At 39.0% G+C, this 72,089-nt stretch overlaps 2 protein-coding genes across 3 annotated transcripts; one reads left to right on the forward strand and one right to left on the reverse strand.

The window, feature by feature from the left end:
- Positions 1-418: 418 nt before the first annotated feature.
- On the forward strand, positions 419-7,103 carry RBM12B (RNA binding motif protein 12B). Of its 2 annotated transcripts, XM_074898728.1 has the most exons (3): positions 432-529; positions 3,628-3,673; positions 4,396-7,103. In XM_074898728.1, the coding sequence occupies exon 3, from the start codon at positions 4,424-4,426 to the stop codon at positions 6,518-6,520; it is 2,097 nt and encodes a 698-aa protein (XP_074754829.1). In that variant the 5' UTR covers positions 432-529; positions 3,628-3,673; positions 4,396-4,423; the 3' UTR covers positions 6,521-7,103. The 2 variants fall into 2 exon arrangements, with proteins under 2 accessions (XP_074754830.1, XP_074754829.1); XM_074898729.1 differs by lacking the exon at positions 3,628-3,673 and having other exon boundaries at positions 419-529.
- Positions 7,104-10,697: 3,594 nt separating this feature from the next.
- CIBAR1 (CBY1 interacting BAR domain containing 1) lies at positions 10,698-33,117 on the reverse strand. Its single transcript, XM_074898730.1, has 9 exons — positions 32,705-33,117; positions 30,499-30,733; positions 27,876-27,944; positions 23,270-23,371; positions 21,368-21,373; positions 19,529-19,633; positions 18,282-18,395; positions 16,522-16,641; positions 10,698-11,854 (listed from the first exon to the last, which is right to left on the reverse strand). Exons 1-9 carry the CDS (start codon positions 33,097-33,099, stop codon positions 11,744-11,746), a joined length of 1,257 nt encoding a protein of 418 aa, XP_074754831.1. The 5' UTR covers positions 33,100-33,117; the 3' UTR covers positions 10,698-11,743.
- Positions 33,118-72,089: the final 38,972 nt, after the last annotated feature.

A 72,089-nucleotide genomic window follows, 5' to 3' on the forward strand; every position in this document is an offset into this window, starting at 1 on the left:
CTGGGCCTAATGGAAACCAGAGACAACGCTGACCGCGCCAACGGAGCGGTGACCCGAGCGACGCTGCCCCCCACGCAGCCCTCGGGCTGGCGCGGGCACGCCGCAGGGACGGCCCGCAGGCCGAGTGCGCATGCGCACGAGCAGCGGAGCGACTGCCCTCACCGCCGACACCGCGCCCCCCGCGCGCCACAGAGCCGCGCACGCGCAGTGACGTGCGCGGGGCGCGAGGCCACGCACGCGCAGCCGTGGCGGCGAAGGGGGCGGTGCGGCCCGTTCCGCCCCGCCCCCCGCAGCCTGCTCCGGGGCCGCGCGCTCGGGGCGGTGCGTGCAGGGTGGCGCGCGGGAGGGCCGGAAGGACTCGCGCGAGGTCAGCCGTGGGGGCGGGGGGAGGCGCTCGCGCAGGCGCAGTCCGGCTTCTCCGCAGAGCGCTTGGGGGGTGGGGGCGACGGAGGGCGCCATCTTGGCGGTGCTGTACCGGGAGCTGCGGAGAGCGGGGCTCGGCGCGGAGCCTGGCCTGCTGGCGTGTCCGGTGGGTGGATGGCGTGAGGGCGAACGCCCGGCTTACCGGGGCACTGCGTGTAACCGAGGGCGCGGGGTTCGAGCCCTGAGCCGGTTCTCGGCGGCCTAACCGTCGCGGAATTGCTGCGCGGTTCCCTGAGCCGTGGCCTCCTCATGCCGCCTGGCTGCCCATCACCCTTACAACATCTACCCCCCCCACTCCCCCCCCCCGCTGCCTCCCTTGAGCCCTGTCCCGGTGCCCCGTGGGCAGGCCGGGCTTCTCCGCGGGGTCGCATCACAAGCGGCCTCTGGCGTGTGTGCTGCGGGGCAGCCACCGCCTCACCCCGTTCCCTTCACACCCTGTTGCCCATCCCGCCGCCCGCGGCCCTGGGCTTGGGCTCCGGCCCGCTCGCCCCTTCCGGGCTTGTGCTGCGCCGTCTGTGCTCGGAGCGGTGTAAGGGCCGCTGCGGGCCGGCCCTCCAGGGGTGCTGCTGCTGGCGGGGCGTCTCGCTGGCTTTCTGTAGCTCCCAGCGCTCGGAAGCGGCCCCGTGCTCAAGCCGGCCGTGTCGCGGGCCCAACTGCAGCAACGCTCCCTCGCATCTCCCTTCAGCGATGTGAAAACTCCTTAGCAGCAGCTTACTTTGACTGTTAAGGCTTATTTTGAAGAATATTAGTCTAAGAAATAATTCTCTGATCCACCAGTTATTCTCATATTGGCCCAGTTTATAGTTGAGTATTTATGTGGGTGTTCTTTATAGCTCGCCTGCTCACAGCATGCAGACTATGTAAACTCTCAACGTTGTGGTAAAAAAACTAGTCTAGTGCAGGCTTATTTTCCTACAATGTTTACAAGTGGGTTTTTTTAGTGAAGTTTTAATGGTATTTGGAATTTGCTGAGGCTGTGGAAGTACAGGTGTAGAACTGTTTTCTAATTAACTCAGTTTAAATACAAAATTTCTTAAAATGGTGTGCACGCTTCTGTGCTTTTAAATTGGTGGTATGAAGTTGTCAATCGATTATCTAAATCTTTGCTCTCTTAAGTCCTTCATCAGTTAATGAATTGGTCTGAGTTTTGCGTAGCACTTTTCATTCCAAAAGTCACTCTTTTTGGTCATTCACTTAAGATTGTTGGATGGCTTGTCTACACTTTCTACCAGTGCTTGATTGTTTAATGTACAGTCCGTAAAAGCCAATTATTTGAACTCGCGTTTCTGTTTGTGGACTTCTTAAATACTGCATTATGATCTGGAATCGCTGTGTATAGTTTTCACCACTGAAGGTTGTATGTTGTATCCATGGTACATCGTGGACAACTTTACGTTTATCACCGAAGAAGTACTGAGGAGATCTGTTCTGAATGCTGTTTAAAAACTGGGATAAGAATTCAGAGTTGTGAAATTCAGAAATGCTACATATTAAATACATCATGAAGTAGCAGGGCAGCGGATTTGATTGTTCAAGACATGAAGGTCCTATGAGAAAATTCTGCCTTGAATTCTCCTTGCTTTTGGGCATTGCTTTCACATCTGGTGTGAAGATACATTATAAAATATACTGGGTCTGGCTGGGATGGAGTTAACGTTCTTCATAGCAGCTTGTAATGGTTCTGTGTTTTGGATTTGTGGCTAAAGTTGACAACACATCAGTGTTTTGGCTATGACTGAACAGCACTTGCACAGTGTCAAGGCTTTCTCTTTTTTTCCCACCACTCTGCCACTCCATCGAATATGCTGGGTGTAGGCAAGAAGCTGGGAGGGGACACATCTGGGACAGCTGACCCAGGCTGACCAAAGGGATATTCCATGCCATGTAACATCATGCTCAGCAAAAACTGAGGTAGAGGAAGAAAAAGGTCTTTGTTTGATAGCTTTGGTTTTTTTGGGGAGATTTTTTTTATTGGCTTCCAATTGGCTGTTCGGAGTCAGGCTGGACATCAGTCAGCCTTTGAGAGGTGGTGAGTGATCTCCTTTGTTTCACATTTTTCTCTTCACTGATTAAAGTGTATTTATCTTGACACACAAGTTTTCTTGACTTTGTTCTTATTTTCTTCCCCATCCCGCTGGTGGGAACAAGGAGCGAATGATCAGCTGTGTGGATGCTTGGCTGCTGGCCAGGGTCAATCCACCACAGAAATACAGAGAACAGATGATCTTTAGTGAAGTTACTAAATAGGCAGTTGTTTTCAGCTGTGTTTACGAAGTGGTGATGTAGAAATGACGTAGAATCCATTAGTTACAGAATTTGGGCTTTGCTCTTTTTTGCTAAGGTCAGATGGAGTGATAGTTACTGTTATCAATAGATAACTTGGCATCAGGATCTAGTGCTTTATGTTTGTTATTGAGCAAGGAGTTTGTACAAGGGATATTCTCAAACACTTGTCGTTGGAGTGTTGGGCTCTTTTTTTAAAGGGATGTATCATTTGCTAGAGAAGCTTGTGTGTGTTCTGAGAGTACTGTGCTATGTAGTGCTATGTTAGATAATGTTGATGATCAGGGTATATTTCAGCCAGTGTATTGAAGTGATTCTTGTTCTTATGTTTGAAAGGCAGTAAACATAGAGGGGAAAATACTGAAGTTTGCTTTGTAAATTGAAGTACTCCCTGAAGTTTCTCCTGTTGGGATATTTCTGCTCTTTCATTTGATTGTCTTCGCTGTGTACATTAAGTGCAGTGCTGGACTGGTGAGTAGCATACTCTTGTGGTGAACTTTGAAAGCAGGTGGATTTCAGAAGAAGGGACATGTCCTGTAATCTTGAGATGGACTTACGCATCTTTCAAGGACTCAAAAGAATTGAAGTGAGAGTTTTTCCCTCGATATACTGTCAGTCTGTTTCATTTCAACAGTTCAGTGTGGCGCGATTGATGACCAAGTAATCATCGTGTTTTCATCATTTCCAGAAGTCAACTTAAATTTTTAATTTCTTTTGCTTCTAAAATGGAAACACGGAGATGCAGTGTGTGGCATCTTGGAACATGGAAGGAGTTCTTCATAGTGTCCCGAATTTTGGGTTCATTACATGCTTGGCTTTAATATTAGCCACTGCTATGGATGAGCTGCAGCAGTTGTAGCACAGTATGTAAAGTGAAGTACAGATATCAGCCATTAATTATGTTTCATTTTCTTTCCACAGTTAAGTTGATTTTACAGAATTTATCAGGTCTTCAAAGCAGAAACAGGTAAGCTGCCAAAAGCTTAACACTTCTCACTGAGTATTGTGACAAGATCCTACATGGCCTTTTTTTCTCACAGACATGTGGCTGGGAAGTAGGATATGCTCTCCTGAGTGCATGTGGCTGCTGCAGTTAATGCTCTGACTACATGAAAGAGCCAACAGTTTTGAACGCTGAGAAAACATACATTATTGAACAGAACTGATCACTGGGTAGAGCAACTGTCAAAGCAGTAAAGTCATCACTGCTGGTGAATTACTTCATTTTCCAGCGACACAGTTATTCTTTTTCCTTTCTCCTTTTATCATCTAGTATTTTCTGTGTTACAATCATGTGTCTTGTTCAAAAGTACACAGGATTTTTTTTGATCCTTAGGACTACTGGGCAGAGATCTCTGGCATACGGTAACTATGCTGTGAAAGACTTGAGGTGTTTCTAGGTATTGTGGATGGTGAGGAGTGACTTAGGTGGATTTTTGTTGCCCTTAGGATAGGGAATATTGATAGACTTGTGCACGTGTGCCAGTGGAGTAGCTAATTGTTCTGACTAATCAACTTTCAGTGAATCTTGTTTTAATCTCGTTCTTGTGAACTTGTGGGTTTTTTTGATACCTTCTGTTTAGCTTGAGACAAGGACATTCATTAAAAGGCTCTAGCTTCTTAAGTGTTAAGATACTGTAATAGCTGAGTACTAAAGACGTGCTATCATGTGTACCTTTTTGTCTGCAGGTGATTTTTGCTGTGGGTTGAGCTCAGCATGGCTGTAGTCATCCGTTTACAGGGGCTTCCTGTTGTTGCGGGTCCTGCAGATATTCGTCGTTTCTTCTTGGGATTGAATATTCCTGATGGAGGTGTGCATATTATTGGAGGAGATATTGGGGAGGCTTTTATTATATTTGCAACAGATGAAGATGCACGGCGTGCCATGAGCTGTTCAGGAGGGTTTATCAAGGACTCACGCATAGAGCTCTTTCTCAGCAGCAAGGCAGAAATGCAGAATACCATAGAAATGAGCCGGAAACGATTTGACCGTGGGGGACGAGAAACTATGTCTGGTTCTAGAAGAACAGGTACTAATGGTTCTGGTGCATCAGGTGTTGGAGACATTCCACATTTAGTCACGCCTTTTCCAAAAGGAATAAGTAAACCTGGTTATGGTCCACCAAATCATCCAGAGGCTGGTTTCCATACTAACGGCACAAGACATGGTGATATAGGTATACCTAAATCAAACTATCAGTCGAGAAAGGATTCTCATCCATTTAACCCAGATGATCTGTACTTATTTCTGCGTGGTATACCTTACTCTGCAACAGAAGTTGAAGTACGTGCTTTCCTTTCTGGGATACGTGTGGATGGAGTGATTCTGATAAAGCATCGCAATGGTTTAAACAATGGTGATTGCTTGGTAAAATTTGCTACGCCTGGTGATGCCTTAGAAGGACTTAAACGTCATAGACAGTACATGGGTCAGAGGTTTATAGAAATTAGCCCATCTACAGAGGAACGGTGGATCGAATATGGCGGGAGGGTAGACATGCCAAATGAAATAGATCACTTCTTGTGCGAAGATCGTTCTCCAAGAAGTTCAGGCTACATGCATTCAAGGAAGCATTCTCATTCAAGATCACCAAGGAGACGAACACGTTCCCGTTCATCTCCCAACCATGAATATTACATACACTTAAGAAATCTATCTGCTAATGTGGAGAAGAGAGATTTGAGAGCTTTTTTCCCCGATGTGGATCTAGGCAGCAAACAAATAAAGATTCTAACGGATAAGCATCAGAGGAGGACTAGAGATGCCTTTGTGGTGATAAGGAGTGAGAGAGATTATCAGGCTGCTTTGGAATGTCATAGAAAGGTTCTTCTCAATCGTCCCGTTTACATTTTTCCAATTTCAAGAAAGTCAATGTTGAAAATAATTGATTCTTGTGAGAGGAAAAGATCACAGGACAGAGATCATCCTGGACAGGCCATACCGGAAAAAAGTTATCGGGAAGGTCATTCTGGACCTAAGGTTTGTGTTTATGTAAGGAATTTTCCATTTGATGTGTCAAAAATTGAAGTGCAGAAGTTCTTTGCGAGATTTGATATTGATGAAGATGACATTTACTTGCTCTATGATGACAAAGGAGTTGGGCTGGGAGAAGCATTAGTGAATTTTAAATCTGAAGAACAAGCCATGAAAGCAGAGAATTTAAATCGTCGAAGATTCTTGGGAACGGAGGTATTAATAAGACTCATATCTGAAGAGCAGATGCAGAAATTTGGTGTAACTGTACCATTATCTGCACCAAATGAAATGCAGGGTCATTCACATCCATATGACAGGGGTGAGCTTTCTCGTCCAGTTGGTTCACCATCTGGGCCGCCGCAAGGGCCACCCATGCATTCATTTGGTCCCCCTGGGAACTTTAGGCATCCTTCTGAATTTAGGCACCCCCCTGAGGACTTCATGTGCCCTCCTAAGGATTTCAGAGCTCCGCCACCCCTCATGGATTTTGGTGGTGACGGTGAACCTTTTGGCAGAATGGAGTTTGGGAATAATAAAATGGGAAATTTTCCTGAAGGAAGATTTATGCCGGATCCGAATTTCAGTGGTGGTTCTGAACGTGTTGTTCCTATTCGATTGAAAAATTTACCTTTTAAAGCTACTCCTAATGAGATTCTGGATTTTTTCTATGGCTACCGTGTGATACCAGAGTCGGTTTCTGTACAGTACAACGAACAAGGATTACCTTCAGGTGATGCCATTGTTGCTATGACAAACTATGAGGAGGCTATGGCTGCTATTAATGAACTGAATGATAGGCCAATTGGTCCACGGAAAGTGAAGTTGAGCTTGCTGTAAAGGAGGAAAAGATGCTCTAGAATAAAACATTCTAGATTTGACAGTATTGGCAGTTATTTTCACTTTTTTTAATTACTGGAAGATGCAGAAGAAAGTTCCCATCAACGGTTGTAAATAATATCTAGTTCAGTTGTTTAGCTCTTGGTTGAAGTATCTGTATGGTTAAGATATGAGAACTGTATTGTGCCTACTTCTTGTGGCAGAGAAGAGCCCAGAGATTCTGGAGGACACTGAATGTCTTACATCAAGGTATAAAGGCATGGAGTTGTAATGCTTTGGGTTGTTTGGGTTTTTTTTAGTTTGCTTTAATTCCATGTCCCATGACTTTGCACCAAATAAAAATGTGCTGGTTGACCACACAAACGGTTCAAATAGTTCAGTGCTACTTGCATTAGTAAATAACACTTCTTACTGAGGTTAGCATAGTAAAACTAAAAAATGACTGATTTTTTTTTTTTTTGTATAAACTGTTCAGGTTTTGTTCGGTTTCATGTGTTTGCAGGCATTCCTATTAAAAGAAGAAAAAAACTGTTCACATTTAGCTGGCTTTGCAATTTTTTTAAATAAAAAAATTTCCATTAAATGTGTGTCTTATATTTAAAACTTTCATAGTTAATGATCTCAACTATTAATGCTCAGCATACGTGGTGAGAATGATGCTGGCTACTTCCTCTGGGAAGAGCGAACTACTACAGTTTGTCAACACAGAAATAAATACGTAGTTTACAAAGACTGCAAAATCTGTATTAATCCATTGGATAGGTGTCCTTGTTCTCCCCACTCACTGTAGTACTTTGAGGCAGAAAATCAATGTTGGAATTAGATCAAGAATTCTGACTTCAGCCTGAGATTTCACAGTGGTCTTTGTTTTATCTCCACATGCTCATAATATGGATATTTACTTACTAATGATGTCTGGATACATTCCAGGTCAATCTCGGATTAGTTTTAACTTAACACCTGTCACTGGCAACCAAGCTGACAACCAACTATGTTATTTTCTTATGTCAGTATTTAGAATGCTTTGATTGGTTTGGTACCAGCATATTTTAATTTGCAGGAAGAAATAAAAGCTAGCCTGTTCTGAGGAAAAAGTGTATCTTCAGCATTTAGGCTTAGTAGGAAACTTTGGTTGTGTGGATAAGGACTTTGTTGATACTGCACCTGGAGTACTAAAGAATTTAATGAAGTCTTAGTCCCCTCTCAGACTAAGACAACAAAGTTGCAACTTGGTAAGACAACTTGTTTTAACATTTGCTTGGGCAATACAAAAATGTAATAGTTTCATAGAGCAGTTGAGATTGGAAGGGACCTGAAGGTCTCTAGTCCAACAGACTTCTCAAAGCAGCATCAACTAGAACAGGTTTTTCAAGGCTCTGTCCACTAGATTTTTTAATCCAGTAGCTAGAGACTCTACAGCCTCTCTGGGCACCCTAGTCCAGTGACTAGTCACTCTCACTGGTGGTCAAACCTCAGTTACTTTGTTTATGTAAAGTTATCTTCGTTACTAAACTTCCATATAAACTCTTAAGTAGAAGCGAACAAATTCAGGAGAAATTTGCTTAGTTCTATAATTTTTAAAAGGCTAGTGTAGCTTTAGTTCTGTATATTGTCTGCCCTCTGTTCTAAGTGCTAGGAAAAAAGCATTTTGAATGAGAATGATAATACCAGGTCTGTATATGTAGATTCCTCTGAGCAAAGAAACATAAATGTGGCTAAATTTTCAAATTCTGAACACTTACATACCTTTTTTTTCTGTTAGAAATTAGCTTCAGGAGCATACTGGTTTGAATCCTCCTCTGAATTCAAATGGAATTAAAATAAAACCCAACAAATTTGTGTTTTTATTTCACAGCTGTTATAAAAGAGATCAAGGAGCTGGAAGATGTCTCAGGGAAAATAAAGATGTGTTATAAGAGTCCTCAAAATAAACCTGTCTGACCTAATCATGCTGGTGAAAACTTCATTGTGATTATTTTTGTAAGCTAACATCATATTTACTACTAATTCTTGCCTCCGTATTACTAGCTGTGTTGCAAATGTGAATGCAAGTAACTTTGCCAGTTACTCAGCTGTATAGGATTTGTAGGTTTTAAAGTTCTTCTAGCCACTACACAGAAGGAGAATTCAAATACTGAAAATAAAGTGGTAAACTTTTTACCATGCTTCTAGAGTAGTGCTGGATACACACATGAATTCTTCTAATGAAAAAAAGGATTTGGAGGCTGGAAAGATAGGTGAGTTTAGTAGGGTTTTTGCTGGTTAGGTGTGAGATTATCTTTTAGAAAAAACATGTGTTCTCAAGAAAATTAAGAATAATTGTTGATGAGACACCACTGATTTTTGGGATGGTAAACTTCTCCCCCCCCCCCCCCCCCCCCCCCCCCGCAGTGAGTACATAAAAAGTCACAAAGCTTATAATGGCAGGTCATAATTAACACATTTAAAAATGGTTTTTTTGTTTGCCCTATAGTTAATTTGTCTTTAATTTAAAGACAGATTAGAGTTTATGACTACTCTATGTTAATCTGAAATGTCTGATCAATAATCCAAAGTAGTGGGTTTTTTTAAAGGTCTGTAAAGACAAAAGCTGTACTCCAAAGTATGCACAGATGTTCTGAAGCATAAGGAAATTGGGAAGGGATGCCAGTACATCAGTTAAATAACAAATGAGAAGGTTAACAGAAGAGTTGATTCTCAGTTCATAGCTGTTATCTTACTAGTATGTTTTGGTTAGTGTGTTAGGTTTCTTTTCTCTCAACTGGGATGCGTATATATAGGCGTTACAGTCTGATTCTGCCTGAATAGGTGGTACAGGTGCATGGTGTGGTGACAGCATTTCCTGATAAGAGGGTTTTACAACTTTTGGTGTTTAATGGTTTGGAGGCACTGTACTTTCAGTATAAAGGACAAATCAGAGACAGTCTGTAATTACATGGCTTGATATGCCTAATATTGCTCTTCCTTTTTCAGTATCATCCATATAGTAAAAAAATTACAGATGGTATGCTGCAGTTTGTGGTGTGGATATAAAATAGTTTCCTTAGTTATGCTTACTCTGAAGTTGCTTTTTCTACCATTGTCCAAATGTTACAAGTTAAAGAACAGTAGTCTCTACCATCAAAAACTAGTAATAGTGATCACATACAGAAGCAGCTTGTGGCATACAGGAATACTGTAACATGACAGTCTGATGAGTAGAAGAAGATAATCCTTAGTCCCAAAGGGATGGGCCAGCATGTTCAGAGTGGCAAAATACTCTTGGCAAGAATGGATAAAATCCTGCATCATCTAGGTAGGTGTCAGTAGTCAAAAATATATATGAGCAAATGGGGTAATGTCAGTTTTGCAGTAAGCACTTATGCCATGAAAAAATGCTATCTGCTAATGTATTTTTAATTCTGTTATTAATGTAATAATTCTGTTAATTACATTCTAAATTTTTATTCTGCCCTTAAAATATTTTAATCAGTGACTTCTTCATCTGTAGTTTTGAGGTCACACAACTTCTGTCCAGCATGCAAACTTAAGACATCATATATGCAGGACAAAGTTGCCTAACAACATATTTCTCCCTTTCTGTAAGTTTTTCTGTAATTCCTAAAGTCAACTTTTGTGTGAGATAGGGAAGAAGGAAGTTGAAGCTGTTGAAGAAGAAAAAATACTTTCTGTACCCCAGCTACTAATCTTTTAGTGGGAATTAATCTAAGCACAGCTTCCTTTTTTCTTCAGAATTCATTTTTCAAGGCACAGTACAGAAACAATCAGTTTGCATATATGGGTATTATATGAAAACCCAGTATAGTCATGAAGTTAACCATCTGTTTTGGAGATGGAGTACATGACTTCAATAAATATGAAGTGCTAAAGTGGTGATCATCATAATTCTGATGTGTGATACAAATATTTATTGAAGTGACGTACTTGCCTAAATAGATTGGAATTACCTAGATAGTTTTTAGGTTTTGGTCATTAGTATTCTACTCCTTGTCAGCAGTAGTTCAATGTCAATAGTATGTAATTCTGGTGTTAAACTATTTTCTGGGTTTAAACCAGAACCCTACACTGTGACATTTTCACTTATATTTTCATCACATTAATTTTTGGCAAAACCTGGTTTTTCACCTGTCAAAACAAGTATGCATTACATCCTTTGCATCAGTAGACAGAGGCAGCATCAATATTAAAAATGCACTTCCTGGTTTATTTCCGTAACTGAAAGAATATTTGGTTATAACTTAAGATTGTTTTCCTGGTTTACAAGTTTAAATTCTGGATTTATACATGTGTTCTTTCTTTAGCAGACACTAACACTGGAGGCAGCAGTATGGTAGCAGCCTTCTGGCAGACAGTTGTATGCTATTCAGAAATGAATGTGCATAACCACCTTCTCCAAACAGGATAAGAAATTACACTCAACTTGTATGTTTGATGGAATCAGTAACTGAATCAACCAGTTAAACACATGAAACGTGAACTATTTAGCATGTCAACTAATATAATAAATGTCAACTATAAATTATCAACTACTTCTATTATGAAGGCACTTTTATTTAAAAGCAAAGCAGCATTAAGAGTAGATACTAGGCTAGGTCCTTATTTGTGAATATTCATTCTGTACGTGTAAAGGAATCAAAAGTCATCTTAGTCAAGCCTGAGGAAAACGAGAATGAGAGAACAATACACCTCATCCTGCCTTCTGCCTTCCAAGGTGGGTAGCAAAATGAAATCTAACAGGACTGTTGCTGTAATCAGTTTCTCAAGTACTACAGTTACTTTAGGGTGTATAAAACCAATTATGAGAGGTATAGCTAGAGGACTTAGTAAATAGCTAGAGAATAAGGTAGTATCTTGGCAAAGTAACAAGCTAACTCTTAAGTTCATAACTGCCTGTCAGCTTAGTGCAGTTTTTGGACATTGTTCATCAAGTTCAAGCAAATGTGACTGCAGTATAACATCTATGCAAATATAATACAGAAGTCTATTTAAATATTTCATTTTCTAGCTACTGAAATTGTCCTTTTTCAGCAGATTTTGTTCCATTCTTTGAAACCGGTCATTTGTTGTCTGGCACTCTACTATTAGTGCCAATTCTTGCTCGTGTTTGAATTATAAAAATACAGCCTCAGTGAAGTTTTTGATTAACACACAGAAACCTTTACATAAAGGGAAATATTTTTTCGCCCCAGTTGAGAAAAAAAAGAGATTCTTAGAACAGTACTGTTATCTCACTTCCTTAGCAGCATCTAATTCCTCCTCCTCTTCCTCTTCCTCATCTTCATCTTCTTCCTCCTCTTCTTCTTCCTCTTTTCTTAGCATACTGCTGGAAATCTGCTAAAACAAAAATCCACAAAAGTAAATCAAGTGTTTGTTCTCAAAGGAAAACAAATCTCTGTTGGCATTTCCAGTCTATTTGCAGGTTTTTCATTTAGGGGGAAGGGGAAAGTAGTTTATCCCTTAACCCTTCAACTTAACAGCAACATGCACAATGCCAACAGAAAGATATGACACAGAATACAAATACAGTAATGATTTTTAAAAGTGAAAAAAATCCCCATACTCCTGAAAACTACTACAGGATAGGGAAAACTATGCATTGATCAAATTAATGTTAAAAATCAAGAGGATCAAGTCAGGTTTTTTCTGTGTTGACTGTTGAGACATCAGGCTGAAGATGAGTATTGAGGCATAATCTTATCTTGAAAACATCAAACCTTTTCAGCTGAATGAAAAACTCAAGACTATGCTGCTCTAAGCTGGTTTTGAGAATAAATTGGAGAAATTTACTAGAAGAGTCTTGATTAATATATGAACTTTCCCTGCCCATCAGTGCTTGCCCTTCAGAATGATACTGTAGTCCTTTTTTGGTTCATCAAATGTTAAAAGCAAGTGCCAGCTGCCAAGCTTTTATCTCATCTGACAGATTCTGCCATCTATACTTTTTTCTAATGAGGGCTCAATCTAATTCCTATTGAAGATAGATTCTTCACAGAAGATGCAACATTTACAATTTGAAGTAGAATATATGTATTTTTTTTCTTTCCCCATAAGAAAAGGAACATTAAATTCAAAGATAGTTATCTAAGTCATCTGGAATGCTTTTGAAAAATGATTTTAGGTTCAGCAGTTCTCTAAGGGCATCTGGAGCTCTAATTTTGGTTATATTTTCTGAGTTTTCTCACATTCAGTGATATAATAAAACCAGTATTGAAGACAAAACTTGTCTTTTTTTTAAAAAAACAACCCCCTATTTTAAAAGTTCTTAAATGGTTATTAAATTGACTTCTGAGATTTTGTAATTCATAGTTATGTATGTAACAACAGTTTTTTGTGTGTGCATAAAGCAAACTGCAATCATTGAACTAATGAAAGCAGAAAAATCCTTAGTCGTGTTGATGCTCACAAGTACATAATTTAGCTTGAAGCAAATGCTTGCTTACAAATCTCTGAACATAACAGAAAATGGAGTTAATCATTGGATGAAGCTGGGTTAACTTGAGTCTAAATGCCTAAACCAGCAATCTCTACTCTGTGAAAGGAGAAAAAGACAATGACACTGATTTGTAATTGGAGATTAAGGAGTGCTGCAGATTGAGCCTGTTAAGGTAGCTTCATTTCAATGGACAAACTGATTTTCCAAGTTTTTTCTAGTTAAGGACATCTGAAAATTCTTGAGCAGAACTTCAGTCATGTTTCTGAACAGAAGCTCCCCCTTCTTCTTTCCTAGAGTAAAAAGTGCTATTTTGTCTTTAAGGCTTTTTTCTGCTCATTACTCAAGTACCTCTGACCATGATGCAATTAACTACATAGTAAATTAAATATTATCACTGATGGCAGTGAGGTGGTGGTAAGAAGGCTAACCTAAGAACCAAGCTGGATCAGAGTAAGGCACATGAGAAAGGAAATTAGGCAGTTTAAATCCATGCTATTTTACCATAAAGTATGAACATACCAGTACTTGAAAACTGAAGGTTTGATTATTTAACGCTAAAAAAATTTTAAAAATTCCATGTAATCTGATAATTTGTTGCTCATCATAAACAATTTTATGTGAAAATGAATTATCAAAGTTTACACTGCAGGTGATGACTGTTCTTACTTTAGCTGTTAAGTGGTGTGTTTCACTGCATGTGCTACTACAGAAAGCATGGCAATTCTCTCCTCGTGTCTGACACAGCGAGCAGTATTGGAACACCTGGATGCAGACATTTTCAACCATGGTTAAAATGATACTCTGCTGTCTTAGAGGGCAGATAAAAAACAGTTGGCTATATTAAATGCATGTGGATAAAAATAGTGTAGTTACTTTTGATTTAAAGTATCTGGAAAACGTCATTCTCTTCTGCTGTAGTGCTGTCTAAAATACAGCGTATCAACCTGAATCAATAAAAAAATGCTGAAGATAAATTGCTAAGTAAAGTGCAAACTGAAGGGATTTACAAAGGATTGTCATGAAAACTTAAATAGCCTTTTCAGAACTTGTCTAAAACTAAGTATCTGCAATACTCATGTTAAAAAAAGCCCTGAACCCCTGAAGAGATTTTCTCATAATGTGGAACGATCCTAATGGAAAACAGCTTTCCTGGTGCATAGAAGTTTTCTCTCCTGACCATACTAATTGTATAGAAATGAAAGATGCAAGTCTTCTTGTTGTGCTGTTAGTGCAACTTGGGACATGAATTCTTTCTAACAGGACTGCCCGTTGCTTCTTTCCTTGTGGTTTCACAGTACTGACTGCTAAGTGAAGTCTGGTAGGTGGGATGGAGAAACTAACATCTCAATTGCTTCAGCTCATCTGAGTGGCAGTTGAACACACTATGAAAGTCAAGGGTGGAAATAGTTGAGTGACAAAAGTATTAAGATGGACACAAAAAGATCAGTGGTCTTTGCAAATTCCTGCTTTTGATAATTTAGCATACAGTACTCTTTTCAGAATACTCACTCCAGGAGTGACAGGACACACTTGGATTAGACATCACACCAAGGCACCAGAACTTTTAAGAAGAGGTAGCTCTTTATGAAAAAATGAACCGAGCTCGAGGAGTACTTTAGATTTTTAATATACAGAAAGGTATTCCACGGAGACAGAAATAAATTCAAGGATGGTATGTGCTAAATCCTTTGAAAGACAAGCATTGTGTTACTGGCACAGTTTATCCCATTTGGTATGCACTGACTTCCCACCCTCCACCTACAGGTTAGTGTTTGTGTCGTCGCCTACCCCCTCCCTGTAGTCCCAGTCTGTGGGATTCTGTGAACTGCTTACTGTATTATTTATACTGCTTCACAATGAAAATTCCAAGTACTGCATTATGGTCAGTAAACGATTATTATGTAGCATGAAACCAGATGCGTGAAAACTTTGGGAATGAAAGATCCACAGAAAGCAAAACTAGTCACCTGAAAGCTTTCCTGAACGCAGCATTTTTCGCTAGTGTTTGGTGGGTTCCAGAGATGAGAGCCCTTAGTGTCATTCAAGGCACCGATCCTGATGCAACACAGTATTTTGCACTATCAGAAGGGCAGCGTGGGGGCTGTGCAGAACAAGATGTCTGTCTCTTTACTGCCCTATAATGACTGCATTACTAGGGTGTTCCACCCCTTTTTTCTGCCATGCAGTCTTCTGCAGATAGCACTGCGTAGCCCAGTAAGATTCCATTATTTTGGAATGTAGTGCAGTTTCCCTCTAGGTCCATATGACTTCCTGTTCTTTTCAGATACTCCAGTGAGAGGTTATGAGAGTACTAACCTGAAGTTATTGCTAAAATATGTCTAGGAGAAGAGCAAGGTAAACTTGAAAGTCAGTGAAGATGGGGTTCCACTCCATTTCTAAGAGAAATCCGTGTGCATTCATTCAGTATTCTGTTTGGGTTTTTTTGTTTGTTTGTTTGGGTTTTTTAAAGAGTCCAAAACTTAGCTATCTGTAGTACCTCAAAGTAATTACAGATGCTCCTATACTCTTTATAGTTATATAAACTGTATGCACTGTAGGAAGTTCTCAAGGAAGATGGCAACAGATTTTTGACAGCTTCTTCTGGTCTTCAAATTTTCTGAAGTAACTTGAACGTGAAAAGTGCTTATTTGAAAAGAGAGGACAGGCAACTTAGTCAATGTTGTTCTTCATGCACTGAATCACTGGGTTCTTTTTTCAGATGGCACAACTCATGCTTTCAGCAACAGAATAACTTAACTGTAATAACTGATCCTTTCTGTATTGAGAGCAAAGAAGTGTAATGGTCTGTATGAAGTCAAGAAAACTTTTTACTATTACAGTATCAATGCCTGATTCTATCCAGAGAAGAAAAGCAAGATGCTTACATTTTAAATTTGGCCATCTTTGTCTTTAACCAAAACACTGTTAAGAATCAGTTACAGGATTAAGGCTGCAATAAAGACAATTGAGCCATTTTGCAACTTCTGCAAGTTTACTGCTGCAAACAAGTGTCAAAGACTTTTGCAAGGTAGCTGGTTCAAAAGCAGTGGCACTTTCTTCATCTATTTCACTTATCTTTATCATCTTCCTTTTCCTTACCTGCTCTGAATTTTCAGAGTATAAAAGAAAAGGTCTGTTGGTCATGGGTTTGCTCTCCTGCTAGGAGGCATCGCTAGTCTGAGTAGAGAATCCACACTCTACAATCTGGATACTGAGACTAAGAATATGCAGGTGTTATTTAAAGAATGTCACTTCTGTTTCCAGTAAGGTCCTAGATGTTTTCTTCGCAAGATGCCAGTTTGCTGATGAAAGAAATAGTATCACTGGAAATGGCACCTTTCAAAATTAAGCAACAGCTTTAAAAGCCATTTTTGTTTTTTCCTCAAATAAACATTATATTTAGAAGCTGCATTATTAAAAGCTTAGTATGATCTTTAAGCCTTTGGAAGTGTTTACCTTTGTAAATGTCCTTAACTGAGCAAAGATACCGATACATGTACATTAGCTAAGGCTCTACTTAAGACACTGTTTTAATAAAGTGAGCTAGCTTTTATGGTTTCTATCTTACCTGTACCGTCCTCAGTGAAGATTTTAAGGAGCCAGTTCTTTGCAGGGGGGACTTTGAATTTGCACGAACTATGTCTAAGCGAGATTGATATTCTGGTGGATAAAGTGAGCTCCGAAAAACCTGTTCAAAAGAAGAAAGCTGTGACTTGGGTGCCATGATAAAAGCTTGCAAGCTAACAATCACCAAGGCTGAAGCTAACAAAAATGGAGCATTGGACAATTAAACCTGCTCTAGAGATATATATCAACTGTAGTTTGGATTGATCACTTTGGGCTGAAACAACATCTTTGCTCAACCTGAGACATATCAACACACTTATGTGGTCAAAGTAAACCTCTTCAGAGGTCTGAGGGGATTTACAAGTGAAAAACTGCAATGGTTTCCCACCAACATGTAGCTGAGTTTCGGGCTAACCTAGAGGTATGAACCCCAGCAACTCCCTTTAGGGTGTTTCTTGGAGAGAAACTTTTAGCCCCTTCAGAAGCAAATCCTTGCTGCCAGTCACAGCTGCATCAGAGAAATTTTATCTGAAATGTTGAGGAGATGGGCAGCTCAAGAAAAATTTGGGAAAACCCTTAGAATACAGGGAGACTGTAACTTCCATTATATTTACAAGTTCTTTCCAATAGCTGAAGAGAATAAATTATACGACTAATAGCCTGATAACTAAAAATAATAAAGCTCTTTGTGCAAGACTTTATTAATCAAGTCAATAAAGATAGTAGAATTATGATCAGTCTGTTTTTATGGAAAGTAAATATTGATTAACAGGAAATTTAAAATGAGATTAGAAGTTTGCTTGTGAAAGATAAAGTATTGACTTTAAAGGATTTTTTTTTTAATTGGTTCCATGTGACATTTTAATTGTGAAACTAGACTAGTATAAAATTGCAATGGCGTAGTTTAAATGAAGTATAACCACAAAGTAGTCTCAAATGTGACTACCACTGAACAATCATGATTTTTTATGTCTTGCGCTAACTGTATTCTGCCATCCTTGGTCCTGAGCTATGTCATGGAAAAAAATAAAATTAGGACTGATAAGATTTACAAAAAAAGACTGAAAATGATTTAACTTTCTTGGCAGGCTGAACACATATACACAACATACATTGCAGTGATAGGCAGTTTAAAGGCTCAACATCCAGAAGAACTTCAAGAATGAATAAAGGACTGAAAAACATGTCTTGGGAAAGAGAGACTGTAACTCAAAGAGAACAGAAAGGGTGACTAGAAAGTAAGCTGTAACTGCCACAATGCAAAAAACTGCAATTTGGTAACAAATGTCTCTTAATTCTAGAACAGCCTAATAAAAAGCAATGACTTAAAGATGAAAACAAGCAAACAAAAATCCAAATAGAAATATTTTTAATGAAGTAATTAATCTTTAGAAGATCTTATCAGAGCAGTGCAAGATTTTCTTTTACTGTGCATCTTTACAGCGAGATTCACTGCAGAGGTGTTTTTTAAGAACTATGATTAGCTGAGCTTGGAGTGACTTAACTTAGAAAAGTCTCTTATTATCTGTATTTTGTGGGAAAGATCAGACTGCCACTGCAGTTTTTCTCTGTTTTTAAAATCTCTGAGTTTACACATCTGCATGCTCTTGCTGGTGCAAAAAAAGGGCTCGGATATGCAAGTTTGTTCTGGGAGCCTGAAACATATATTGTATTTTCTGCCTGGGACATGTATAGACTCAAAGTGTGAAAACTGTTTTTATGTGGTAAGTAAATTGAAGAGTATATCTTAATCACTCTTACCTCTAAATCTTCGTTTTCATCAATATTTTGGATATTTTGGTAGGCAGCTGTATATATCTCTAAAGCTTTCCCATGGAATAACATTTCAATAGTTATAAATTCAGAAAATATGTTCTAAAAAGCAAATGAAAACAAAGGATTTCTTAATGCAGTACAGTTCCACTTCAAATACGAGAAATTACTGAATTTTGTACTTGGTATTTATATGATACAAATAACTGCATGATACCTAGTACTTTTAAGGAGTCAGACCTGAATTTTAGAGATGAAATATAAATGCTGGCTGGGCTGTCACTTACACAGTTTTCCTTTCATACTAAATTCTAACTAAACACTTGAAAAGCAAAGACGAGACTCATTAGGGATACCTAAAATGTCAGGCTGAAAACTTACTTGATATTCCCTGCTATGTATTCGCAAGATGTAGTCAGTGGATTTTTGCTTTATTGATGGCAATCTTTTTTAACAGGTTGGGGATAAATGATCTGTAAATTTCATACTTATCTATAATTTACAGATGTTACATATTTTATATAATAAATATTCTTTCTATAGACATGTTGAGAGCTCACCCAATCTTTTTCATGTTACTCTAACATCAAGTACTGGTTGGTTTGGTTGGGTTTTTCAACCATCTTTCATTCTTTTCTATTTAATTTGTCATTTCCCCCCCCCCCCCAAGTAAAAAAGTATCTCACTTCAGCAATTTTATAATAAAATTTGAGATCACATAATGCAAGTGTTTTTTAGTCGCTATAGTCTTTGGGACTTAAGCTACTTAATGTTTGACATTAAGAGAGAAATGAAAGCTTTGATTACTGGCAGTCACTGAACATTTTGTGCTTTCTGCATCAGCTGCAGCAACCTACACAAATTTCAGAATGGATACATTATTTACTTAACACTATTTCTGTTAACTTTGCTGATATTAATCCACATATATCATTTCACTAACAAATGCAGCTACCAGTAAGGTAGAATACAGCAACTGTTGGAAGTCACAGAGACTAAACAACTGGATACAGGAAAATTCTGAATTCTGTAAACTGTAAGAATAATGAACTGATTTTTTAATTGCAAAGTTAATGATATTTGGATTATGAAATATTCATGAATACCACAAGATTTATATTGATGTAGTCTTAAGTTAATGCTAAATGTTGCTGGTCTTCCAAAAGAGTAATTACAGTAACTTTATTATGCAAGATGAAATGCAGTGTCATCTACTGAAATGTGAGCACACATACTTTTATGTCCTTTATTTTCTGTTTCTCAAAATTATCAATGGTTTCCTCTAATTGCCGAGTTGTTCGAGTTGCATCCAGTGAAGCTCTCTGCAGTTCACTTTCGGCCTGGTGAAGTAACACAAAGGTGAAATTAGTCCTGTATTTGATACAGATATTTGCTCTACTTGCCATGGAAACATCAAAGCCTGGGTTTTCAAAATACTACATATTTGTGTTATACTTTGTGTATTTGTAAATTTGTTTGTAGCTTAATAGACAAATAAAGATACTTCTTGCACTGTTGTGATTTTGATCTGAAACTTGAAAATTTACTAGCTGCAGCCAGTCAGGAAAGTCCCACTGCCCTAATCCGTTTTCTGTAATGATCACCTGCCAATTCCACAGCTCTGCTGATGACACAGTGACTGGGTACAAGGAATTAACACAGCACAAGTGTTTACCCTTCAGAAAACTTATAAAGTGGTTTTTTGTTTTTTTGTTTTTTTTCCCTGGTGTAAAGGAGAGGGCAGGAATGCATGGGCCAGAGTGGTGGATGAATGGAAAAGATCATCCTTTATTTTCAAGTGAGGATCAGCCTACTGGGTCTAGAATGAATCTTTTCCAGTGTCATGTGCTGAACCTCGTTTTACTAAGCTTTTCTAAATTATTTAAGGAGACAGCAGAGCAGCAGCTGGAACGAAACCTTCTCATTTACATATCTCAATCAGCAAACTAGAGTTAATATTTTTACTTACAAAAGCATTTCAGGCACTTTATATTACTATAATTTTTATAAAAAACATCTTCAGTAGGGCACTGGGAAGGCAACAGACCAACTAATCCATAATGCATAAATACACAGTTTTTCTTATTTTGTTACTACGAAAAGTGTTTTAGATAATTAATTAGATATAACGGTAAACAGTATAAAAATGTACACTACCATTTAAATAAAGATATTGAGGCTATTTCGGTTAAGTAAAGTCTGAGAACTGTGTACTGTTACAAAGTAATGATGTAAAAGCTTGTACTTGAGTGCAAACTTTGGGTTCTAAACTTAATTTTTCATACTTTACTGTTGTTATTATACTGTAATTATACTGTTATTACACTGTAATTATAGCCTAGTCAAGACAGTATTTATTTACAGGCTCTGTCAGTATCATCAGGAATCTATTCTGTCCTGGGATTTGGAAGTAGCATGTGGATCAAATAATCGTATCCTACAATCAAGACATAGGAGTCTTCTCATTTTTACAACACTGCAACTTAAAAGAAGAACTTTTCTTTAAAAAAATGGAAATAGACACCACAGCCTCAGTTCCCATGATCTAGTTTTTAGTGTCATATGTATACGGAAACCTAAGGCATGCTCTGTCACTTCTTTAATTAAGATCTGGTAATCTTATATTACAGGATTACCAGTTTGAAACAATCTCCTTCAAAAATTGGCTTAAAGTCATAAACACAATTCTGCCATTATTGGGCAAACGAAATTTGTAATGATCTTTACTAGTACATAAGGTCACACGTTCATCTCCCTTTCTTGATTTTGCCCAAAACACAGGAGGGAAACAAGAGTAAGAAAAGGCATTTTATGTGTTCTCAATTATTACAACAAGTCACTCTCTGTAAATTAAGGCAGTTGTTATGCATAAGCTGCCATTACACATACAAATACAGTATTTCTATGATAAGCAACCATATCCTCTTAATCCATCTTAAATAGACTGGCCAGATTTTGCACACAGATGCTCTGGAAAAGGAATTTTGTTTGTTGTAGAGTGAAATGTCTAAATTCACAGAACCTGCATAATTTGAACAGCAGCAGTTTGGTATTTTCTCTTCTGAAACACTCACCTGTGACTGGAAATATTAGTAAAGGAAAAAATGGCAAAATAACAATATTTTTTAAAGTATCTGTTTTCACTTCTACTTTTAATATCTTGTGAAGTATTTGCCCCAGCTATTTAAAAACTTCTGTATACTTCGAGGGTGCCATTATTATGTTGTCTGAGGATTCCTGTTGTAAGACATTACTTACAATTTCTAGTTTTGCTAGAATTCAAGTATCAAGGCCAAAATATTTTAGGATAGGTGTTTGTCTTGGACAGAGTTTTCTAATTATTTATTAAAACACCCCCAACACAATCAGACAACCTGGGTAGACCATTTCAAAGGAAAAAAAAAAAAGCATATTTATATTTAAAATAATCTGGTAAGGTTTTCTTTCCAAAACTGTACTACCCCCACGTTTTATAAGATGGACTTGAAATGTGGGGGTACAGATCCTTTGCTATCTGTGGCCAAAGTTGTTGCTGTTGAAACTTCACAGTTGCTCAAGAATAAGGGAGCCAATGCTGGAGCCTAACAGCTGTGCTAATGAACATGGCGAAGCCTCTCTCTGACCTAAAAGCTGACCTGCATACAGCCTCAAAAGCAAATAAACATATTCCTGCTCTCAATACTTTTTATGCATTTTGTGTTGATCACTTTACAATGCAAACATTTGGTGCCTTTGGCCATGTACAAAACCAGACTGTAAAAAGATTTAATAACTCTTCAGGCAGTTTTAAGTACAGAAAACACGGGTGTTACAAGAAGCTAAGCCACAGAAGGGTATTTGGGAGTACCTTAGCAAAGAGGCAAGAAGAAACAAGCTAGGTACAGGCTATATACCCATGAAATCAACTGGAAATTAGCGCAAGAGGGACAAAAATGGGACCAGTCTCCCTTTGGGGAGAATAACTTACTGTTACCATTTACTCCCTCAATTCTCATAGAAGGGAACTCTGCATCACAGCTCAAGTTCTAACCCTGTGGCTGACACTGTGTGTCTTTATTACATGAGGAATTCTAATGACTTATTACTTAACTGATTTGATTAATGTTAAATAGTAATTCTTTGGCAGAGACAAAAAAATTTAATTCTCCTGTGGCACTTGACCATCACAGTAATTTTTGCTCTTTCTGCAGTTCCATGCCCCAGTCACTAGAAAGATCCTAATTTCTGAAATAAAGTTGATTAAATCCTACAAAGAATCGGACTGCTTCACTCCTGAGTCCAATGCTAGAGTATAATAAAAAATAAACAGCATATTATCATGAACTTAAATGCTGTATCATAATACATAGGCATAAAGGACTGAAGTAGGATTGCCTTGATCCCCTTTATTCTGGCATTTCCTAGATTCTAATCGCTTCAGAATTTGAAACTTCAATGAGGTTTTAATGGAAATTCTGTGGCGGATTAATTTTTTCCCCTGTGATACAGAATAGTATAGTGGGGAGAGTCACTGGGCTTTTGGAAGGAAGAGTAGTCTGGTTGAGTATTCTACTAACAGAGTAACAACTTTTCCTTTCACACTTCATCTCATAGCTGGAGGAAACTCACACCCCATCTACAAGGAAGCACCACTACCAAAATAACAGGGAGAAAACCAGTACAAAACAAAAAATCCACATAAGTAAAAAAAGTTGTTTGATTACACTTATTTTCAAAAACCTCCAAATTCCTAGATGCAGTCTATGCCTACCTGTCTTGCATAAACATATCAAATACTTTATAGTTTCTTTTCAATCAAAAATGGAGTGACTAACAAAGCAGCTATTGTAAGCTGTAACTCATCATAAAGTTTAAGAAAAGATTCAACATGAACATAGGTAAAGAGCATTCCTCTCTTACTACTTTCTAAACACAACAGTTTAATTCCTGAGAAGTTTGAAAAAAAAATTCTTATAGCTACTAGGAATACAGGATACAATAATGTGTCGATCTGAAGGATTCCGCTGACGTGTCTTTTCCAGCTGAGTTAATTGCTTGGCTTCTCTGTTCTTTGCTGTTAAAGTTGCTTTAAGATCATCCTGGAAATAAAATGTTTTAGACATGTTTGAAATAGATGTGGGAAAAGACAAAATTCACTTTTCTTCGTACATGCATTGCCTAGAAAACATGAACAGGACTTCTGCTTTAAACAAAACCGAATTTTACTGATCTTATTCTGTTAAATGATCCTCTGAAAGCGAAGTCAGTGCGGACCAAGAGAGTTTAGCATCTTGTACAACTCAGTAGCACACACTGTAATTTAAAATGTGGGGGAAAAAAGAAAAACATATTTACAGTTTTTCATGAGAAGTATAGTGGATCTTCAAAAGCTGAGATCCCCAAAGCAGTAAGAAGACAGGCTCATTCCAGGCTTAGCAACGGAATAAAGGTGACATTTAGAAATAAAAAGTGGCATCAAATAAATCAGTAAGAAAAAAACAAAACAGGCAGCAGTCAGTACCAATCAGAAGTTATGAAGAACACAAAACTGCTACAAGAGCTTAAGGTGCCATAGAAAATCCATGGCTGAAAGGGTTAAACTGCCTATTTATATATGCAGTTAGGAACATGTTTAAATACATTCGGAACAAAATGCATCCTAGTAATGATGTAGCTGGAGAAGATGAAACTTACTGATCTAGAAAAGGCAGAAACTGTTGATCAATATTTCTGCTCCTCCTTTTCAAAGGAGAATTACAACATACTTCTAGGAAGATTGTGACAATTTAGAAATGTTTACATACCACTCTCAAATTCTCGTTCATGCTATAAAACTGTGTTTTCCAAATACTTTGGCATACGTGGAATCTAAAATTGTCAGTCAGACACTTATCACTCCAATGAACCTGGTATGGGATATGACATTAATTTTGATGGCTCTAATTTAAAGGAGCAGTACCTTAGACCAAGCAGAAATACAGCCCAAAGGAATCAGTCTAACAAAATCTGAGGCAGGAGCTGGGCATGAATTTCAAACCATCATTTCACACAACAAAGACCAGTTCCCATTTATCTACCACTCGGGAACAGAGTGGATTAAAGCTATATAATCTCGGGAAGTTATCTGTGCTCCCTCCTTGGATTTCAGAATTTTTAACATGGTTGTAGGTCTCCTTCACGCAGACATGCAACCAAGAACATCTCAAAGTTCTGTGATCCTATGACCAGATCACTAGTCATTGACAAGCAAAAGCGTGCCACGTTTCAGAGTGCTCTGTTTCTTCAATAATGGGTCTGTATGTGAGGTCAGGATCAAAACACGCAGTTTCTTCCTTGTTTCTATCCTTACTTTGTTTATATGTCCTATGCATATGACTCATTTTGCTGCAGAGCTGGTTTCTGGTAATAAGAACAACTTCCCATCAAAACTAATTTTGCTGCTGTTCTTTCAAAAGGGAATTTACATCACCTTTAAGACCATCTGAAAGACAGCTGGAAAGGGCTTTCTCCTTTATGAAAACCATGTGGCTGCAAGAAAAGCAGTAATATAAAAAAAGTTATAATTTAAATTTTAAAATATAAAGCAAAGGTGGAGAAAAAGAAGAGAAAAACACATTTATTTTTGCCACAGAACAAAGCAATATTGTCTCCAATGGTCACAGCTGCGTGTTTAGTGTTATTTAATGAGTGAGCCCTGTTAACAGCACTGGCTTTCTAGACCTGTTTAAAACAGTCAGATTTAATCCCGTGGCTGAAAGGGTTCTGACTTTCATGCAAAGTATACTTGAGGAGGCTAAGGAAACTACTAGAGTTACCATTATAAAATTCAGTCTTTTCTTTCTAGTACACAGTAATCTTGGAAATACCTCCAGGAACTGTACCATTCCCTCTCTCTACCTCTGTTCTCTGTAGTAACACCAGCTATCAAACTTCTCTGCTCGCCAAAGCCTGACAAAGATTTGGTGCTATTGTGGCTATAGTGGTGGAGCTATCAATGAGTTCTGGATGTACAAAGATAGGGCACAGTTACATAGTTTCTCTAGGATGCTGAAAAACTGAAAAGGGTGCAGAAAAAAAACCCAACACATTAAAAAAATATTCAAAAGCTGGGGAAAATGCCATTATGGTGAAAGAATGACAGCCTACATTATTAGCTAACTGAAAAGAATGAAAAATTGGTTTTACTAGCATCTAAATGCCTTCATCCAGAAAAAAACAGCATCACAGAGCTCTTTAATCTCAGTGGAACATATAACAAGAACCAAAGATCAGATGAAGTCTTTCATTTAAAACAAAACACCACAAACTAACCACTACCACAAACTGTCCTACATTTCCCTCCACTATCTTCAGAAGAAGTTTTAATAGGTTTTTGGAAAACATGTTTTAATTATATCCAAGGAGAAACGGAATGTAATAGCCAGAGAGAAAAAGAACAGGTACAGAGAATATGAAATTATTCATAGTCCCTCTGGCTGTAAACTATGAATTTAAGAACTCTGGTCAGCCATGTAATTTCAAACCACACAGAAGTACAGCTATAGTCCATCCACCAGACAATGAGCTGGCAGATCCTCACCACTGTACTGTTACCTGCTTTAGTCACTGAAGTTATTAAAGCAAACCAATCCTTTCTTCTGCAGGTGGATCACCTTGGTTTTATGATGTCCCGTTTTATATGAAGAAAAGGAACCAGGAACAGAGTTGCCAAAAAGCAGAAAGTGAAGATTGATATGTAAACAATGAAACAGAAAGAAATTCTAAAATCCTGCATTTAAGCTGCATTACAGACAAGAATATTATCCTAGCTTCCACTGAAGCGGCCAAATCCTTTCCCAGAGAGCTACTCAGCATAGTAAGCCAGGACATGTAAATGAAACAATTCTATTGCATTAGCAGTTAAAGGACAACACTATTCTGACTGACCTGGGCCTCTTAAAAGCATTTACTATCACAGGACATTGATGTCTTACCCCACAGAAACAGCAACAGTTCTTTTTAGATACAGCACAAAAATAGTTTGTGTACACCCTGGAACAGATTCAATAAGTAGCAGTGAGAACATAGCCTTTATAAAAAGTGCTATAATGACATATTCTGCCTGGTTTTACTTAATCAGCTAATGTAGTTACAGGTAAAGCAGTCTTAAAACTAGCACCCTGTACTAGCTTTACATGAGTGACAAAACTTCCTTTTTCACTAAAAACATCCCAGTGTTTAGAGATGATAACTGAAGACCAAACAGTTGAAGTTTTAACCAAGGTTTATGGTAACAGGCAGGGGGGAAAAAACCCCAAACATAAAATCATTTAGTGGCCCACATCTTTAGCGAAGTCTCAGTTCAAGACACGGTGATAGAATTAGTTGATCCCATCTACAGTTTAAGAATGTTCTTGTACTCTTCACTGTAGCTAAGATAAACATTACGTAATGCTTTCTGGCATTTTGAAAGGCAAAGACAAAAGGAAATGCCATTCACTGTTGCAACAGACAACCTGGCTTCAGTTGCTTCGGTCCTCAGCACGGCTATCCGAGGCAAAGCACCCTCAATGCTTCGAAAGCCCCAAGCACTGCGATAGTGCTCTGGTCTCCTCAGAGGTGCTATTGCCAGAAACACATGAAACTTGTCTTCCACCCTCAACATTTATATCCTAGAGAATACTCAGGCAGTTCTAGGTCTTAAACTTGGTTTCAGAGTGACTATTAAGGTACCAAATTCTAGGATACAGGCTCTATAGTCTACAACTCTGCTAAGGACTACAACATGTAGTACTAAAGTGCAGCATGCATTTCCTTCCTAATTGTTTCTCTAACAACCATGTGAGATAGCTGTGCAGCAACTTCCACACACTGTACTCTGTTCTACACAGTACTGAAAAGATACAAGAACAAAAACATAAGAAGAACGGTAGTTTGAGTTTACAGGATTAAAGTATCCTCTAAATATGCAAGTATTATGAAGAACTACTTTCAACTAATATCTGCTTATTAAAATTTACTTGCTCAAGCTTATCCCTCCCAGAGGAAAGAAATTTACAGATATTTTGTGGGAATATTTCAAACCTCTGTATACACTGTTTCCAGAATATAGTGAATGAAAGACCTCAGTTTTTTGTGTATCTTTGAGTCATCCTGAGGACTTTGCAGGACAGAGTGGGATTCCGGCCACTACCTATTGATCAGTTTCAGAAAGTCTCTTCTACATTATGAACTTCAATGTAGAACATAATTTTAAGTTAGAAAAGCTGTTAAAGGCAGCACATAGATGACTAAGAGCCAAAAGCATTACATGCAATTCACCTTTTGGAACTCTGAATAATGACATTATTTATAAAGAAAAGCATCCTGAATGTGAACTATTCACACTATCAGCAATGCTTTTTTTCAGCTTGCGCTCCAAGAGTCTGAATACGCTTGTCTTCACATCCAAGCTTTTTCCTCCAACATAGATATATAGCTTCAATTCAGATGTATTACTATATAATTTAGTTAGCCTGATTACTGCAATATCAAAAATCAGAACCACCTCCCCATAAAGCAGAAGTTTTCAACCGAGTGGCCAGAACACCAAAATGTAGCTTGTGGGAAAAATGTTTAACCTACCCTTTTAAGTTTCACTATGGTCCCGTAACTTTTCAGAGGTTCAACAACCTTGGCTTCAAGCCTGTCAACCTACAAAAGAAATCACAAGGTCACTAAAATCATCTACATCTATGGTGTGCAGAAACCGTAAACAATTTACTAGTGACTCATCTTATTAGTAATTTAGCCCATATATGCTGAAAATATAGTGGGATGGAGGTTTTAAAAATATTGCAAAGCCCAGAGTCAATTAAATTAACCAGTAAATAATTTGTATTTTGAGAAACTCAAGCTGATTTCTAGTGGAATTTCTTTTTCTTCATTGGTAATATATCAGGATAAAGGAAACACGCAGAGTCTAACAACTGAGTACTAAATACATCAAACACTGCATCTTGGAGATCTGTAGCTTTCTATCTAAAGATCGGTGTATTTGCTCTACGCTTGTTGACAGATTTATGGACTAAGCCCTCTCTGCTGTCAAACATACTGTATGAAATGCAACACTTATGTTCTTAAAAATAATGGAAACTGTATTGGAAGTACTGAAAATATTAAAAATACCAACAACAGGTTGTTTAAAATGCAAGAATGCTCTCACAGATGAGTGCATCTGAATTTTTGTTTCAGTTCTCCTAGTTAGAAAAACAGCTACCTATGGTCAGACAGGCAAAAGGATAAGACCTGCCTGCTTGTCAGAATTGACAATACTGCCCAAGTGGCCCCAGCATAAGCTGCCAATGACTTTGGACCAGTAAGTTGTCTGGCCCATTGCTGTTACATCCAAATTAGGACAAGGTGCATACCTCTACTAGGAAGGGACAGATAATCACACTCCTCTCTAAACTGGCTGTCACCAATCAGCCAAAACCTGTAACAACTGAGCGAACACTTTACTACACTCTACCAGTGCACTGTCAAACAATTTCACTTAAACTACCAACAGAATAGAATGAAATAGTGGCTCTAAATGAAGCACATGATATACCAAATAACCTGCCTGTCTTGCTTGCTCACCCTTCCACATGTTGTGGAAGTACCTCACACCTCACCATTTATATATCTAGCAGTTCAGCTGAAGACCAGAAATTGCTAACCCTTATAAGCTAATTTTGTCTTGCCCACATTGTCACTATATATGAAAACCGTTAAGTAACCTGATGCCCAGAAGAAATAAGTCTGAGGTTATATATTTGGTTTTCATGAGCAAAAGAGAACTTGATTTAAAGGCTAAAAGCTTCTCTTTTCCTTTGCTTCTTCTGCTGTTTCTCCTTCAAAGGTCTGTGGTGGTTTGGATCTAGTCATGGTAGGAGGATGTAGGCCAAGTGTCAATTTTTAAAAACATATTTAAAAAATCTAAAGAAACAAAACTCAAGTTGTTACATAGGTACCTCAAAATTACAGATTCACAGTTTAAAGGTGAAAATGGACAGAGAGATCATGCAGTCTGACTTCACATATACCTTTGGCCATAATATAAATTTAACCTATTAACACAGGAATAAATTGCTATTACATCAATTGAAGCATAAGGACCTATGTATGGCTCAGCTGGAACCAGATGTAGAAGAGCTTATGGGGGAAAAAAAAAAAAAAAAAAAAAAAAAAAAAATCACACTATCCACACCCTTGGATTTCTCACTACTTCTTAAAAATCCGGCCCAAAATACATTGTTAAAGATCCATACATATTTCTTGTTTTTCAAAACCTTTACTTAGTAGACCAGATACCTCATAGATTAACTTCTTTTAAAAGGTTTTCTTTTACTGCTTCGTTAATATAGAAAGATGACTTGCGGTGCTTTTTCTAAAAACAAAACCGACAGCCCTGTCTGAAAACATCAAGAATGGTCAACTACTTTAGTCTCTTTTTTCAATTATAATGGTTCTTTTCAAATCTATAAATGGGAATTTTCTATGCCCTACTGAAAGAATAGATATGTACTCCAAAGGCTAGTTTTAGTGAATTAATTTATCTTTTCTTAAATCTCAGCATCTGGAATTCTGGATCATGTTTCAGTTTGACAGGCCCCACACATAGATGTGTAAGTGACATAAACACCTTTCTTTACACTCTCATTCATCTAGCAGAAACGTGATTATATTGTCACACATGGTCCAAATCAGGTTTGTACTTTTACCGTTGAGCTACAGACTTACAAAATCTGGAGTGGTCCCCAACAGCACTTCAGAGGGGCTGTCAGCACCCACTGAAGGACTCCAGTTGTATGCTCTTCCATACTGCTAACAGACTCAGCAAAAGGAAAATGACTGATTTTTACCTCAGCTGCTGCTAGACAACTCAAGTCACCAAACTAAAGAACACTTTACTAACCATAAATCATAATCCAAAGCCTAAGACCAATAAAAAGACTTGCTGTGTCTCAAATTCTGTGAGTGCTCATATGGACAGTTTCACTGACTTCAACAGGACTAATCAGAGAGAGTTTTCACTAAAGTTATCAGCAGAGTAAACGATGAGTGCTTTGGCAGTCTATCCTGCTCTGCCACTAATACTATTTAAAAGTGTTTTCTCCTATGTTTCTCTCGTGATTGCAGAGTATATCTTTTCCCTTTTAAATCACAGATAAGTAACTGAAAAGTTCAGATGGCAAACACAACATGTACAGCTTTAATTTTGTACCTCTGCCTGGCGATAATCCTGAAGTCTGGAAAATTCATCTGCAAAGTTTTTCAGTCCAACTTTTAAGTTTGGTGTCTCTGTGGCTGCATATGCATATATTTCATTTACTAGAAGATCTGCTTTGTCTCGTAGTCTGGCAGTTTTACGTACATATCCAGCAAATATTTGGCACAATTCACCAAAATGTTTTTCCACATTTGAAACAGCATCTTGTATTTGTCTAGTCTGATTGTCCCTGGATACCAAAGAAAAATAAGTGAAAAATAAGAAGGGGACAAAAGTTTACAACACATATGGAAGAAAAACTACATAATTATACTATTAATATTTTATACATGATTTGGGCATCTCATTTCAGTGCAAAAGTGAAATCTATTTCTAAAAAGATAATGTTGCAACAGTCTGATGTCATGTGCCCTTATTTACAAATGAATAACAAACAAACAAGAAAAGCAGGATTTATACTTAAAAATAAAGATCCAGTAGAGGAAAATGCAAATCACAAAAAATCAGCTCAGAAGTCTTCCTCCTGTGGTTAAGCAAAAGATCACTATTACTGTTGGTATTCATTACTAACATAGTGGTAACACCTGCAGGTCTCAAACAAGTCTGGGTCATAGATACCTGCAGGAGTCTGCAATTTAAACAGACAAGTCGATGGTTGGAGAAATTAGGAAGTAGAGGGAAAATCTGTAAAGGTATTAAATGCTCTTTAAATTGTGAACAGATACCAAATTGCTCCTGGCCAGCACTACAGCGGATAAATATCCCTGCGAATTAGAGAAGTGAATGGACACAAGCACAGAGGTAGAAACTCTAAAAACACAGAAAGGGCATTCATCACAGCAACAAACTATTTTCTTTTGAATTATATTAGCTTTTTTATTTGAACCAAACGCCTGTATGTTTCAGTATTAATGACTTAGATAAGTAATTCTGATTTTTTAATTCATATATTTCACTTGATACTCTGCTTTCCTATTCCTACATCATTTGATGGTCTTGCTTTAGTTATGCTTCAGTAATACTATTAAACCAAATCAGTGTTGGTGAATTCATGACAGTTGTTGCTGACCTGAGTGAATCAACTCCATGACAATTTAGCTAATAGTAACTACCAGATAGTGGGTCCTAAGAAGTCTCTGGGGCCTATAGGAGGTGATTCATGTAAAGTGCTGGAATGCTCAGCAAGATAATTCACTCCTACCACTGTCCTGGTGAAGACAGAAACAAATTCATATCTTTAAGCTTTTCCAACTCCAAATGCTGACCAATATTTAAACATTGACTTAATATCAGAACATGCGAAAATCAGAAAAATTGGAAGAAATCCAATACTTAAATACTAAACAACAATGCAGTCAATTCAAATCAAGAACATCTTTCTTCAGGAACTCTTTAGAAAAAATATTTCAGGACAAAATTCTGCTACAAGAAAAACCCGGTTATGTTGCTTTATGGCAAGCAGTCTAGAAGACTGTTCAAGAAATTTTGATCAAAGGAAAAAAAAATTCCAAGTAAATTGTTCAGTCTCCAGGACCTGCTTGAGCACAGAACCATGTGAATAGGCAAGGTTTCACCCAGTAAGTGGGAAAGTAAGGATCTCATTAAGTCTTAATAAAGTTGTTTTTCAAAATTAATACTATCATCTGACAAAATCTTCAGTAAAAGGTACATATTTTCCATTTTACTGGAAGGTCTTCATGTCAGAAAGTGTTCCTCTCCCAGGAGGAAGCCTCAAGCACGTTTCTTCACCCACTTTACAATTTTGATCTCACAGTACTTCCTATGCAAATAGTATTAATTTTGTTAGATGGGGGTGTGAAAAGTTTATATTTTTCCCCTCCTAATTACTTGTGACCGCGTAGAGGCCCGATTAGATCGGCAAGTCTTTACGTCACCTCTGCATAGCCCACCAAGCCTAGAAAAGTTCTGCGGCCTCCACTTGAGGAAATCAGAGGCGGGTCCCCTACTCCTGGGGAGGCTAACTGCCCTAAGGGCGACCGGGCCCGCATCGCCTGCAGCCCCCGCCGCCGCTCCCTGGGCGGGTACCCTGGCTGGAGCAGGGCCTGCTCCCTTGCCCGGCAAGGCCAGGCGAGGCGGCCAGCCCCCGCCGCGCCGGCCCTCCGGGGCCAGACACACACCCGCAACAAGCACCGAGGCGGCGGCACCCCGGGGCTCCCTCAGTCCTTCACCGCCCCGTTACCTGGCGTCCAGCCCGCGGCCCAGCAGCATCATGGCGGCGGCGACGGCCCGGCAAGAAGGAGGGCGGTGCTCCGCGTGCGCTCGGTTTCCATGGTCACCGCCCGCCCTGCGCCCCGCCCCGCCGGTGCGGCGGGCTGCGGCCTCGCCTGCCCGGGGCGCCGGGGAGCGGGCGGCTCCGTGAGGGGAGCGGAGTCGTCCCAGTACCGCCGTCGGGCACCGGCTCCCGCCCGCGGGGCGCCCGTCCCTCTCGGCGGCCGGAGGGCGGTTAGGCCCCGAGCCCGCGGGAGGGCGGGGCTGAGGCCCCCTGTTCCCGAGCCCTCCGTTCCCGGGAGAAGGGCAGCCCCGAGGCCGGACCGGCGCAGGAGCAGAAAGCAGGAAGACTCGAGCCAGTTTCATTACAAAAAAAAAACCCAAAAAACAAACAAAACCCCCCAGAAAGCTCATTGTTTGGTAAATACTCTTTTCCTGTATGTCCAGGCTTGGCAAGTGAGAAGCAGTACCAGGGGAAGTGGCCCACCGGTCTGCCCTCTCTGAGGGAGAGCTGCTGAGGTGGGGCAGCCATGGGGAAAAATCTCATGGAGCACCAGGAAAGGTTTTGGAAAAAAAGGGGGGAAAAAAGCGCCTCTCTGTAAAGATAATGCATTGGAAATGTGACTTAGGGACTGTGAGCAGCATCCTGCCGCTGTGCTGAAGGAGGCTGCTGGTGAAGTCCCAGCAGATGGTGGGCAACAGAAATGCAGAAAAGGCTGTTAAAGGAGGGAACGTAGGAATTGTGCTGTGTCCAATGCAAACCCACTTGAAAAAACAGCAATGCGCGAGAGCTGAGTGCTTAGGCAAGTGTTAGCATGCGTGAGAAAATTTGACATGCGTGCCTGAGCATGTGAATAGAAACTGATATAGTTAAGATCTGGCTTTTAACTATTAATCATTTTTTTTTCTATTAAAAGTAGATTATTTAGATCACTTAAGATGAAGCTTTAATTCACCTGAAACAAACTGCTCTTAATAAGGTTCTGTTTAGTTCTATGTAGTGTTTTGCACCACCTAAACTGAACCAAAATGGTGCCATTCTTCCTTAAGGAAAGCTTGTGAAATCAATGCTAAAACAGACCCCAAAGGTTTGCAGCCCTTAAGGATGTGGCAGCATAATACATCTAATCCCAAAATGTCCTTCAGAGGATGCAGTGGTGAGAGGTCAGCTGTTACCTGAAGCTCTTAACTTCTTTTGTCTGCAGGCTTGAGATGAGTGGCTATAATGTTTATTGTTAAATCAGCCCATTATTAATAATCTAATAAATCAGTTAAATGACCTAGTTTAGTAATGACATCACTATTATTAATGACATCACTATTATTAATGTGCAATTCTGTAATTCCTCACACTGTAGCAAGATCTAAGTTTATCCCTTTTAAGTCTTACTCATTACACACAACTACCACTGAATTACAGCTCTATCACCTGTCTCTGCCGTGTGACACTGCTTGTTAATGGAGTGCAATATGATCTGTCTCTGGACAGTTTTCCCCAAAAAAGTCCCCCAAATTCCCTTTCAATTATCTAGTTCATACTGTCTGCATATTGTTTACATTGCACATTTTCTGAAACATACCATTCCATTTTAGTCTTCATTACCTAGCACCAATTAAGTCTAAGCACTTTATCCTACATGCAAACAATTTACATACCAGAGCAAGCTTATTCTGTTAAATGGGGTTTTTTTGACTGGTTTTGTGTTCACATTGCATCCTGCTCTTAAGTGCTTAATTACATATCATTGCCCAATACATGTTCTTTGAACAATCTGGTTTCTTGTAGTGGTCTTGTCTCTTCACAAGGCCCTGCAGCTGGACCTCTAGCTCACAAATTGTAACCCATTTCTGTGATGTGAAGAGCTTGGAAAATTGAAAACATCTATTCTGCTACTTTAGAGCATGTTTAGACTTGGTCAGGAAAGCTCAAGCAAAGCAAGTACCAGAATACCCAGAAATTCTTAATAAACAGCAGAATGGCGGTGTATGAGATGCTATATAAACATCATACGAAGAAATGCGAAGTTACTTGCTTCAAATTACAGGCCAATGAGAAACAGAGGCTGACAATGAGAGGGTAAAAGTCTTTGAAAATAAGGAGAAGTTACTTGTGATTAAAATCAAAGAAGTAGTTGTCACTGGAACAAGATGCAAAAGAGGATTGACAGCTCATTTTCAGCTACTGCAAACTAAATCTACTTCAGTCCTGAAGTACAGGACTTGGCATAGACATTAAAAATCTTAATTTGTATATGCTGATTTTGCACGTGACTTGACTTAAAAGTTCTTAATATGATGATGCAGATAGTCCTGGAATGTATGGCCCACCAGCTCCAGCTGCACATAGAAAGTTGAAAATAATGTCATGAGGGCCTGTTGAAATTTTGAGTCATCAGAGGGTGCACAAGAGCACAAGCTGCATAAATCATGGAGTGGAAAAATATTTTTGTACTATGATTTAGAAATAATTATGGAGAATGATGTTGAAAGTAATGCCAAATTTCCTGCTCATTACCTCTAAGTAAGTTTCCAGAATAACAAACTAAAGATGATAACATCTTATAAATGACATATTCTGAAGATAAGAAAGCTCTGAAATATCCAATTGACAGTGTTTTCCAATATTCTTCCAGAGCATAAGCAACAGAGTCCTCCTGACTTAAATGAACTTGAGTAAATTCTCTGTACAGTTGTATTGAACAACAGTATAAAACTCCAGCAGTTTTCAGCAGCAGTGAAGAATTGCCTGTCATTGCTGTGTGGAAATAACAGCGTATGCGTGAGTCTGTGGAAACTTCAAGAACACAAATTGGGATAGAATTTCTTTTGTAATATTTATGGAATACTTTAGCCATTGGTAAGGTAGAGCCATTTTTCTGGGTTGGAATTTCATGTTTTGTCAAGGAGTTTGTCCTATATATATGTTTAAGATACCAACAGAATATTCAGTCACTTTCATTTAAGTTAACTGATGTTAATTTATATGGTGTAGTAATCACAAACTGATCCATACAGGTCCAGAGGTGCATCCGTGCACCGTGTGATTAAGACTCTGTATGTAATTAATGAGCTGCCTTTATGTTCGTGTGACTGCTTCTTTTCTGCTAGTGTAACTTTTGTAACTTTAGAATATTTTTTATAATCTTTAAACTTTAAAAAAAAAATTCCATTTTCATGTCCACCTATGATATCAGATCCTGTTATATCACTGAAGATATAACAGGATGTCAAACTACATTAATCTTAGCATATGAGTTTATCTTATAGTGGATTGGGGATTGTTCTTTGAGATTCAGTAATTTCAAGTATTTTCTTCTGCTGCAACAGTTCCCCTTCCCCTGCTATTCCACTTCTTTAGGTCTGCAGTTCCCTTAATGCAGAAACCTAGACCACCTCTTATTCCTAGCTCTGTGTTTTCTCAAGAACGAGAGGCAGATTGTAGGAACCATCCTTCCCTGATGCACAAGTCTCCAACACCAAGTTCTGAATATCTTAATTAAAAATCAGTTAGTATGTTAGAGAAAAAATTGACAACATAATTAGAAGAACAGTGGAACATTGTTTCCTCAGGCTAATACCCATAGGCCAGTATAACCTTCTGTCATCCATTTTGTCAGTATTGGTTAGAGTGCAGAAGCCTCTTGATGATTTATGCATTTTCCTGTTGTGTTCTCAGTTCTTTAAAAGAGCTTTGGCCACTGTCAGAGGTAGAATGCTGGGCTAGCGGGATTTTTGATCTTGTTCAGTACAGGAACTTATGCTTTCGTGTTATGTTTTTTATAAACTCAGAGGAGTTCTTTTGTTTGCTTTGTGTTTACCTTTGGTTATTTTTGCTCCTATGATTCTCTTCATGCAAACTGAATGCATATGTCTCTTGTTTTCAGTGATCTGTCAGAAAGTAAGGTTTTGTCTTGGTCTTACCGTCACTTTTGTATACCATGTACATTTTCAGACTTGTTTCTCCCAGATTCTCATTTATGTAGTAGGACCTCATCTTCTTGAGTTGTTTCCCCAGTCTAGCTAATCCTCACTCTGGAGTCTCTGGTTTATCATTAAGACCTACTGCTCACATATTGACAGATTAAGATGTTCTGTGTTGACACTGTTTTATGATGTTTGGTACTCTATTTAAGGTAATCCCATTTGTTGTGATGCAGACCATGATCTCAGTTACGTGTAGTGAGTACTGATTCATATGCCAAGGAAGACATTGGAAAACATCTGTTTCCTGAATCCACGGTCTAGATGATTCTGAATGTTCTTACTCATTAGTGTCAACAAATGGTGCTCCAGTTACTGTTGTAGCCCTGTAGAAATCTGTAGATTAGGCTGTCAGAGTGCTTTACTGAAGCTTGCTCAAGGTTCCTGAGGTGTGTTGGCACATTTTGAAGGTTGTTGAAGATGAAGAGCGTGTGCCAGTCTACTTGTGTTTCTTGAAAGACTGGGCAGAGGGGGCCCTTGGAAGGAGACTATCATTGCGCCTCCTCGCAACGCAGGAAACTTTAGTAAGAAGCAAAAGATTTATTTGAAATTAGTGTGTAGATGGAGAGGAAAACAGGCTTTGGAGAGTGGACTGGCTACTCATTCTGCAGCACTGTCCCTTGTTCCTTCAGTGGTAGTAGCACTGAGTAGCAGCTCACTCGGCTTTCCGGGGCTCTGACTGATGAAGTTAGGCAGTGTAGCCAGGCTGTTTTGCCATTCCCTCAGGCTAGTGCCAGAAGCAATTTAATCTACCTTTTGCTTTCAGATAATGGTGATAATACACACATTAATTAAATAGACACTTGTATTATTAACATAGTACATAATTTTAATTAGTAAATAGTTAGTTTCCAGACGTATTTTATTATTGAAATGAGTACAAGGCAACAAGAACAAGCGAGTCAGAATTATTCTATTTCAATTTCATATTTACTAAAATACAAAACTGGTGGCAAATCAATTTGCTGCCTGAGAAGCAGATTGATGAGTGGAGAGTTGTTTGTTGCCCCATTCAGCAGGTAGGGAATTTTTCCTAGATCCTTCCCAACTGACGTGAGGTTGGAAGAGTGGTGAGATGGATGGAGATCATGTGTTTGCACCAGGTGTCTGCAACACCTACCAGGTGCAATACCTTTGATGGAAGTTTCTTCATGTCTTCTATGCCAGACTCATACTGGTGGTCATGGCAGGATTCCTGAAGGATGTCTATACTTCTCTTCAAGAATGAGATTGTAGGCTGGGCATGTTTCTAAATTGCTTTTCATATAAGCAACTGCTTCCTAGAGATCTCAACACCAATTGGCAGTGGTCTTATGCCCTCACTGTAATTACTAGCTCAGTACTGGTAGTAGAGCAGGCTGACTGCATCTGTACTTTATGCCTGGATGTCTCCTCTGGGTCTCTTCTGGTGTCACTGTGGCTGAAATAATGCAAAGGCATGAAATAACCCTCCTGAGTGTTTTTATAGCATGGAACTCAGGCTGTATTAGTCCTGGGATGTGGTTTATGAGATATTTGAGGGGTAAAATTTGCTGCAATAATATTAAAGGATAGTAGAGAACAGAGGGAGTCAGTCTCAGAGTGGACGCAGCAACCTAGTTTCAACCAGCTGACTTTTGTGATCATTCCCTGGAGTAAATTGTTCCCAGCACTGTGTCTGTATTTTGTCTGAGAGAACAATTTAGGGTTGACATAGCGCTTAGGGATATGGTGTAGTTGGGAACTGTCAGTGCTAGGTTAATGGTTGGACTAGATGATCTTGAAGGTCCTTTCCAACCTGGATGATTCTGTGATTCTGTGAATTGCCAAGATTTGGGGAGTGGTGAAACAGTTAAACAATAGTTGGGTTTGTCTCACAGCCCTATAACATTTAGCAGTGTAGATATACCCAAATAATCAGTTGTACTCTGAGAGTCTCTTCCAGGTGCACCTAGGGACTCTCTCGCAGGTTTGCTGTTTATATGAACCGCAGATCTGGCCTTTCAGGCAACCTTGGATTCGCTCTCGGAACAGTAGAAGTATTTTATAAGGCTTCAAAAGGAGGTTGATACTGGTTTCATTTAAGTCCATGACAGTTCTGTCATTAGCTGTAGCAATCAAATTTTATGCTTAACGAATTGTTTCCTTCTTTTTACAATAGTAATATTCTGTTCCCTCCAAACTGCTGTACCAGGAATATTTTCTGCAGCTGAAGTGGCAGGCTGAAGTGAGGTCTTGCTGAAGATACTGGTATGTGGTTAACAGCTACCGCTTGGTGGCATCCCCTCCATGCTTTATTTAGCTGAGATCTCCACAGCCACAAAGCTGAGAAAACTTTCTGAGTTCCTGGCTTGGCATTCTTTAAGGGCATTTAAAATAGTTAACCTTAGGCTAGCCTTGATTTGTATGCTCAGTGCTTGACATATGCATGACCCACCTTCTGCTTGTATTTTAATGTGGGAGTTTACACATTTACTGACCTTGCAGTTGACTCAAATAATCATAGTAAATTGATTAAACTCTGTATTTGTATAACTGTACGATTATTTTCTATTCACAGAAAACCTGTTTAAACTCCTGGACCCTTGGTCTTGACCTTGCTGTGTTCCTCAGTTTAAAACAAACTTTAATTTTAGGTAAGTCAAATAGAAATAAAATAGCTTAGATTTGGTTAGGAGCGGAGTATACTTGAAATGAGTTCTTGAATCTTTGATTTGCACTTTTCAAAGGAAAAATAATCAGACTAATTCTGGAAAGTGTGTAACATTAGCATTACTAATAAATTAAGGTTTATTAGGAGATGTAAACAGCTACAGATTCACTTTACTAACTTTTGACATTTAAATGAGACATCAGAAATATATTTCACCAACCAAATTCTTAATTTGGAGGTTTCTATCTGTCTCTAAAATGATCTATGTCGCAACAATCTTATTCAGTTCGATTCTCATGAGTACCTAACTTCAAATTTAAAGTTGCAAACCCATCCTCCTTGTATTTGTTGTCAAAGTACTGTGAAAAGAAGCCAGACAAGATTTTTTAAAATGGCTGGTAAATATGAACACATCAGGGTTTTGGTAGCTTAATGCAGATATCCTTAAGTGAGCAGGTTTTCTGATAGTTTTAGTCTGATGTAAGGAGAATCAAGAACTTTTCAGCTGTTCAAGACTTGGTCTGCAAGTCCTTGGTCTCCTTGGGGAATATAATGTAGTAATGATCATGGTGCGAGATCTAAATAAATTACATTTAGCAATGGTGCTAGAACAATATTTCTACTTCTGAATATTTCACCGATAAAATCCACTTGTGATGGTAGTGAAATTAAAAAAAAATACCTAGGAAAACTGTATACTCACCATATAATTGCATTATGCAATGATAATTGAATGGTAGATGACATTTGAATCTTCATTGCTTTCACGCCTAGATTCTTTCACTTCTGCTTGGAGCTGAGGTTAGAAGGTTTGAGGGTTGTCTTTTTTCCTAAAATTTAAATGTAATTTCATTAGCCATTCCTAAGTCATTGGAGAGTTGGTGGAAACCAGACACATACCAGCACTTTTTAGACATTTTTTTCCTACTAATTCAACCAAAATAAAATTGAACAAAAGTTTCTAAAAACTTGATCATTTTAATAAATGAGATCGCTACCACTTTTGGGGGCAATAAAAATTTTAACTATTAAAACATTGCATATAATTGAACCTTGCTGACTTTGTGATTTTTTCAGCATAACCCGATAAATCTCTGATTCTTCTCTGTGGCCTGTATCAGTGTAGTGAGGGTTATTCTTTTAAAAATGTAGTCATAATCCTCTTCTGCTAATTTTCAGCTTTATTAAACAAGGTAAAGTAATAATCTGAGTCCATTTCTTCTTGGAATTTAATTCTCTTTGATAATGGTACATGACACCATTCCACGTTTCCACCAGAATAATCAGTGATGTTGTCAAATGTCTGTGAATTCAGAGAACACTTCAGAATTCTCAGTGTCTCATAGTTCATCACATTTCTCTAGTCCTTCGACATTGCTCTGCATTATTGTGATATACATTTAAAAATTTGCAGCTTGGAACAGGCCCGTAGTCAAGAAAACCAAAGGATATGCATCAGTCTACTTCTAGAGGGCAGCAAATGACTGTATTTTAGCCACAAGAGAAAATACCAAAGTCACATACAGTTCTGTCAGCAAACCAAAGGCACAATCCAGCATCTTGTAGTTAATGGCAAACTTCCCATTTTCTTTGATGGGAACAGGATCAGGCCCCTGTTGCTATCCTCGCTGTCTTCCCACCTCCTCACACTTTTAAAGTGTGTAAGTAGCATGCATAAAATACATTGGACTCCTGTTATCAGTCACCATTGTTTTAAACAGAGTGAACTATGGATGCAAATGTTATGGGGTTTATTAACATTCCGAGGCTACTATTCATCTGATATTAAAAAGTACATGACATAGTTGTAATATTATTTATCTAAATATTAGCCCATTGGGCTTTTTTATCTGTTTTGGGTTTTTTTTTGTGATATTTGAAGGAATGTGAATAATTTTTTTCTCTTCCCACACATGGTAAAGAATAGTGGGGGATGCCCCCTCTTTTGGGAAAAAACATACTGATAAATTCACAAGTGTTTCTTAATGCAATCAAAAGAAAGAAAGATGGTAAGTAAAAGTTTTAGTTTGAATGTAATTCACTCTTATTTATGTATAGATTTTTCTATAGCCCTCCTTACCATAGTAGTGTTATAGTCACATGTAAGCTTATACCAGTTGTGTAATATAAATGGTGATAAATTGCCTAAGTATCTCATAGCTGTTAATATTTTTCTTGGTCAGTGGTCTATCTCTGTAGAAGTTGTCCTAACTTTGTAGCCCCCATGATACCTTTAGCTAGACTTCCCCTTCCTTGTCTCTCAGAAAAAATACACTATTTCTTCTCAAAATCCCTTTAGTCGAATTTGTGCAGAGCTAGAGGAATGAGAACTGGTCAGAGAGCAACTTCTTTAGATAGTGTGTCTTAACTCTTGATTTCTTTAGCCCTTTGCTTAGGAAGAACTTAAGTTTTGTGCTCCACATACCTAGGGAACAATCTGGCTGCAGATACAAGCTGATGAAATTGTAGAGCTTCTCTAATGCATGATATGTTCCTCATGGCTACCTATGAATGTAGAAGACTGAAAACAGCCACAGGTCAGTACATTCTGATAATGCAAAAACTGCATTGTTGGCTGGGATCATGGCTCATATATTCTTTTAACCAAGTATCAGAATATCAGAAATAAGTCAGTGTAACAGAACCAGGCTCTGACTGTCATAATTCCAGTGCTATGCAGGTCAAGAAAGGGGAGTGTTCCAGTACAGACTGAGAAACTCTCTTTTAGCTGAGAAGCATTCCAGACCATCGACTGAATGCCTCTGGTTGAGGTAGAGACACTGTGGATTGTGTTCACAGCACCTGTGCCAATGGTGGCCTTTCCTGGGGGAATTCATTCCTTTGAAGGTGCGCAGAGTCCGGAACTGCTGGGAGGAGAATGTGTGCTGTAAACCGTGGCTCTTCTGGAGCCTAATGAAGCCTACATCTCTTTTCTTTGTCTCAGAGATAGCCTTACCAGTGAATGATTCCAGTGGCAACCCTGGTATAAATCAGATCTCATTTCAACCACATTTTAAAAAATTGTACTGGAACTGCCTTTTCCAGGTCTGCATTAGTTCTTGCTCTTTTTTCAGTGCTGGTCCTGGGTATCTGTGTCTGAAACCATTTGCAGTTCTGATTCAATTTTCTAATAGAGACAAGTCTAAAGAGTGACTCTCACCATAGTTTCAATTTTTCTTTTCAATGGTTATGAATAAAACATAACATAAGGGGGGGAAAAAAAAGCTTTTGTCATCTACTTCTGAAGTGTACAAAGGGAACATAGAATATTCTGTATGACTTAGTGCCTGAAAAAAATCACAGCAAGGCTTCTAGAAAAGTCAAGAGGTGAAATACTTTAGCTAGATATATCTTTGAGATGCCTCAAACAGGGAAATACTGTATAATTTTGCACCCATAAAAAGAGAGTTTTTGTTCTTCTCTGAGGTTTATGTTTAGTTTTTGGCAGACTGTGTATCTAGAAATGATGATGTTTGCAGTGGCATAGTTGTTTCTCAGAATAATTATTCATTACTCATTTCTGAAATATTTGCACAGATACTGGCCCACAGCATGCTGTAGTTTAGGCTACTAAGTGTATTACTTCTTGGCTGCTGACTTCTTCAGCATATGGTACTTTATTGTGTTGGCCACAGAAATGTTCTATAGTCTTGCAGTAGCATTGAGCGTGGTTCTGTAGCTTTCAACTTTAATTATGCTTAATAACATAATGCATATACAGCAAATAACATTTCCCATACTTAAAGCGTGGTTCTACTCTGAAATATGATGATTTTAAGATAATTCAACAAATAAGTTCCTTGTGCTAGTCAAATCATAACTGACTACTAACAAAAATAAATTCCCCTATCTGCCCTTATCTTAGCAGGGCAGAACCACCAGAGTCAGTGCCCATGCTGGTACTTTTCCCTTTCTTCAACCTCCATTCAGGAAATGTGTTTGGTGTATTCAAGGGTGTATATACCTGCCCTATGGCAGCTCTGTGAACTCTTCACATATTAAGATGAGACCTTTTAAGATACCTGCCTCCACCCAGCTGAGTTTTTTATACAGATATTATTTAAGCTATCAGTAAAGTTTTGAATAGATCGCAGTAAACAAACTCAATCTTTCATTTACATTTCAGCGATGACATGAACATGAATCAATAAGGATAAATTTAAGAATCTGGGAATTGCTGTCACTTTTTTCTTTCTCATCCTGTAGAGATGATTATGCTGAGGTAGGGTCTTTTTTTTTTTTTGTTTTGCTTTCGTTCATTCAGTCTACAGGATTTTGTTGTTAGCCTTTTAAAACTAGCCATGCTTTCATTTTGATGCAGAAGGAGTAAGCCAGCTTGACAGGCATAAGCTCAAACACAAAGCAATCAGGAAGTTAAGTACTGAGATAATCAAGGAAAATTTGAGACTGAGTTCAGAGCTGTCAATACCTTCCCGGTTTATAGCTGTATCAGGGCATAACTGTGCTGTGGACACAAGAGACAGCTTTGCTGTGTTCTGCCTTTGGAGCTGGAAGTGCAGCAAGGGGTGCGGAGGATGGTGCTGGCTCTAAGACCTGGCCCAATGAGGTGTGTGCTGGCTGTGGCAGCTGATGGACGGGGGCTGGTGTCTGCACAGCAAGTGCATTGTGCACAGGACAGCTCACCTGGAGGTCCCTGCAACAGGCTCCTTTCTTTGGACAGGAGATAGCTTCATTTTCCTACAGAAAAATGGTTATGATTGGTTCCAAGTTTATTGCACAAAACTGAACACAAGAAGGAAGTTGGTCCTTCTACTTTAATAAAACTGGCCATTTTTACAAGCCAATTAAAAAAACACCCACCCTCCTCAGATTGACAGGAGTGAAATAAGTGAAATTTGCCTCTGTTGCTGCTTTGAATTTCCTAAAAAATCATCCAATATGTCACTCAGAGCACATGTAGAGGCAGTCCTGCTGTACTATAACATGAACTGCAATAAATGTACATCCATGATATACAAACTATCCATGTGTACATGCTGCAGTTCCATGCACGCACACACATACAAAACGTTAAAAAACCCCTTCCAGTTCAAGCAGAAACTTATTAAAAATAGAGATTTTTTCTTAATTACATTGAAAATAACTTTTGTTTATACAGTCTACAAGTTTTCATTACAAATTCTTCTAGAGACACTTCTATCAGATGAAGGTGTCATGCTACACTATCTTTTTCTCCAGGTTCCTTATTTTAACAGACTGATTTGTTATATGAATAATGTAAAAGTTGACTCAGTCAAACAAACCTTTAAGAAGCAGCACTGCGCAGAGGAACTGTTGCTTAAACCTTGTTTTCAGTGATTAAGGCAGCCCAAAGACAAAAACTAAACTCAAAGTTAAGAAGAAAATGCCATCCCCTAAAAGTAACGTAATAAAAAAGTAACGTTCCTTGTGTCTCTAGCTAAGGTTGCAATAAATTTCACACAAAAAAGATAAATGGTTGTTCATTTTTGCCCTTTAAAAAATTGTATTAACCCTGACCTCTCTGCTTTTTTAAACTGGCATTGGGAGAAAAATACCCCTTGAAAGGTGTGCTAATGGATGTGTGAATAGGGACAAGATACTTTACTGCAGAGGTTCAGCTAGTGCTTGCCACAAGGCTTGGGTGCCAAGGGTTATTTTGGCTAGGCCTGGCCATCTTGAGGTCATGCTCTTCCTAGAGAGTTTGTCATCCTGGCTGCATGGCCACCAGGTAGGGAACACCTGGTCGTGTCGCCTTCTTGCCATGATACCGAATGCTCAATGGTATCTAGAGGGATCTATGATTTCTAGAGGGAAAGGAGAAATGAGCTGCTTGGTTCAGTAAAGACAGTAATGGAGCATGTCACTTCAGGTTTGCTGTAACTTATGCAGAAGTTTTTCAGTTAATCATAGTGGACTGTCAGATGCAAGGCAAATGCAGGTCTTAATAGTTTGAGCATGGCTTCAAATAAAATGCATGGAACTTTTTCTTAAGGGCTATAAAAATAAAATTGCAAGGCTATTGCTTAAGAGTCAACAGAAAATGCACAATAGTACTTATAGTCACCTGCAGAGCTTGTGTGATGACAAGTTAGCATTGTTTTCTAAGATTATCTTAGCTAAAATGATAAACCTTGGTACTTGAGCCAATACTCAGTATATTAACAATATATTAGATCCTTTATTCAGTTGAGAAAATGAAGGTTTTTGAAATGGGCATGTTTTTTATTTTGGACCCAAATCATGGAAATATCAAAATGTTTTCCATAACTGTTTTTAATGACGCAGTTTAAAACAGCATCATCCACCATATGCGCGATTATTTTTAAGACATTAATAATACCCCTTTAGTAGTGTCTCCAACTCTAAGAGATATACTCCAGCTCTGAACTTTGTTAATGGACCATCATGATAGGGAATCATTTGTAACAGATAATGCTGAAGTAACTGTATGCAGATTAACAGAAAATTGGGAAGTTATTTGTTTTCAACTAATTGTTTAGTTCATGTACTACATAATACACGAATACATTTGATAGCTACATTATTATTTATTCTTGAGGTTGTGTAATTTAAGTCTGTCAAAGAGTTTAAGAATTACAAGGGAGATTTAGTTTTGTCAGCCTTGAAGATGAGGAAATAATGAAGCATATCCCCACAAGGTGGTTAATTCTATATTGTGAAGTTGAAAGAAACTTAAAATGTTTTTTGTCTCATATAAATCACTGTTGGGTATGAACTGCCCAACTGCAATTTTATATTCTTCCAGAAAAATTAAAGTAAGGAAAACAGAGGGATATTTCCAGTGACAGTTTACTACTTATATTTCTTTCAAAATGTGCTAAAAGATTTCTATGGATACACTTTTAAAATTAAAACAGTTTGGTTTTGTGTGTGCTGAAGCTTAAGACATAACTCGTTAATTGAACGGTGAATTTGGACAAAAAGCTTGTGACAATTTTTGGCCATTGGCATTCATATATAAAGCACACTTCATGGAAAAAATGAAAAGTGATGATGAAAAAATGCTGATATTTTAGTAAATTATAAGCATGGTTGGAAAAATAGTGAGTTCTGAGAGATTCAGTTGAGTGTTTGTGCTTGTTTTGAGAATCAGGGAGTCCCTTCTTATCTCTAGTATGGCAGCAGAAGGATATGTTCCTAGTGCAAACATACTTGGCCAGTTTACAGAAATCTGCTAAAGACTGATTCTGCTGAAGCTGAGCTTCAATTAAGTTAATTTTGCTTGTATATGTAAGGAGTTCTAAGAATTGATTGGAAAACCCAAAGAAAGTGAATTATATTAAAACTGTTAATTATAATTTAAATAATAAATTGATACTTGCGTTAATTTAACCTTATATTTGATAGTAACAGTTATGCATACTTGCAAGTGCCTGATATGCTAAGAAATAAATAATAATTTTCTAAAATGTTATTTAAAATAAATCATTGTTCCTTATTTTTAAAATGAGATAATACTTTCTTTTTTTTGACCATCTTAGCTCACAAATTCTTGATTTTCCTTTTTAAAAAAAATCAGTAACTTTTATTGAGGTAACACCTACTAAAAGTAAAGAGGACACTTCCCCGAATAATTGAATTATAGTAAATGACACTTGATGCATTCGATCTACTCTTCTGCTAGAGAAAATGCAAATGGATGTAGACAGGATTTTTTCTTCTGTCAACCCTTTGCTTGGTTGAGTACAAGCTTGATGTTTTCACTCAGTTTTTGAATTAAACTGCCTGCTTCATCATTACACTTAGTTTGTTGCGGGGGTGTTGTATTTTATTTTGAAATTGCAGCTTTATAACTACTTACTGATATTTGTCTTTGTGGATGGAAAGCAACTTCAATGACCACAGAGAAACTGCAATGAGATGCTGGTGAGTTTGGTTGTAAAGAAGCAAGGGGCTTGTGTAGGCAAGAGAGGTTAAAAAGTCTTGGTTGGATGTAGAGGTCTGGAGGCATTGTAGAGTGTTGGGATTCTAGAGGGCTTTCTGCGAGAGAATGGACATGTGAGCAATCCTGCGTGAGAACAAGACTGATAAGAGCCTCAGCCGAGCAAGAATGCAATAAGGATGTGACCCTGAATGAGGGGGGAGAAACTCGACGAGACAAACAACCCCCAGAAGGGGTTGGGACGGAAGAGGAAGTCACACAAGGCAGGAAGCCTGGCAAGGCTGATGTGGCACTTTTTATCCAATCGTAAGAAGGTTTAAAGCGCGGCCTAAGTTAACTGTCCAGTCTTGAGGACTTGTACTGCATGTTACTCACGTGTGCGGGAGAACATTATAAAAGGGCTTTCTTAGTTATAATAAATGGGCATTGCTTGATCACATTGGTCGTGTGTGTGCTCAGCTCTCCCGCAGTAGAGCTCCAGGAGGCAGCTTGCTCCTTGGTGAACCATGTTCTGTGCAAGGCTGGGAAACTTCTGATGGGATCCCACCAATTTCCCTTCTGCCAAGGAGTCACTTGATACTCCCTTTTTTCTTCCACTCTGGACCCAATGTCATCAATTTTTGAGAAGGATCATTGAGAAGCCTCCTGTGGGCTTTGCCCTTCCAGACTGTTAGGACAAGGCTGCAGCCCCAGCTGGCCAGGGAGTGCAGCAGGAGAACTGTCTCCAGCGGCTTGTGGGGGCTCCTCTTAGTTCCTTTGAGGTCCCTACTAGGCCTGAGAGTTTGACACCTGCTGAGCATACATGCTTTGTGCATACATGTCTTTTCAGAGGAGAGGCACACCTGTGAATATTAACCTTACTAGTTGTAAGTTGTCCAGGCTGGCACAAATTGAAGGCAAGACCTAGTGGGCAGCGGGCCAGCTTCTCATCAGCTGACTGCAGTACAGGGAAGGCATGCTGGGTAGCAAAAGAAGGTGGTGGTTGAAATTACAGCTGAAATACAGGGAAATACATCCAACTCCTGAGAATTCTTTTGAAGGTGACAGGGTGAAGGATAACTTTGAAATTGAAAGTTGAGATTTTGCTTTTCATTGAGTCTCTGGTGGATGACTAGGCTCTGTCAGTTTTGCAGCAGTGGGAAGGTATGACAAGAGCCCCCATACCTGAGCTTGGCTCCCTGAGAGATCAGTGAACCTACTGAGGCACCCAGATCCTCTGACATGCAGTCTCTGTAGCAGACTTCTAAGTTTTCAGGAAACTCCCACAGCTTTTATGAGATGCAGGTAGAGCAGCAAGCCTGGTTGCTACTAGTGGCAGAGTCAGACCTTTATGTGGTTAATAATATGCTATGTGCAGCTTTAGTAATCAGTTGAGAGAAATTTTGTCTTCTTTTGAAAAATCAAAGTGATCATTAACTTACACTGAGCTGACACCAGAAATGAGTCAGAAGGGATCTTGATCTGAAAACTTTCCTGTAGGGCATGTAAATGTGTCCTCAAGCTTTTCTCTTCTTTCCCTGGGAGGGCTTATACCATCATCCAGTTCATAACATTTTGACTTTCTGCCTGATGTTGGTAACTTTTGAAAAGTTGCCAAGAGGCAGAATTATCTGTTTCACAGGAACCTCTGCACATTCTCTGTAAGAAGGATTTTTGTGAAATACCTTAGTAGAGTGATAATCGTTTCCTGCTCAGGCCATAGGAAAAAGAGTCAATTTAAGCACTTAGCTGATGTATAATCATGATTTGTTGTACTGTCTGGAACCTTATATCAAAGTGGATGAATGGAGCAATGCTGAATAAACAAAAATTTAAAGATGGGACTTTTCGAAGTGGATTGATCTTGTTATGTTCCCACTTTGCAGGCTTTAACTGATATGCTAGGCCAATATTTGCCTCCCCATGTTTTCCTTAGGACTGCTGTATGTACTAAAAAACCTAGGCAGAGGGTTGGAAAAATTATGAAACAGTTTTGCAGTGAAAATAATTTTGCTGCAATGACTTTTAATAAGAAGGAGAGGCACTGAAATAAGAGAGCAAAATGAATCAAATAAACTGCTGGTTTCTCTCAGAAGCTCCAGAGTGTTACTTCTTGTAACATCATCAGGAGCTGTAAAGAACAAAATCTGCGTTTAAAGGCCCTGCTTTGTTTCCAGAATAAGCACTGTACCTTGAGGAGAGTGATAATGCAAACTTTATGCTCCTCTCCATACTTGACCTGTGACATATTTGAGTGAAAAATGAACTTTGCAGACAATATGAAAATAATTAAAGGGAAAGCAGGACTTTGACTTTGGTTTTGGCATGTATAGAGTCTTTAGTTTGATAACTGCTAGAACCAGGTCCTTGATTCTTCCTCTGTAAATGACCTCTCATCTTCCTGAGAAATCTGCATTCTGCAGTCTACCATCTCATTTTCCAATTAGAAGGAGGAACTTAAGTCATCTTACTGCATGAGAGCCTTTCTCTTCATGACATCCTGGTCATCAGTGTCAGTGAGCAGATGTCAGATTCTCTTCCCAGGGCGGGCAGGTTTACCACTCCTGTCCTTTCACAAGAGGATACTTTCCAAAACTTTTTCTACATGTGTGTGCGTGTGCCTTCTCTCTGAATCTCTCAACAGCTATTTGAAAGTGATTAAACAAAATTCTCCAGCTGAGACCAGACAGGTCTGTTGCTGAACAGAATTCCTCTACCGCAGCATCACTTCTAGGGAGAGAGAGAGGAGCAAGTTCATGGCAGATGATACAGACCGCAGCAACCTGGCAGATTGACAAAATACATAGTCCTTAAAATTTTTTCCTCCGCTATCTAGTTTCTAGAATTTTAGAGGCTTGATGTTTGCTGAAGCATCTTTATGAGACCAGTAGCCCCAGCAGAAACTTCTGTTTGGTTATTAAACTTGTTGTGACAGAGAAATGGGTCAAGGTGCTAGGCTGTCCCCAGCTGAGGAAGGTGAATGTTCCTAAGAAACTGTTCAAGTAATTCTGCATTACCTGGAAGAGTGAGGGCAATTTTTAATAAGTCACTACACATTGAATACTCCTGTATCAACTCACTACCCCCTTTCTTCTGGTTCTGGTCTTCAGTTTCTAATGTAAATTTATTCATGGCCATTTCTGCTGGTGTTTTGCTTTGATTTATATAGCTCTTTTCAGCCTTGATGTTACCCCTTCTATATACCTAGAGAGCAATCATATCTCAGCTGAGGCTTTGTTTTGCTGTGTTAATAATCTGAGCTCTTTGACTCCTTTTATTTTCTTTCCTAATTGTTATTTTAGACCATCCCAGCTTCTTTTCCAGTTTTTGTGAAAATGGGTACCAAGTTGATGCATAGCATTCCAAATCAGGATTTACCATTGGCAGTAGTGCCAATCCTCTTTTTGCATTATCTGATTAATCCTAAATTGCATGATTTTTCATACCAAAATTACCTACAGGGTTGGCACCTTTGATTAGGATCAACCATATAATCAGTTTAAAAATCCTCATATTTTTCTCTGCTTCTGGTATTAGTAAACTAACCAGTAACAAAAATTCTTGTTATTAGCCCCAAAGTGCAGTAATTCACACTTCATACTATACCTGATATTCTCATTCCTGCTATGTCAGGCCTGAAGGATGCTCAAGATTATCATGGGCACTTCACAGTAAAAAAGAAGACATGTTCATTGTCATGAGGAACTTGTGAATTTACTCAAAACATGGCATTATTTGATGGTATCAGGGCTGAAGCTGAGGTAAATCAATAAGCTCACAGTATAGCTCAGAAATACTAATACACGGCATGATGGGATTAATATTTTTTTCTTTAATGACTAAACCAAATAATTTTATTTATTTATTGGATTTATGTGCAGCAGCAAAAAATAGCTGACAGAATGTTGGAAAACATCAGAAAGGTTATTCAGAATAAGGCAGGGGATATTCTATCACTATATAATACCTTGTAACATCCACTTCTTAGGTTCTGTATGCCATTCTGGTCTCTGCATATCAAGGACAGAGTGAAGGAGGTACAAAGAAGACAGCTAAGGTAATTAAGAGGATGGAGCAGTTGCCTTATGAGGAGAAACTATAAAGGCTGACACTCTTCAAACAGGAGACAAGAGACCTGTGGAGGTATGATTAAGCTTTAGGAAACTGTGGAGATGCTGGATAAGCTGAATGCAAAACTGCTTTTTAGCAAATTCCTCAGTGTTAGAAATATAGGGATCTTGGTGAAACCAATAGGAGGTTGGTTTAAAACAGATTAAACAATACTTTTTTACTTCAAAGACAGGGAACTGCTGGATTTACTTGCTATAGAAGTTTGTGGAGACACTGTCAGCAGGTTCAAAAAAGATTAGACAAATTTGTGATCATCAAGTCCAATTAGAGCGAATTACTCAGAGCTGCATCCAGTGACATTTTGAACAACTCCAAAGATGGAGGACCCATAACCTCTCAGGGCAACCTGGTCCAGCATTTGGCAGCCCTTGTAATAGAAGAGGTTTTCCTAATCTTTAATGAGAATATTGTATATTCCATCTTGAGTCTGTTGCCTATGGTCACATCACCCTTCACCTCTGAGAAGAGAGCGGCTCCATCTTCTCTGTACTCTCCCATCAGGTAGCTGAAGATAGCAGTAAGATGCCCCACCGAGCCTTCTTTTCTCCAGGTAGAACAAAGCCAGGTTTACTCATCTTCTCATACATGTTGTTCTCCAGTCCCTGACAATATTGATGGCCCTTCACTGGCCTCACTGCAGTATGTCCATGTTTTTTCATTGTTTATTGCAATGAAATATGTTACTTTGAAGCCATAGTATTTTGAAGTGATGTCTTCCTTTTCACATTTGTTTTCTCAGTGAGTTTTTAAATCTGGAGAGACAATAATATCATATTTATTCCCAGCACTGAAGTATATGACATTTGGTCACTGATACTGCTGATTCTACAATTTGGGTTTTCAACTTTAGAGTGCTATAAATCCCCAAATATTCAAAGTGACAACTGCAAAAATATTCTTCTTCCACCTTCTAGAAATAATGTCATAAACGTTGTCAAAATTGATTAAGTTTAAAGGGCAGCAAGGCCTAATCTCTGCATAAGGGACAAGATGAAAGCCACATACTCCAGAATTTTAATGAGAATTCCACAGTTGACTTAAGCTGGCTGTTCCAGTGATGGAAAAGTTCCAGGTATTATCTGTATCCCCTGTACAGAATTTCCTCTTTTTGCTTCTCAGGCAGAAATCCATTATGTAGCTTGAACAATGAAGCTGCTGATACTTCTGGGATTAATGCCGTTACAATGATGGTCCAGTCAGTCTACTGAATTCAGCAGAGAGAAAACATTTAGTTGTACCATGAAATCTAAGAGCAAAACGTAGTTCCTAAGGTGCATATCTGTATGGCGCAGACCTAAAAGAATGTAGCAACTTGCAGGTTTTCCTCCCCAAAAAACCAGCAAAAAAAAAGTATTGATTTACTCCACTGTTCCTAGACTGAATTGGGTAATAGCTTGCCATTAGCTTGCAGTTCATCATCTGGTGGCATCTAATCAATAGATCAAGTGGTAGTTGCAGTTAATCTTATTTCTACATATCAATGTACAGATCAGCACAGAGTTTTGTTTGTTTCTTTTCAGCCTCTTCAAGACTGATCCAAGAATTCCTATTGCTGATGACAGGATGGATCCAAAAACCTGCCATATACCCTCCCTCCCCTTCTGCAATTTCCCCAAAACCACATCCAGATGAGCAGTTCACATTACATCCTCAATTCAAATTTAATCTTAATCCAAACTCAGTCTTTCTCCCATCCCTTCCCTCTTTTCACGTTTCAGACATACCATCAGCTCTTCCTGTACCTGACTGGCACATTAGGGAATTTCTGCACATGCTTCTCATCAGGTGCCACCTCTGCCCATCTCTTTTGTTGAGCCCCCTTCCCAGTCCTCTCTCTGACGGTTTCCCACAAATCTCTACTTGAGCAGTTTTTTGTCCTTTCTTTCACAAAACCAGCAGGCTTTCTTTTATAAGTATTTTAATTCTGGACTGCTGTTTGGCATTCCTGACTTTTTCACAGAGCTACCTATACAAGACTTAATCCATGTCATACGGTTCAATAATTTGGTTTATTTTTCTAATGCTATGTATAAACTAATTGGTGCATATGATACAGCAGCACCCCTGTAGTCATAGTCCCCTAAAGGTTCAGGTCACGGACAGATCTGGCTCATATATTCTGGCTTTCACTCTGGGGAAAACAGAGGATGTCAGGGTGAAGGAGCTGCTGTGTGTGCCTGCTCTTTGCTCAGGTCCAAATTTCTGGAGTGCATGTTTCAGCTCAAGGAGGCTGGAAGTGCTCCAGGGTGCCCACCTTGGACACAGCCTGAAAGACCAGAACACCAGAGACTATTTTGGTTTTGTTACTTATCTGGGTTTGGACCCAAGTCAGACAAAATAGAAAGAAAACACAAGGCTGCATTTGTGTTACCTGCTTTGTAAGTTACTGCTTTTAGTAATGATACACTCAGATGTATTACAAAAGATAAGAAATAATGTTCCTAGAAATAACTGTATGGACTGTCACGGAGAATACCAATAAAAGTAGAAACAAATCAAAATTAAAACAAAAACATATCTGATCTATGTTTGACATTTACAAATCATGAACTTCAGATTTGTGTTTGACAGGTCTATATTGATCCAGCAGAAAAAAAAAAAAAAGTATTTCACTATGAAACAACTGAGATAAAAAGTATTAGAAGAAAACATGTGAGTCACAGAAAATGACATTTGGACCCACAAATGAGTAGTGTGGGCAAATTAACTGAGGACATGTGGCACAAGTTTTGAAATGACAGCAACAAAAAAAGAAAGATGAGGTGAGAGGGATGCAGGGATGCAGTGAAAAGAAGGAACTGAACAGCAGTGATTGTGCTTGCTTTGGAATGGGCTGCTAGCTAGTGGGAAAAGTAATGGATGCAGCTGGATAAATTACTGAGTTTCAGATGAATTTTGCAGCTGGGTTGGTGACATAAACCAGTGGTCACCAGGACTCTTTTCATTGATTTATAAGCTGGTCACTCATCCATCTTCAAACATCACTTTCCCTATAGTGTACACTTTTGAAATTGTGCCCCTCAAAACTGGGGAAGTCATTGGAACAATAAAGAAAAATAGAGTTCTTTCAAGAACTAATAGTTTTGTTATCTTGTGTGAGTCAGCTTGTGTGGGAGTTGAAGAGCTTTGTAGCGCATTTGTTAACTCTGTGCAGCTAGTGAAGTTTAGTGTTTAAATGAATGCCTGTGACAGTTGTCTCATCCAACTAAATCAATTTATTTTAAGTCTTTGCAACAAATCTGTTCTTACAATCTCTTTGGTATTGGGTTAAATTCCTCAGTATAAAATGAATTGCTTATCAGATTTTGCACATTATGAAAGCTGTACCCACAATGTTTCCAGGCTTGAGTCTATTAATTGGTGGAATTTAAAGATGAATACAGATGGTAAGCCTATTAATAAATGAGGGTAGGGAAGTACACACCGATTCTTAGAAAAATATTATATGTGGAGTGTACTGTGTAGTTTAAGATAAGACTGATTTTCATCCGCAAGGAATTTTTATATATACTTGCAAATTAGACCTAATATATGTATGTAAAAGAAAAGGGCAACTCTGCAGCAGGATGAAATTGCTCACTTTTAGTGTAAAATAGAAAGAGTCTCATTAAGACAGATTATTAAACAAAAGAGAGAGTAAGCATCTCTTGGCTGAAGATAAGGGAAAAAATGTTTAAATCAAATACAGCATCTCTATCCAGTTTAACGCACTGTGAAGAGGCAGTCTGTAACATCCAAACATGAACTTTCAGAGCTTGGTGCAGATGTGCATGTGCTTTGGAGGATTTAGAGGCTGTTGCAGAGACAGTGCAGTGTTTTATGAGAATACCATGAGTGCCAGGACCACCAACCAACCGCATGATGCTGCCACAGAAGATTGTGACTTTGGCCCCAGCTGCGGTGCGCGTGGGTGAGTGGGGCTGTCAGAAGCTGACAGCAAAATGGCACTTAAAGAAGCCTACTTTGGAGTAGGATATGTATATGTAGCCCAGGGAAAGTGAAAAGCCGCCGAGGTGGTGCAGAGAGGATGATACCACATGCTGAACTGAATGTCTTTTTGAGGTCTGTGTTACAAAAAATCATAGAATCATATAAAGGTTTAGGTTGGAAGGGACCTCAGGGGACACTTCCCACTAGGTCAGGTTGCTCAAGGCTCCATCCAGCCTGACTCAGAACACTTCCAGGGGTGGAGCATCCACAACCTCCTTGGGCAACCTGTTCCAGTGCCTCACCACCCTCACAGTAAAAAACTCCTTCCTTATATTTAATCTAAACCTCCCCTCCCTCAGCTTCCACCCATTACCCCTCATCCTATCATCACAGTCATTTGTAAAAAGTCCCTCCCCAGCCTTCTTGTAGGCACCCTTCAGGTACTGTAAGGCCACGATGAGCTCTCCCCAGAGCCTTCTCTTTTACAGGCTGAACAAGGCCAACTCTCTCAGCCTGTCCTCAGGAGAGGTGTTCCAGCCCTCTGATCATCTTGGTAGCCCTCCTCTGGACTCGTTCTAACAGTTCTATATCCTTCTTGTGCTGGGGGCTCCAGAGCTGGACACAGTATTCCAGGTGGGGTCTCACAAGGACAGAGTGGAGGGGCAGAATCAACTCCCTCGACCTACTGGCCACACTTCTTTTGATACAGCCCAGAATCTGGTTGGCTTTTGGGGCTTCAAGTGCACACTGTTGGCTCATGTTGATCTTATCATCCACCAACACACCCAAGTCCTTCTCCCCAGGACTGTTCTCAACCCACTCATTACCCAGCCTGTATCTGTGCTTGGAATTGCCCCAGCCCAGGTGCAGGACCGTACACTTGGCCTTGTTAAACTTCATGAGGTTATCCTGGGCCCACCTCTCCAGACTGTCCAAGGTCCCTTTGGATGGCATCCCTTCCCTCCAGTGTGTCAACTACACCATACAGCTTGGTGTCATCAGCAAACTTGCTGAGGGTGCACTCCATCCCACTATCCATATCGCCAACAAAGATATTAAACAGTACGGGTCCCAGTACTGATCCTTGAGGGACACCACTTGTCACTGGTCTCCACTTGGACATTGAACCGTGAAAGAAAGAAGGATAAACTCAGATCAGTTCCTTTTCAGTTGATGAGGGTGTAGAAGTGTGGAGAACTTTCAGGACAGTCCTATAAAAAAATTTAAATAGAAGGCTTAATGACCAATTCTCACCTTCTTATTTCAGCAAGCTTCTTTCTGATATGTGCAGAGCCTACAGGCTCCTGGCATCTACACCACAGCCTCAAGCAAGAGTACTTTGTGGATAACTTGGGCTAGGATCTAACCCATATTACTCTCCATGTAGTACTGGGGTCTCTAAGAGATATGCGGTGACTTTAAATTCTGTGATGCAAACAAGGGCTTGACTTTAGCTGCTTAAAAAAATTTTCTTACTGAAATATCCTGCAGAAGTTAATCTGAGAGATGAAATGAATGAATTCCAACTAGTCAAATAGAAGTTTTATGAAAGTGATTCTAAAACCCACAAAATGTAATAGGCAGTGATATTACCAGTGAAAAAGTCTACAGGATTGGCTAAACTGTCTATAGACCATGCTCTGTTTAACTGCACCACTGTTACTCTAGCAGGAAAAAACTGTGGATGGAAATAAATACTAATCTGTTATGATTAATGAGAGGTTGTATCCTAGCCCTATCCAAGTACCTTTCTCATATTTCATTTAGCCTGGGAAATTATATCTGTTCCTTTAATTGCAGTCTCTCTTCTGGAACTGCTGTTCTCTGAACTAGATTCAGCAGGCTTTGTCTTAGCCTGATGGTCAAAGATGTTTTTAGCTGAGCACAGAGTGAAGTTACAGCTTTGTAAACAGCTTAACTAATGACTGTACTTACTTTAACTGGTCTACAGACAAAGTGTTATATTGTGTGTAGGTCTAATTCATTTCTGAGAGACTGATGGAAATTGCTATTTTAATTATTGATCCTTTTACTCACTAAGCTCCCTGCTAACTTCCCAGACTTACACTGTTGCCCATAGGTGATAAAGTTTTAAGGTACAGTGGCCTGGTATGGCTGTACAATATTATGATTAATATTTTTATAAGCATTTAGAATATGGTAGGCACCTCAGAAAACAAGAACATGTCCTTGTCCTAAGAGCTGCATTTGTGATGACACAGCTGTCCATCATATGCTAGAAAGCTAGATAACAGGGAAGGCATTGAGGAGAAAGAGAAGGATAAAAACATGGCAACATGGGTATGCACCAAGGTACAAATACAGCAGTGCAGTTCTTTTCACCTCTCTCACCCTAGACTTCTCAAAGGAAAAATAATGGAATCGAACTTTTGGTGTTGACTTGAGTAGGAGGAAACTGATGTATTGAGGGAAGGTTGGAAGAACAACACCCTTCATGCTATGAAGTTACAGAAAAGCGGATAAATATAAGTTGAAGTTGCATATGTATTGATTTAGTCCTGAATGCCAATTGTGCAAATTTCACTGTATATTATAAATGTAGAACAAAGTTCTTACAAAACTTAAGTTACCAAGCTCCTATTGGCATAACTGCAGCCTAAATTTTACTCATCTTCTTCACTGGTTTAAAATCTCTTGATCAAATCCAAATCACCTTTTTAAGACTCTGGGATAATCCTTCAGGAATAGCTTCAGTAGTTCAGGGCTGTAGTTTGTGCTGCTTTATGATCAGTCTTTTGTATTTCCTGTACCTAATTATGCATTTTAATGAAGCTTGCCTCTATAACTTTCATCTCCCAAAGAGATGATAACTTTCACTTAGAATAATTTTAGAATTCTTTTAGATGATTAGTATTCTTTAGAATATATAATTTTTCTACTCTGCCAGTCGGAAAAATCATACTAGCAATTTATGCCTGTTCTAGCCTCAAAACCTGCATGAGTTTAACCAAGCCAATTTTAAGTCACACTGTTAGATAATCTGTGGAAATCTATCTGTGAATATCCTTTTGTATTGGTTTGGACTGATAGATATTGATACAAATAAAGAAGATCCAAGCCAGGTTTAAGTGGATATGACAGCATTCACAATACACATTTGCAGTGATTCCCCTGTATCAGTTTTTACATCAGTTTAAGTTTTACTGCTGAAACGTGCTTCAAGACCTTCATGTTTTTTTCATTTTACACACAGAAGCTGACCTTTCATCCCTGTGCCAGCAGTAGGTCTGGCTGGTATGGATGTTACCCCCCCATGGTCTCTGTTGACTGAGGTGGATGGTGCCAAAGTACCATCGGCAAAAAGGTCAGGGGAGTGAGCAGGCGGTGGGGAAGATGTGGTGGTGGCTGGGCATGATGGGTTGCTTATTTGCACAGGCACAGAAAAGATTGGAAATTACTGAGTGAAAACAGAGCTGAGCAAGCTTAAAGAGCCTCCCATGAATTTTTGACTTAGAGCTGTCAGTGTTGCCAACTATTTTTAATGCTTGCCTTGTGGGCACAGCTAGAAGAATGAGTTTGATAGCAGGCACAGGTGGTGCCATGGCCTATCCCATATTGTCCTAGGTCATGGGGTGCAGAGGAGAATATTACTGCCTGGAGTCCTCACCAGCTAGGTGGGGAGCTGGAAGTGGGGGTGATTGCAATGAACACTGAGTAATTGAGAGCAGCAACTGTGTGTGTTTGTTGGGGAGGGCTGGAACAGCTGGAAGTGCTGACATAGACCCTCTGCAATCCTGCTGGGATCATCGTCCCTTAAATGGATTTTCATAATTGGAAGAGTACGAATAACATAAATAAAAGGTGGTGATTTACCTTGCATTTCTTCTTGTTGTTTCCTGGTGTTTTATAGCATAGTTGTGTGCTGTCTCTGTTAGTAGTCTGCTCATATGAAATATTAATAATTGCTTCTAAATTATTGTTTTGTTAAATATCATCTTCTCTAATGAAAACACTGAGGATGAGTATTATTCATTGTACTTTTTTGTGTGTTTCTGTGAAGGTATTTTTATTTTGCTTGCTTAAGGAAATTACATTTATGTGGTAACACACATACACATGTGTGTGTATTATGTTTACGAAGGCATATGAATACATGTGCCTTAGTGCCTTAGTGCTTGTCTACCCAATTAATTTTTCAAGCTAGTGACTGATTTCTACCACATTTAATAAAGCAGTAGAAGTCACTGTGTTCTTGTACCTTCTGTAAAAAAAGAGACATCCCTGTAAAGGAAAGAAGCCCTTTCAGGGACCTCACCAAAGGGAAGGCTACTGTCCTTAAAAGAGAGCAAGGAATCCCCTTGAGATGTAAATCAGTCATTAGCTCCACTGCTGAGAAAACTACTCATTTATTCTATTTGGATAACTTCTGTTATCCATGTCAGGATATTCATGTCAAGAGACAATTGATTTGCTAATTTTAATGAGAACTTTAAAAGGACTACTGAGGAAGTGGAGGGCTATTTTTTCAAACAACTTATGTAAATAATAGGAGCTACATGGTGTCTCTTCTCAAAAGGGACCATAAAAACAGGAGAATGGGTGCAACACCAGAGTCAATGTTCTCATTTACTGAAGTGGTAATTCAGAGTAACTCAGGAAACATGCTGGGGTGCCTGAAAGTTTAAAAAGACAAGAGGAGATGTGAATGAGATAGGAACTGTGGGAAGGAGAACCCATCAGTGGTAATGGGAGAGGATGCAGGCTACGTATGAATATCAGATAGGAAATATGATTGCTTTGGAGAAGACATACCTGAGCTATCTTTAGGTGCTATATATATAGGTGCTATATATAACAAACAGCTGCTGAGAAGCACCGAGCTTCTAACTCAGAGAAGTCGCCTGCTTCTCAGAAGCTGTTGAAACATATTAATGGGGTGCAACATCTCAGCCCTTCCAGTTCCTTTCTCGCACAGCTGCCATTGCAAAAGATTTCATGTTACAGGAATGGGCATCATTTGGGATCTTTGGATTGCAAAGGAAAATCTCAGAGAAATTGGAAACAGCCTGGGACTTGTCAGGGTGGATGTATAATATTTACAGATGGAGGTTGGCATAAAGGATTGAAGGAGGTCCAATTAGATCAGCTTACTCAGAACCACGTCCAGTCAGGTTTTGAACAACTCCAAAGATGGTGGATCCATAACCTCTCAGGGCAACCTGGTCCAGTGTTTTACGACCTTTGTAGTGGAAAAGGATTTCCGAATCTTTAATGGGAATTTTTCATGTTTCAGTTTGTGTCTGTTGGTTTTTGTCACATCTCCATTCACCTCTGAGGAGAGTGGCTCCATTTCCTCTGTACCTTCCCATCAGGTAGCTGAAGATAGCAGTAAGATGCCCCACCGAGTCTTCTTTCTTCAGGCAGAATAAAGCCAGTTTTCTCATCCTCTCCTTGTACATCTTGTGCTTCAGCCCTGACCATACTGATGGCTCTTTACTGGCCTTGCTGCAGTATGTCCATGTTTTTCTTGTACTGGGAACCCCTACCGTACACAGTCCTCCAGATGTGATCTTCTTAGTGGCAAACAGAGGAAGAACCACTTGATTCAAGCTGCTGGCTACACTCCTGCTAGAACAGACTAGTATATGTTGGCCACCTCTGCTTCAAGGCCATGCTGCTGTTGGTGTTCAATGTACTGCCCACCAAGACACCTAGGTCCTTTTTGGCAAAGCTGTTTTTTCCCCTTTTTTTTTTCTCAGCTTGTACTGTTGCATAGGATTATTGCATCTCCATTGGAAGATTTGGCATTTGACTTCTTTGAACTTGGTAAGATTCCTGGCAGACTTTTTCTTAAACTTTTCAAAGTCTCTCTTGCATAACATCTCTACCTGCAGCATATCAACTGCTCCACTCGGTTTGAACTCATCGGTGAATTTAGTGAGAATGTCTTCTAGGTCTTTAATAAATACATCAAACAGTATTGGCCCCAGTATCAATTGCCAAGGGATGCCACTAGTAATCAGCTACCAGCTGGGCTTTGTGCCACTGATCACAACCCTTTGAGCCTTGCAGACCAGACAATTTTGTGTCCATCATCCATGTATTCAGCCAATATCTCACCAACTTGGCCGTAGAAGACTGTGAGAAAGGTCTTGCTAAAGTCAATGTATAAATTATCCTACTGCTTTCTCCTTGCCCACTGTGCCAATCATTTATTCATACAAAGCTATCATGTTAGGCAGGCATAAACTGCCTGTGGTAAATCTATGCTGGCTGTTCCTAGTCATATTTTTGTTCATGTGTTTACATATTTGAATTGTTTCCTTGTGTTGTCTAGAGTACATACTAATTAAAGTATTTTTCCCTAATTAAATGTGATATGGTGAATCACTCTACAGAGGCATTAGTGCAATCGACAAGAAACCTCTAAGTGTATTAGGAACAGCAAACTTACAAAGGAAGTGATGGCTTTTACCAGCTTTCAAAGAATTAAACAAATGGTTATGACAGCTGAACAGGCTGCCAAAAACCTGAATAATTTCTTTGTATAGGTCCTCCCTTCACAGGATGTCAGGCAGTTCACTACATTGATCTTACTTGTGTCAGATAAAGATGGAATAGTGTTAAGGAACAATTTTTCAAAGGAAGAGGTAAAAAAACTCCAGGACTGTGTGAAAGAACACCCAGGAATTGCAAAGACATCCAGTAATGAGGATATTAGTTAAAGTTTCCAGCACTGACACATGACTTGAGTTGAAACTGCCACTGATTAAAACCACCACACAAAGAAAGAGAATAGTAGCAAATTTGGGGATGATCCTAGAAAAGTCAATAAGACTTATATTAGATGAACTGGATGAAATGCTAGCTAGAAGTAGTTATAAACCACCCCGATGACATGATATGACAGAACATGAATGATGCTTATGTAAAGAAAAATCTTGCATCTGTAGAGCAGGAATCCTTTAAATACTTCAACAGATAAACAGAATTCATAGCCACAATTTGTTTGGATTTTAGAAGCTACTGATATCTACTGAAGTATTGATGAAGTAAATAATTATTAGTGATGAGTTAGTGTGACTAGATTTAAACAACTGAAAACTAAATTTAAATCAATTTATTTTAAGTCAGTAGGCTGTAGGCCAAGTAACCTGTAGTCAGCATAAGCAACAGCTAACATAATTTATGGTTGAACCTTCCTCCCCCTCTCCTAATGAAGAAGAGTAGCCGTTGCCATTGCATTATCTAAGACTCCCTAAGCAAAACAGAGGGAGATAAGGAAAGCCAAAAAAAGCCTCCTTGGAAAGATAAAGAAAGGAATGCAACAGCTGAGGGAGGAAAAGTGACTGCTGAGGTAAGCAGAGGCATTACCAGCTTTAAACAAAGAACTGGAAAAAAATTATAAAAGGTGACCAGAACAGAGAACTTGTGAATACTTTGAACTTGTGAATGCTTTGAACTTAAAGGAGTTGAGTCTGCATGATCTCTGCTGTAGACCATCTCCAGATTCTCAAGACTCACAGGACATCTGGCCAACAGACTGGTGAGATTTTATTAACAGAGGCTACATTTCACCACTTAGCTCTGCATAGTTGTGTATGTTCCAGTAAAACTTGTCTGTTAGGGTTAGACTTTTTTATCTCAGCTGTTGACTGCCCGCTACCCACATTTATCACTTTGGCAATGGATTTGGCATTTCTGGGTGGGCTTGAAGCTTAAGTAAACTGAAAGAGATAACCTTCCAGGACTAGAGGTTTGAAGGATCATAATTTCCTTCTCTGAATTCAAGGAAGGTGATAGTGCTGAGATAACTTTGTTTTAAATAGGAGCAGTTATCTCTTCATGCATTACTATAAAAGAGATTGGAAATAACTGGAAGTTAGCAATTCATGCTTCAAATGTATATCCCTCCCATCTGGTCACCTATGGCATGCCAGGAGGCATACTTGTGGCATACCTGGTGATGCATCTGATGTCAGGAAAAGCTGATAAGGGTCATGCATCAAACCCTGGGCTAACAAAGCAGTCACTGCCTCAGCTGAACAAAGGGGTCACAGTAGGAGGTCAGGATCTGTCTCTGTTTCTGTCTAGATGAAGAAAAAGATATGGAAGACCATGAGGGCTTCCTATGCAAACCAAGACCCCAGAAACCACTCTTTTTGGATGGCACTGTTAAAGTCAAAGAGCCAAAAAAGTAGAGGGTATGTTGGTTGTTTTGTAGGTGGGCCAGATTGCTATGGAGGGGGAACACCTCACATGGGGTATGTGACGGTGAGTGTAAGTACTAGCAAAACGATCCAGGAAAAGTTGCTGTCACTTTATGCTCAGGCTGACAGGTTGCAGCATTAAAAGACACATTGGTGGACCAACCACTGCCAGGATCCTGTTTCAGATTGTGTAGTGAGGAACCAGCTCTTGATCTTGAGGAAAAGGGCATGCAGACAGTAGAGAGTATACCTCCTTTAACTTCAGCATGCTAAGCCAAAAAGTCTTTAAGAGACGGCCTGATCCATCATCTCAGGTAAGAAGGACAGAGAGCTTAAGCATGGTGGTACTGCAAGCACAGTATCTAACCCTGTCTGCTTTAGTGGAAGAAGGGGAAAGTTTGAGATGGAAAGTGATGGGGTGTCACAAGTCTATAGACTTATACGAAAGGTGAAGAGTGCCTGAACATGCACAGATTGGGTATGTGAACTCACCCTTGGAGGAATTCAGGAATAAACAAAGCCTTGACAAGATTACAGTCATTCATAATGGTCTAAGGTAAGAGAAGATGTAGAAATGGTTGTTAGGAAGAGTATAGCTTCCTGACCAGCAGTCAACATACAAAAGTAATAAGTTCACTAAAGTATTTCTAGACTATGGAGCAAGTTGTGAAATGGACACTTCTCATCCCAAACTTATGCTATTTTCACCAGCTGACAGAAGTATTTCCAATTTACAGCAAGAAAGCCAGCACAGCTTCTCGGGTGCTGATAGGACAGATGTTTCTTTGACAGAAACTGGCTATGACTTGGGCCTGTATGTCACAGGAAAATTATAAATGATTGCATCTGGCATTAGGGTTTGCACAAAGGCTTCGCATTGCTGGACATCCCTAGGGAGGACTGCTGAACACTGAAGGTGGTTCTGAGAGAAGTTGTAGAGCAACAAGAAAAAGCCTGAGAAATGAATCTCCCAATAATCCTAATGCTAAAATGGGGAACTGCTGCATCTCCTGGAATAGAAGAGACTTGAGGATGCTCCATTTGTGATTAGGAGCGTGGCTGCCAAATAAATTACAACCATATGGTCCAATAGACAGATGGATTCAAGGCATGTTAAAGACAGTGTCAGCTACACACCACCAGGTAGCCAGACATACATTAGAAGCAAATGTTCAAAAGATGGATAAAGTAGCATGCTTGTTGCACCTGGTAGAATGAAATATTGGAGTCTGAGTAACAGAGCGCCAAAGAAAAAAACCCCATGCTGAGACTTCAGAGGATGAGACCTCTTTGAAATACCAAGTAGGTCAGTCCCACCAGCTAATAGTGAGAAGGGAAAGAAATACTAGAAAAAAATGTTATTTTTTTCAAATTTATATGCATGGAAAAGATATTAATCAAGCTGAGGATTTGACTTCTGTTTTGCAGAATAATAAAAACGGAGCCTGGTTGTGACTGAGAAAATGATAAACCTCACATTATCCCTGCCCTTGTTTGAGTACAAGTACTTTCAAATTTGTGGTTTCAGGGTTTCCTTTGGTTGCTGGTAGATATAAGCACTGAGTATAAGATGCACCTGTGTGCACTTACACACCTGTGAGAAGTTTCGAGGGAAAGGTATTCATTCCCTGTTAGAAAGACACTCTGGCAAAGGAGTCAGCATCCAGCACATATTTAAAATATATAATATATATATAAAAGGCATAATGAAAACAAAAAATACATGATGAAATTAAAATTAAAAAAACCCTTAAACTTGTCCAATGTTCAACACTCAGGCTACATGACACACCTTGTCTGTCTACCCTAGACACAGGATAGTTGACTTGGCTTTACAGCTATTTCATATATGAAGTATGTCTGATCCTACTTGCTGTCTGTGGCATTGAGAAGAGCAGGAACTGGGAACCTCAGGGAAGTCGATAGCATGAATGCTGGAGCCTCCAATTAGCTGGAGTCTGCAGAGTTGTACAAGACCTCTGTGTTCTCCTAACTGAACAATAGCCAAGCTATAGTACTGGAACAATGGTTGTCAGGAGACGTGTTGCCTCTCTGGAAAGAAACAAAAACCAACAAAATGATCAAGTATTAGTGAAATTATTAGAAAGTGAAAAAAAAAATGTATATATACACTCCCTTGTTCTTGGTTGCATATGGCACTTGCAGCAGATGCACTGAGATAGAGACAGTCCTCCCCACTGAGATCAGAAAGATTGTGATGGATTCAGCTATGGATGAACAGTGACAAGTACAAAGTTGATGGAAACTATTCACTTTTATCCAGGATCAAGTCCTCAGTTAAGTGATTGCCTGGTGTATCATTTTAAGATCACTCTGCAAAAGTATAAGAAAATAGCATCAGCTTATGGATGAAAAGGATGTGTGTGTTTTCAGAACAATGTGTGAATATGATTTAATTAATGACATCTCCAATCAAACTGTGTTTACTGACTCCAATGTCGCTGTTATTGGATGCCATCTTTTTTTGTATAAACCACCTGTGTTTTCTAGTTGATTACTCATTAAATACTGTAGCCAGTATGAAAATATAACCCCAAATGCAACTGATAAGAAATTGTCGCACATAAAAGAAATATTAGAACATGCAAATTTTCAGTAACTATTACAAATGCTATGGAAGCATCCAGAATGGCCTTGATAATTGTATATCAGAATAGCAGATACTGGAATGAATTGAAAAAAGGAAGAATATCACGGGTGGAATTTTCTTCGGGTGGTCACCTGCAGCTGCTGGAATCTTAAATGCATCATTGTAGGATCTCATTGTGGACCAACTAACAGTGCTAATAATGCTAATAATGTGTTTACAGATATAAAAATGGCTCACTACTGGTTCAGGCAAGCAAAGCACCAAAGAGACAGTCTGTCACACAGACCAAGGACTGGATAGGTGACTCATGTCTTAGTCAAAGACAAGGCCTCTGTCTTGGCCACCAAGAAGTGTTGGCTCCATTACTGGCCGCCACCCAGTAAGCCTTAAATGGCACAGACATGTGCCATGCCAGGCCTTGATGCTGATAATGGTCTCATTTATTACAAGAGGGCCTTCAAAGAAGGTGGGACAAACAGATGGTAGCTGACATGGTCTATAGTTAGCAGAATAACTTCTTCTTGAGCATTTTTCTCTTGCAATGTCAAGCATAGGTGCTGACATGTGCTATTATGTGACACAGGGAACAGAACAGGAAATCTGGGGAAAATGTCCTTAAGAAAGATAAAGTGATATAACAGCTGAAAGAGGAAAAGCAACTGCTGAAGTAAGCTTCAGAAAAAGAATTGAGAAGGAAGTTAAAAGCTGTCCAGAAGAAAGAAGCAGCAAACACTTTGAACTTAAAGGAGCTGAATCCACATGGGTCCCTGCCCATGACCACTGCCAGGTGCCAAAGACTCCCAGGATGTTTGAGTAAGAGATTGGTGAAATCTTCTACAAAACAGTGCTTGGTTTTGTATAGTTGTGGATGTATCTTGTGAAATTAATCAGTCTTTTGTGAAATTAATCAGTCTCTTGTGAAATTAATCTGTTTCTATCTCAGGTGTGAAGTGCCCGCTGTGCAGATTTACCACTTCAGCAACAAGTGCTGATTCTGTTCTCAAACTCACTTGAGTCTGGTAAAATACAAAGTCAAATCAGAGTAAGTCATATCAGAACCTGTGCTGCATCTGCTCTACTAACTTTTCTGAAATAAAGAGGATATTGGAAGTGGCATGAGTTTTCAGCAAAAAATGCATTCATTTCAATTGACATACTGGGAATGGAGAGTTTATAACAATAAAGTACTTGTTAACTTATTGGATGCACAAATTAATTATTTCACTCTCTTGTATTTAATTGTTTTCTGTTTGCTATCAGTTTTACAGTCTTCGATTTAGTCTTCGGTTTATGTCCCTTCTTGTATACGTTTGATATTATATCCATTACTATGTATTTTTCTCTTTCTTTAACTCATTAACTTTCTGTTTTGCCTTTTAGACCAATTTCTTTCTGGAATTGTTTCAGCATGGGTTTTCTGCAAGTTTCATCTTTGAAAGGTAATTTAGGGCTTTCATAGTGAAAGTTCAGTTTCATTGCTTAAAAAAGGCCTTGTTATATAAGAACAAAAAATGACTGATATGCTAAACTTTTTCTTCCCACTTTGGTTATTAAACAAGTCTTCTGGGGGTTATATAAGTTCAGAGATTCTTGAACTTCTGCCAGAACCATGGTACATTTCCACTGGGTATATATAACTCTTTAATGCCTAGAATGCAGCTGGATATGTTGGGTTTACACATACCCAGAGTCTAATGCATGTTGTCTACTCCAAAACCGATTCACTCTTTTGCCATAACTTACTAGATCATTATACAATAAAGAGCCAGGTGCCAACAATCTTAGCAACGATGCCCCAGCTAAATCTACTTTAGATGAAAGTGCACCTGCTAGAAGTATTTCCCAGGACATGTAATCATTTAGTCTACGAATTCAAATAATGCTTATTCTCTTGGTTAAATTACACCTAGAAGTCTAGTCAGATATATGAAGAAAACTTAGTGGATATGCCAAAAAATGAATAAATAAGAGTCTCTGATCACTGATACAGATTTTACAGCCCTGGAGCTCTATGAATTCCAGTGGAGTTACTTCAAATTTATACCATTTAAGTATCAAAAGGCTTGGAATCGCTTCTAAGAATTTTCTATTATTCTCTGGAAAAATATTTACAAAGGTGCGTTCTCCTGCAATTTTACTGAATTGTGTGCAGTAGTAATGGGTACATGGCTTCTGTGCCTGTCCTGAACCCTAGTTTTCAGATTTCGGGGCTGCATGACTTTCTAATCATGGACTGTTTCAAAGCTCACCAAGTGAAAGGCTGTCTGCACTGCAGGGGGATTTTATTGCCTTTAATGGATGCAGATTTTCGCCATTGACTTCGGTGAGTATCAGCACAGAGTACCAAGTCACCAAAGGTAGTCTACCTTTTGTTAGAGCTTTTGTTGAATAGTTACAGCTTAGGCCTGGAATATAGCATTCAAAGCCTAAATGGTTCGTTCTGTAAACTGTTGTAAATCAAATGTTATTCCTCAGAAATAACCCTCTTGAAGAGCCCGTTTACTTCCACTGAATATAATAGAGATTAGCCTGAATAGTGGTGGTGAAAGTCCACACTCTGTTAAAATTGGCTTGGGGGAGTAGGTGCTTTAGAGAGTTAAGGAGTACAGAGAACTTTGTTTGCAGATCTGTTAAAATCCAGATTCTGGATGACTGAAAGTTATTATTGTCACACAGCCATGAAACATTAGATCATCTTATGTCATTTCCTGCACAGGCTTATGCTAACCAGAGTTGTCTAATTAGGACTCCTGCTGGGTTGTCCAGGAGAAAGGAAGGACTGAATGGCAGACACACTGGTTTAACTTCTCAAGCCTTATTGCCATCATGATGTCTGTGATTAGAAGTATATTTATAGACTGCTATGAGGAACCCTTCTCTGCCTTTGCCCACACTGTAGAGGAAGGCTGTGCCCCTCTCACATGACAGTCCTTTTCTATCTGAATTTGATGGTTTTGGTTTTCAGCTGAAAGCCAGTTTTATGCTGTGTGCACAGTAGGTGATAATAGGTCTTCTTGGATAGTCTCAAGTTATCTAAAACTTTATCAAGTTTAAAATTAGGAATTTTAAATTCAGAGATTATGCCAGTTTAGAATTCAAATAATTTTGTTTCATTTTTCAAACCGCTACAGAGTCTTCAAAAGTCTCTGATTTCTTTATTACGAGTAAAACTTCTGTGTGAGGATGAAGTAACAACATGTTTTCAGAAGTTGTGAACATAGTTTTTGAATAAAAGAGAATGTAACAGTAATTATTTATAAAGAACTAATTAAAACAAATTAATAAATGGTTTTACTCTTGTAATTTTAAGTAAGTGTAGTGTGGCTTACTGTGAGAGCCCACAGTGGCTGTGCTCTAGAGACATGCAACCTCTTCTGATGAGGAGTTGGACCAGTCTGTCTTCTAATTATTCTTATCCGGGGTTCTTCTCTGCTTCCGATGGCTGCTTGGGTAAAACACAACTGTTGATTTTCATGTTCAAGCAAACATAATGAAAAGTAATTAGTCCAATGGTTCCTATTGCATGTCTCAGGTACTCCAGGCCACAGTTTGTTATCTCTGATACATGGAACTGAGCTGAATGGTGAAAACTATGGACACCCTCATGGTCTGTGAAAAGCTTTGAGAGGTGACTGTGCTCTGTAGGTCCCAACACTGGTGAGTGATTTCTTTCTTGGGGTGGGTTCCTTCACCAGGGTCTGGGCATGTTGCTTTGCCCCAGCAGCACAGAAAGTAGCCCTCATGTGAGATGGCATTAGTGTTAGAGATGTAGGATCAGCATACCCGATTTCAGGCCAACGTCCCTCCCCTCACAGAGAGAATTACGAGGGGGGGTCTGTGAATGAGGAGACTCTGCTGTGCTGAGGTTGCCCTTGACTAGCAGTTGTTCCCTTAGGTCTTAGGCCAGAAAAATATAAGATCTGAGTAGCCCTAAGTGTCTTTTAACAGAACTGGAACTGAGAGTGGGCTAGAAATAGATCCAGAATCAGAGGGCCAAAACTGATTTCTGTGCATTTTCTTAGCTATACACAGCAGATTCTGGGCACATCTGAGACTATAAAAAGCTATAAACATGTTAATGTGGGTAATATTGCCTGTTCTTTTGGCACTTAGCTTCCCTCTTGGAGGAAAGCCAGCTCATCTTTTGATTTTTTTGTGTATTCAGATTCTCCTGAGATGCTACATACTCAGGTCAGGCTTTGTGATTTGTGTTAAAGTGCTGTAACTGAGAGTAAATCTATTAATTTATTTCAATGTAGGAATTAGGAATCTGAACCCTTACTTCTGTTGCTGAATCAGTAAACAGAGGTTAATAAATTGTGCCAGTCTGTAGGGTTTTTTCTGCAGGCAGGAACTCAGGAAAAACTTAAAGGTACTTGCATGACATTAAGGACGAGTGAATTCAATGTAATTTTAAACTTTCAGTCTTTCAGGTAATGGTGTGGAAGAAAACAGACATTATAGGGGTTTTTATTGTCATTCCGAAGCTGGGGAATTGAAACCATTTTTGAGTGACTAAGTTTTGCTGTGAAAAAGAACAAGTATCAATTGCAGATTAGGGTGATTTTGAAAAACAAGCTTAGCAACTGCACAAAGGTTTTATCTGCAAGAGTTATAAAAAATACGTTATTTATAGGAGACCAGAAGTGAAGTATTACAAAGGTGAGAAAGAGAACAAGTAAGCCAGGAATGAAAAAGGTATAGTTTGGCTGGAAAGTAAGTGCTGAGGGGTCTAGGCATCTGCACAGTGCAGATGGGACTGGTGTATTGTAAGCTATTGTACATATTGAGAAATATTTAAGATTACAAAGGTTGCTGCTATGTATAATTTTTTTCTGTGAGTACTGTTAGCAAAATTCACAGCTGGATTGAAGAGACAAGTAGATTTGCTCAGAGAGATAGATGGACGATGATGATGGGCTGAAAATTGTCTTGGTAAGGAAAAAACTGGGAGGAGAGTGGCGCAGTGTTGCAGGAGAGACTAATAATTGGAAGGCTGTCAGTGACCAAGAGTCAGAAGAGTGAAGCTAGACACAGTACAACTTTTGGCAAATCCTGTAGTGCCACCAATCCAGATCTCAGCTTGGGAGATTTCAGCATTGTAGATCAGAACAAGTGCTAGTTAACAGATCCCTTCCTCCACTAATGGGAAAAATGTAGACTTCACCCATTTCTTGTCACCTGAGCCTGAACACCAAACAGGTGACTGCAGTGATTTTTGTTATTAGCTCTTACAATTGGTACAGGGGTTAGATGGTGGCTCTGGTGCACATGATGAGTCCCGATAAGGGTCATGTGTAAAAGAGAGGTGATGAAGGCAAGCAACTGGGTACTATTATACAAACAATCATTTTTCCCTCATAAAATAAAGCTGATGTGAGTGCAATCTGAGTACTCCCATAATCTGAGTCTTGTTGTATGATTTGACTTAGAGAGCAAGAAAAGGAGCAGAAATTAAACAGGAAGAGAAAAAATTAAAGGAGAAGGAGCGCAAACAATTCAAGATATGGGTTTAGCATTTTTACTGCAAAATGAAGCAAATGAAATGTTGATCTGTCTTTTTGAAGGGCTTCAGAGACTTCCAAAAGTTACAAAAAGGCAGGGTTTTAATTAAGGTAATGGGATTGGTTATAGCGTGGTTGTTGGGAAGCATTGCTGAAGAATTTGCTTAAGAGCAGAATAGATAGAGAGGATGCATATAAGAGCTTAAAGAGATCAGTATTCGAGCAGTGACATTTGAGGGGTATTTGGCTATCCAATTTTGTTAAGATTGTTCAGCTTTTCCAAATGCTACCTATAACTAAAAGGAAAACAAGGAGGAAAAGTGTTTTACAGCCAGTTTTATGAAAATTCCAGACTTACTGGTAAAATTGCTGAAACCAGAAGCATCTGCTTGGAATGAGAAATACATTTCAAATGACAGAGTTGTGTTTTATTAAGACATCAGCTAGAAGGTGGAATTATCCTGACTGAGAGTTAGGAAGAGGAAAGATGAAACAAAGGGAAGGAAAGGTGGCAATTCTACATCAGTATGGT

Source organism: Athene noctua, chromosome 2 (genome assembly GCF_965140245.1).
Source record: "Athene noctua chromosome 2, bAthNoc1.hap1.1, whole genome shotgun sequence".
In the NCBI taxonomy this organism is placed as follows: Eukaryota; Metazoa; Chordata; class Aves; order Strigiformes; family Strigidae; genus Athene; species Athene noctua.

Excerpts from the sequence above, each read along its gene's own strand:
- RBM12B (XM_074898729.1), top strand. The coding sequence starts at position 4,424 with ATGGCTGTAGTCATCCGTTTACAGGGGCTTCCTGTTGTTGCGGGTCCT.
- CIBAR1 (XM_074898730.1), bottom strand. The coding sequence starts at position 33,099 with ATGAAACTGGCTCGAGTCTTCCTGCTTTCTGCTCCTGCGCCGGTCCGG. Across the intron at positions 27,945-30,498 it reads AGGATTATCGCCAGGCAGAG|GTTGACAGGCTTGAAGCCAA; the intron begins GTACAAAATTAA and ends TTTCTTTTGTAG. Across the intron at positions 18,396-19,528 it reads AGAAAATAAAGGACATAAAA|AACATATTTTCTGAATTTAT; the intron begins GTATGTGTGCTC and ends TTTGCTTTTTAG.